General features: G+C 50.3%; 2 protein-coding genes across 5 annotated transcripts in view; one reads left to right on the forward strand and one right to left on the reverse strand.

Annotated features, from left to right (window-relative positions):
• RERE (arginine-glutamic acid dipeptide repeats) overlaps positions 1-22,644 on the forward strand; it is a 404,029-nt gene extending 381,385 nt beyond the window's left edge. For all 4 annotated transcript variants that reach the window (XM_046660504.1, XM_046660507.1, XM_046660505.1 and 1 more), the window contains 11 exons: positions 9,428-9,590; positions 10,569-10,661; positions 11,196-11,395; positions 12,647-12,808; positions 13,287-13,400; positions 13,625-14,952; positions 15,062-15,278; positions 16,059-16,779; positions 18,752-18,898; positions 19,400-19,580; positions 19,926-22,644. In XM_046660504.1, the coding sequence (XP_046516460.1) occupies positions 9,428-9,590; positions 10,569-10,661; positions 11,196-11,395; positions 12,647-12,808; positions 13,287-13,400; positions 13,625-14,952; positions 15,062-15,278; positions 16,059-16,779; positions 18,752-18,898; positions 19,400-19,580; positions 19,926-19,959 (3,360 nt within the window). In that variant the 3' untranslated portion in view covers positions 19,960-22,644. The remainder of the gene's footprint in view (positions 1-9,427; positions 9,591-10,568; positions 10,662-11,195; positions 11,396-12,646; positions 12,809-13,286; positions 13,401-13,624; positions 14,953-15,061; positions 15,279-16,058; positions 16,780-18,751; positions 18,899-19,399; positions 19,581-19,925) is intronic.
• Positions 22,645-29,134: 6,490 nt separating this feature from the next.
• On the reverse strand, positions 29,135-50,638 carry SLC45A1 (solute carrier family 45 member 1). The gene is made up of 9 exons (XM_046660496.1): positions 50,453-50,638; positions 45,441-45,861; positions 44,758-44,850; positions 44,108-44,332; positions 38,315-39,054; positions 35,762-35,915; positions 34,157-34,333; positions 32,414-32,619; positions 29,135-29,850 (listed from the first exon to the last, which is right to left on the reverse strand). Exons 1-9 carry the CDS (start codon positions 50,561-50,563, stop codon positions 29,584-29,586), a joined length of 2,394 nt encoding a protein of 797 aa, XP_046516452.1. The 5' UTR covers positions 50,564-50,638; the 3' UTR covers positions 29,135-29,583.
• Positions 50,639-70,295: the final 19,657 nt, after the last annotated feature.

Raw genomic sequence — 70,295 nt, forward strand, 5'->3', positions numbered from 1 at the left:
GAAGATGAAATATATTGAGTTATGGGAAGTGCTTATTTATAGTGCTTAGCTATCATAGCCCAGGAAAAGGTGGTTTGCTGGTTTATAAATAAAGCCACTGAGTGAGGAAGTGGTGGCATTGGATTCCTAAGCCTCCCTTCCCACCAGCCCATGATGCCCCCGTTTGGAGCAGCTGCTTCCAAACACCAGCTTGTGTGAGTGGATTAAGTTTTTACTCATCCATGGGGACTGAAACGAAAATAAGAACAATATAGGAGCTACACCCTTGTGGCGTAGTGTTTAAGTCCAGTGCACTATGCTTTGACGGCCTGGGTTCGTGGGTTCAGATCCTGGGTGCGGACCTGCACCACTTGTAAAGCCATGCTGTGGTGGCAACCCACATACAAAATAGAGGAAGATTGGCAAAGATGTTAGCTCAGAGCAAATCTTCTTCAGGGGGAAAAAAAAGAACAATGTCATGTTTCATAACACTAAATGTCAAATTAAGAAACTCTTCTTATTTGGAGATTGTCTACCTTTTCTACTTTTTTCTAAATAAAATGTCTTTTCTTTTATGAAGGTGAGATCGGGAGGCAGTTATTTTTAATGACCTTACTTGACAGGATAACAAGTTGGCAATCTTGTATCCATTTCTCAAAAGTTTTATCCTTTTAGAGCTAATTTCAGGTGATTTTTAATTCTCAGGAAATACTGATTCGCTCAGACTTTTAATGAGTACTCATTGTATTCAAGATGTTGTCCTAGACCTCTGAGATACTCACAGATGAAATGGACACAGACTTGGGGAGTTGGACAGGCTCATTCGTGGTTACAGTCCAAGGGGGAATGTGTATGTACAGGAGAGAGGCAAGAATGGAAAGATAGGAGTGGAAGTGACCTCAGATGACCTCTGGGGCTTGGGGAGAGGGATAGGGGTAAAGGAAGGTTTTAAGGAGGAGAAAATGACATCTGTGATGACCTGTGCCCTGAATGGTGAGGAGGCCTTGGACCCAGACGCTGAGGAGATGCAGCGGTGAGGGAGTCGTAGGGCTGCATTCTGCAGGGAGAGGAGAGCACTGAGGAACAACATAAGCCAGAAGCCATGAGAAGTGGGCAGTGCTGTAGAAAGGTCTTCTGGGGACAGAGAGAGAGGCCTGGAAGAAGTGATGAAGCCGCTGGGCCTTTGTTCTCTTGCCTTTGAGGGGCCTTTGATGATTTGGACAGGAAAGTGACAGGTCAGAGCTGGGCTTTGGGAAGACTGACCTAGTCTCTGTGTGGGAGGGGACAGGTCAGCCAAGGCCTGAAGTCTGGACATTCGACTGTGATTGTGGGACCAGAGGTAGGATCTGCAGGTGGCTGAGTTCAGCAACTAAAGCAACATAGAGCTTAGGAATCTCTTACAGTTGGGGTTAAAAAAAAAACCACAAAAAACAAAGAGGCCGGCCTGGTGGCGTAGCGGTTAAGTTCGCGCACTCTGCTTCAGCAGCCTGGGGTTCATTGGTTCAGATCCCAGGCGCAGACCTAGCACCGCTCATCAAGACATTCAGTGGCAGTGTCCCATATACAAAATAGAGTAAGACTGGCACACATGTTAGCTTAGCGACAATCTTCCTCACAAAAAACTTAGTCTGTTCCAGTTCCTTCACAGTGTACAAACATAGTTAAAAACAAACTGTTAAAAATTCTTTAACCTGCCCAACTGGGATCTTAAAAACAGAGGGGAGGGTGCTTTGTTCAGGAACATCTCTGTGAACATCTTAGTGTGGCCTCATCATTACACCCAGTTAAACCCAGGAGACCTTCATGTGCTCGCAGTCCGGTCTTCCCTTTCCTTCTTTTCCTTTGCCTTTCCCCAAGAGAGGAGCTGGAGGTCGGTAGGACTGATTGTCTTGCCTGGAAGCAGGCTGCCTCCTCATCCTCAGGCTTCCTCTTTCATGGCCTACTAGATCAGTGCCCTTCTACCTCTTGATGCAGAAGGCTGTGATGCTGCTGTGTGCCTTCAAGCACATCATCATTCTACCACTGCACTCTGAGACCACAGAGGTGGTATTTAATGATTAGCAGCAGAGCCAGCTGACAGTGTCGGGGCTCCTTCAGGGATTAGGGGATTCGCTTGGTTAACAAAAGAAGGAGCCCAGGAGAACACTGCTTTAATTACCAAAGTCGTTGCTGGAAGACAACCAGTTGCCCGCTGGAAAAAGATCTGTAAGGGTGGCTGCTCCTAAACATAGCTGATGGTTTTGCTCAGTGCCCAGCTTCTCACCTCAGATGTGCTGAACAGTTGTCAGATCCAGCCCTTGAATCCTCAGGGAGTGAAAGGAAAGAATGACTTGCATAGGAGTCTGTGCCAGGAAATTTTATGACTTGCTTCACCACCCTTGAATTAGTAGTTTTTGCTAAGAAGTAATGCAACTCTAATTCCCAGGCAGAGGTGGTCTTTGAGACCAGAGGGGCCAAGCTTAGCTGCAGGGTCAGAGCACTCCAGTAGAGTGCTTCCCCGGGGATGTGTCACATGCAGGCTTCCCGGACCGATTCCCATAGCCAGTCTCATTTCCTCTTGGCCTTGGCCATTTGGGGCCCTGTTGGGGAATGAAGTCTGAGAAGCAGCTCTATGCCATGTGTCATCCCCTCTCCTGCCCCTAGTGGGTTTGGGGCCTTGTTTCCTGACTATTCATTACTTGCTGGAACTTCTCCGTGGGAAAACACACCTTAAAAAAAAAAGCTTTAGATCTCTCCATTCTATCCAGTAACTAAGTGGTGAGTTTCTTCACCCTCTTTACCTGGACACCAAAGGAGCAGATGGAAACTGAAGGGCCTTCTTCAAACAAAAGTTTTAGCATGGGAACAACACCTTGATTCTAACTAATGGTACATTAGCATGTAGATTTAAGGCACTGTGTAGAGATCATTTAGCTATGTTTTCTCTACATATTCATGTTAAAATATTTATTTAGCATCAGAACAGTTAATAATATGTGTTAAAGAATTAGAGTGATTCTTTCTAAATGCTTACTTTGTAACTCTTGCAGTGGAGCGTGTCAGTTGCCTGCAAGGGTGTGCGTTTGTCATCTCTGCCACATAGGGGGTTCTGTCCCATCACATAATTGCAGTCTGCTCAGCTGACAGTGGGTGACGCACTTGGAGAGCCTGTAAAATAGCTTCAGAAAGAAGCCGTATTTATAATGCCATCATCCATGAGCAGCTTCCAGGCCTGCCTCCCCATCCCCAATCTCCTTTGCTGCCCCCTCTTTTTTAGTAGGTGGTGCTTGGCCCAGGGAGGATGCCTACTGCAAGTTCAGTGGTAAAGAAGAAATTAGCTGCAGCCTTCCCTCACCAGTGGAGGAAGCGTTTGTGCGCAGCCTATACCGGGGACCTTCTGAAGCTGGTGCCTGGGCACTCGCTATGGTGCAGGCACCTGAATTCGATCCCTTCCTTCCTCCCTCCCTCTCTCCCTCCCCCACCTCCATGTGTGTACAAGGAAGCAGGACAGTAGTTTTCTAGGGCCTTCTTGACCTAACTGCTTGTTGTCATTTTTTTCTGCTGGTCACAGAACCATGTTGTGAGAATGGAAGATAAAGGAACAATGTTCCGTGTACTGAATTGAAAGAGAGAGAGAGAGAGAGAGAGAGAGAGAGAGAGAGAGTGTGTGTGTGTGTGTGTGTGTGTGTGTCTGTTTGTGTGTACAAGGTTATTTCCAAAAGACTGAGGCCTTCCTTGGCTTATGAAGAGAAGACCGGATGGTAGATGGCAGGCTGCAGGCACCCTGGATTCTGTGCTCTAGGGCCCTTGGTCCTTGGACCTTGTTTTCCACCATGCCCCCCACCTACCTCAGGGTGTCCAGACTTCTTTGGGTGGTTGTGGCAATAATAATGTGTCATAATCACAAAAATTTGGACTCAATCTTGGGTGTATCCTTACGCTTCTGATAGGGGACAGAACAAATTGACTGCCTTTTTCTGCCTCCACATCAGCCTCCCAGAGGGCTCCCGACTGAGAGTTAAGTGCTGGGCCAAGGTGTCAGAGAACCTGGGCAGTGGGGAGCTTGCCCCTCTGCTCAGTATGGGGGACAGACATGCTTGCTGAGAGTGAACCTTTGATACTTGAAATGCTTACGATGCCTTCCCTCTTCAAGAGTCTGTTCTATGCTTTCATTTCTCCAAGGTCCCTGTAGAGAAGACATGTAGCTTATCTTACTTTAAAAAAAGAAATTATTTTTTAACTGGGCAGCACAGGTTACAGGTTCTTCTTCCTTAACATTGCAGTGCCCGAGGGAAATTAAATAGCAGTTATGTTTGTGTCTAGTGTTTTAGCTTACCAAATGCAGGTAAATTGACCTCTTATAAGACAGGAATGAGACCCAATCAGGTTGTCTTCTGCAACAGGGCTGTCAGCTGCCACCTCCAACCCCCTCCTCTGCGCGTCTGCTCGTGCGCTGGTGCGTTCAGTTGGGACACCCACTCAGGCCCTGGAACATGCCACTAGTCTGTTGTTTACCCAAGGTAAAGCAGAACCGGCCCCCAGCATACCAGCAGAACTTAACTGAAGTGGGTTTATACCTGAAAAGCTACCTGTTAGAGGTGAGCTGGCAGGACGGAGCAGCCCCAGCCTCTGTTGCTTCAGCCCTGATTGCCCAGGTAATGGGGCCGTAGAGGGAGTCTGCCCTGACGTTTTATATTGAGCGAACTTGGTAGACTCCCAACCTGACACTGGGAGGCATAGAAGTAAAATCGTGGCTGAGGAGGAACCATTCCTCCTAATGATTCCAAGTGGCCCAAGCCCAGGAAGCTTCTGGTTTACAGGAGCAGTCTGTGATTGAGCTGTCCACTGGTGCCCAGAGCCTTTGTCAACCTGACTCTTCTCTCTCTCGCTTTGTTTTCTCTCTGTGCTCCTGGTCCCCACCCCACCCAGATGGAGCATGGCACGAAGCAACAACTTCTTCTTCCTTCTCATTCTTCTGGGTATGGCACTCCCCATGCCTTGTTTTTCTCTTAATGGAAAGTCAGAGAAACCTAATGGTGCCTAATTTTCTAACCCCTGGGAGAAGACCTGCTGTGTGGAGAACCTGCCTCAGGGAGGGAAGCTAGTACCTAAATCTAGGAGCAGATCTCTTTATTGCCAATGGCATTTTGCTTATGACCTGTTGGTAAAATCCAGCAGCCCTCCGCCTACACACACCCCCCAAAAGAAAAGGCAAAGGAGTTGGAGCAAGAGAGAGAGAATCTGCTAAATAATAGACCAATGGATGTGAGCACTCCTCTTGGCAAGAACTGCAGCCCATGGTGCTGTTGATTGGCGATGACTTTGCCCCGTCATCTTCTTTGTTGCCCAGGCACTAAACCGGTTTAGTTCTTCTTGCTGTGTGCAGTTAAAGCACCAAGATGTGAGGTGTGTGGACTGTGAGGCCTTGTTGTGAGATGAGGTGAGAGCATCCGGAACAAAATGATCATTACAGGCCATTCATGTCGACAACATTTATACCTCTGTGTTTGCTTGCAAGCGAAAGCAGGAGCTAATTTGCAAGGCTGCCTTTGTAGAGCTGCCTTTTGATCAATGATTGCCTGTGTTAATGTTTCAGTAAGCTATTGATTTCTGCAACAGCTTTTGTTCCCTGAATTTATGTGCACCGGGTCTCTGCAGCACACACTATGCATGTTTGATTCAAGTTCAGTTGACTTCATTCCTGGTGAGGCCTCGAGCTGCTTCACTCCCTATTTGTAGAACCAAAGCTTTCCCCGACATGTTCTTTTGTTTGTGCTCAAGACCTAGCCACCCATGCAGTCCCTGGTATGCTGTTTCTAATCCTCCTAGATTTGCTCCATTCCAATGTTGAATCTCTTCATAGACATTACAGTGGTTGAGAGGCAGCTAATAAAACCTGGCCTGGAATTCTTTTTTAGTCAACTTCATTGATGTATAATTGGTATGCATACCATCTATACCATAAAAATGCACCCACTTTAAGTGCATAATTCAGTGAATTTTGACAATTGTATATATCTGTGTAAATAACACCACAGTCAGTTTATAGAATATTCTCATCACCCCAAAGGTTTCCTCATGTCCTCTTACAGTTTCTCTACTCACCGGACTACAGGCAACCGTTAATTTGCTTCTTGTGATGATAGATTGGCCTTTTCTAGAATGGAATCATACAGCCTGCACTCTGTTGTGTCTGGCTGCTTTCATTCAACATGATGTTTTTGAGATTCATCCAAATGATTGCGTGTAGCGGTAGTTTCTTCCTTTCTCCTACCAAGTAGTATTCTAGTGTATGGGTGTGCCGTGTTGTATGTATCCATCCTCCTGTTGAGGGGCCTTTGGATTGTTTCCAGTTTTGGGCTGCTAAGAATAAGGTTTCTATGAACATTTGTGTAAAAGTCTTTGTGTGAGCATATGTTTTTGTTTCTTTTGGAGTGGAATCACTTGCTGGGTCATATGGTAAATGTTTGTTTCGCTTTGTAAGAACTGCCAGTTTGACAAAGTGCTTTGACCATTTTACATTCCCACCAGTAGGGTATGAGAATTCTAGTCACTCACCCATCTTCCTGAATTTTGAAATTTATATTTTTCATTTTCTCATCAACTAATTTTAGACCTATAGAGAAGGGTCCTTCTGGCTCAGTCATTTTGATCCTTGATACTCAGATTATATAATCTGTTCTGGACTCCTTATTCTTCTTTAAAAGCTGTTACTTAAGTGTTGACAAAAAGTTGATGTTTGTTTCAATATCTGGTTTCTTTTTCATGTCCTGATTTTCATATATACTCGAGGAGGACACACTGTAAGAGTAAAGGTTTAAAGTTGTGAACCTGGGCTTTTCCTGAGCGTTTTTTCTGTATGGTATCTGGAATTGGACCAGTCTTGTAACCCTACTGAACTCTGGCTTCCCCTATTTTAATCTGCAAGTTATGCCATCTTTTGAAACCATTTTAAACTCTTTTACAACATTAATATTTGAGACATAGAAATAGTCTCTTGTAATGGTGTGAGGCACTGTCATGTTGTGGGCCAGTGCTATGTAGAAATGTCAGGGTGGCTGCTTTGTAAGAGCCTGCAAGTAAGACAGGTTTCGCAGAGAGCCTAGGAGCACTTCCCGCCCAGTTTTCTCTTCCATTTTTGTTTCCTTCCGTCTCCCATAGCTTTTACATTTCCTCTTACATTCCAGGCCTCTGTGATCCTAAAGCCCCTTTAGCCCCTAAAACACCTTCGGCTAAAGGAGGAGGTGGGTGGAACCACTTTGGGTTTTCTCATTCTTCTTTCCAGCTTTGTGATTGGGCTGTGATTTACTGTACCAGCTGCCCTTTTGAACTGATGAAGCACACCACTCTAACAAAAGTATTTGAAGGATGACAGTGACCTGCCTTGGCTTCTGTTCTGTATTTTCTCTTAGGAAAACCAGAGCTAGGTGAGTTTTATGTCAGCACAGATCTCTTAATCCCCTAGTGGATTTATGAGTTTATTCCCTCCAGCCAGCCAACACCAAAAGATCAGTATTAGAGAAAAGACTTTCCAGGTTAGGGAGGTAGAAAGTAAAAAGGTGGGAGCCAGGAGGTTCTCGGACCATGGCCTTAGGGGCTCAGGATGCTCCAGTCACCACAGGGACAATTCTAGCCTACATTTGTGGAATAACATGTGATAGACAAGTCAGAACTCCAATGGCAGTTCCTACATTTTCCCTTATTGTTCAGTTACCTTTTCATGGAACTGAAAAGGGAGTGCAGTGGATGGGCGCACGTGCGGGCATGTGTGTGCTTGTCTGCGGTGGCTGGCTCCTGGCCTCCTTGGCCTGGGGTCGTGCTTCATCTGTTAAGTATTGGCAATCACTAGTATTTTGTTAAGTCGTGCTTGGAAAGACTGAAATACATCCACAGCTCCAAGAGATACATGGTATAGCAGGCTTATGGAAGCCAGTCAGAAGTTCCTCTGAATCACAGCCCTCCTTTAGGGATTTGATGACAGCTGTGTTCGTACCTCTTAGAAATGCACAGACATAGAATCCAACTCTGAGTAGTCAAAACTCAGCTCACATGCATTACCTGCTTTACAGAAGCCATGTCCCCACCTAAAATCTACCCTCTTTACTGCTTACTTGTCATCGTGTTCCAAGGCTGTTGCTTCTGGGAGGTTTTTAATGAAACCTCATCTGATTGGGACTCTGTCAGTTGCACAAGTTTGTCATATGGTATCTGCACTTCTTTGTCTATTTTAGTCTCCCCAACACAGGTCTTTCCAGCTAGATATCAGGTCACTGGAGAACAAAATCTTTGCTTCTTTCTTTCTTGTCTTCTCATTCACAAGGCAGTGAGCCTTCTGTGAGACAAAGTGGCGCTCTGTCCAAGTACCTCCCACCTTGGGATGTGGGATCCCCCCAGGGTGACTTCCCAGGATACGATAGTCTGTCCCAAGTTGACTTTCTACAATGTTGATTTAATTAGAGAAGATCAATGTGATCTAGGCTCTCTCACGACTTCAAGAGGTAGAGATGCTTTATCTTGGGATATTTGTTTTAGGAAATTAGTCTCTTGTCAACCAGGGTTAGCTGAACATGCCATTCACCCATGTGTGTGTTCAGCATGCCTGCTGAGCCGCTGGTGGTGGTGGGGGGGGGGGGTGCCAAAATCCCCCCCTTTTTTTAAGTTGCATTTGGGCTCATGTCCTCTTGCTATATTTTTTTAAAAGATGTCTTGCCTCCCTTTCTCCTGGGCCATGAAAAGAGTAGTTCCTTTGCCTTAAAGACTGACCTTATGACATGTGGCATTTCATCTTTACATCAACACCACTCTTAGTCTTTCTTTGTCAAGCCCCAGTCATTGCCTTTAGGACTTGTGCCAGCTTGTCTCGGTGTAGACATCCAGATTCGGGGTGAGGCTGTAGAGCAGTGTTCTTGGGTTTGGGGTCTCTGTTCTTGACCTTCTGCCTGGCGCTAGTTCCCAGCCACCTTGGTTGTTTCTGGAGTAGTCTAACTGGCTAGGCATTTCCTTGTCACACTTGTGTGATTTCACTGGAATGCTGTGAAGAAAACATCCTCTGTGCACGCGTGTGCATGCATGCGCGCGTGCACACACACACACACACAGCTAAAGGGCAGGAATTTTCCCCTCTGTTGATTGTTTATTGATGCACCTCCAGTTGCTTAGACCAGTGGTTGCGCCTCACACATAGTAGGCACCCAAAAAGTGCTTGCTGAATCAATGACTGTTCTAGCGTCTAGAAGGTATGCTCAGCAGGGCGAAGAGACAGGCACATTCAGGTAGCTCAGTGGGTGTGTCTTGAGCAAGCCTGGTTCTCCTCATGACTCCAGGAGCGCAACCTATTCTTTGTACTTGTCTCCAGTGCAGCTATTATAAACCCAGCTTCTGCTGCCAGCTGCAGAGTGTGTGCTGGGGGACATGGAAAAGCCAAACCCCTCTGGACACTGTCCTCACAGCTAGCCCTTCTTTCTTGCAGGGGGAACTAATCACCTTCTATTACTACTGGAAAAAAACCCCTGAAGCAGCCAGCTCCCGGGCCCACCGCAGGCACCGCAGGCAGGCGGTATTCAGGAGGATTAAGACTCGCACTGCATCCACACCCGTCAACACGCCCTCCAGACCCCCCTCCAGTGAATTCTGTAAGTGGGGGACTTTCATATGCACCCACACACTGTGTGTCCCAGCTCTGGGCCTGCACTCACAGACGTTCTTGTCACAGTGTGGGTTGGAGCTGATGACCCAGGGAATTGTGTGTGTTGTGCCTGTGTGCCTGTGGGCATGTGTGTGAAGCCTGACCTAACTGTAGTGCTGACTTTAGGGATCTGGTAGGGAGAGTTTTACAAACTATTTGTACATTCAGATTTTTCTAATAAACTCAACATCATTGTCATTTTTTACAAAAATGTAAGTCTTGGCCTTAGCCTCAGGTGTTTTGGATAACTTCAGAGTTTTTCCATCTAGTGGATGGTGTGCTGTTTGAGTTCTCATTGCACTTGTATCGTGGCGGCAGTGAGATCAGATTCACATTTTCTTCCTTCCCCTGCTTTACCAAGGTCTTCCTCTTGGTCCTGGTGCAACGTACAATCTAATATGACAACGAAGCCTACACCTTGTTAACTCCTAAAAACTAGAATGCAACAATAGTGCCTTGCGGTTCTGTCCTGGCCCGGGGCATTTGACCAGAAGGTCACTTATATTGCACATGCAAATAAGAAATAATCTAGCAGGGCTGGCAGGGGTAGGATTCGATGGGGAGGGAATTCCTCAGGATGCCTGGACGAGTCAGGGGGAGCATCATGGATGCATTTTACCCTGTTCAAATTCACTGGTGTAGGCATCAGTGCTGGCCACCCCAGGATTCAGGTATGACATCAGCCCCCCAAAATCTGGCAAGGAAGGCCCTTGGGTACCACCCCTCACACACAAGTTTTTCATTCTGATGACTGGCCCTGAGGAATTCAGAGTGGTCGTTTGTGAATACTGTCCCACCTTAGCCTACTGGGCCACTCTGACTCGTGGTTCAGAACCTAGGGCATATCAGAAATCACAAGTGGTCCTGGTCTTAGCCAAGCATGATGATGTCTCTTCTACCCCTGTTGTGTGCCCTCCATGCCCAGTGGATCTGAGTTCAGCCAGCGAGGATGACTTCGACAGTGAGGACAGCGAGCAGGAGCTGAAGGGATACGCCTGCCGCCACTGCTTCACCACCAGTAAGTAGGGCTGGGTGGGGCAGTGGGGGCCTTCACTGGAGCAGGCCAGGCTCAGACACTTGCAGGTTCAGAACATTTCATGAATCAAATTGGAGACCTGCCAAGGTAGTAATTGATTTGACATTTGCATTGTGTTTCAGGGTTACTTGAAAAAGCTGAAAATCTTTATTTTACTACACTCCCCTGTTTAGTAGTCAGTTTGGAGTACCGACCAGTGCATAGGACACACTTGTTCAAGGTCAGGGTGGGTGGGTGGTGCCTGTCTTTTTCCTGGGAGCCTGCTGGGTACCCCGAGATGAGGTAGGGTAGTTGATATTCCTGAAATCCTCGCTCACCCTGGGAGAGAGCAGGGTAGCACCAGCACCTGAGCTGTCCAAGTGACAGGTGTGTCTGTCTGAGCCCAGTGCTGCATGGTTCTTATGGCACCAGGGTCAACTGAGCCCACAGAAGGGCCCCCCGCTCAGATGTCCCCAAGGACGTTGGTTTTCTAGGTTGACCCCCCACCCCCACCCCCACCCCACTTACCTCATGCAGCCTCCAAAGACTGGCACCACGGAGGCCGAGAGAACATCCTGCTCTGCACAGACTGCCGCATCCACTTCAAGAAATACGGCGAGCTTCCGCCCATCGAGAAGCCTGTGGACCCCCCACCATTTATGTTCAAACCTGTCAAAGAGGAAGACGATGGGCTCAGTGGGAAACATAGCATGAGGACGCGGCGGAGTCGTGGCTCGGTGAGTCCCCACAGCCAGCAACCTGAGCCTCTGGCAGCCCTGACTACTTCTCCAGGTTACTAGGATGCTGGGGTCTGTGCCCACCAGGAGGAAGACAGGAAGTGTTTCATTTTAGGTAAAGAAGCAGATCCCTTGAGGTGAAATGAGAGGCCCAAAGGCATTAGTTTTGCCTCTGGGGCTGGGAAGAGCCCTCTGTTCTCTCCTGCCCTCACATTTTCCTTGGGGAGTCAGTGAGGTGCATTGGTCTTGGTTTCTGGCTCAGTGCAGGCTCTCCAAGTCCTTTACACCTTCCTCTGGCACGTGGGCTTGTCACTTCTAGTGTGGCATATCTCTGCTATTTAAAACTTGCAGGCTTTTTTAAAAATATTTGATCCAGTTTTGGAAACTTCAGGTACATTTTTCTACTCACTTTAACAGCCCCTTCCATACAGAAACTGTTTCCCAGGTTGGAAATGTAGCAGGGACCTTTGAGAGTGAACGTTTTCCCAGGCTGGGGGCTGAGGATACCGCTAGGGTCTGTCCCTGTAGTGTTGGCCTCCCCAGTGGCCCTTTAGGCAGGTGGGTGGCACCGTTAACCTTCCTCTGACCCAACCATCGTGTCAAGGCTGCTGTTGTCCTGGCTGCCTGGCCGCTGCTCGCTCAGAGGGGAGCAGATGGGCCAGTGTGAATCATTGTACCCCTGTCTCTTCTGAGCCCCTGTGGCTTTGCACAAACATGTCGAAGTGCTTGGTGGTTGTAGGAGCTGAGCTTCATTATTTGACAGCTCATTTCTTTAGGTCATTTCCCATCCTGTCAGATGAAATCAGCAAGGGTTTGGTTTGGTTTGGTTGGATTGGGAGAGTGAGCAGTTAGATGGAATAAACAGAAAGGGTGAGGTGATTTAAAGCTGATCTTGTGTGTAATTGCTCTGGAGAACTTGGCAGAGTAGACTGCCCTTGCTGACTTCTTCCCCTCAGAGAGCCTCGCTCGTTTCCAGCACACGCCATTCAGGACAGTCCCTGGAGATGAGTGCTTTGGGTTAAGTTGCGAATCTCTCTCTTTTCCATGTGAACCCACCCAATCATCCCCTCCTCCCTTAGCTCCATATTGACCCCGTGCAGCGAGGGACAGCCAGGGGTGCCTGTTGTCTGTCAGGCTGGGATTTGCCACGAGGCTGGTAGTTGGTGTCTGGCTCCTGTGTGTGTGCTGGGCTCAGGTGGCCCAGGTGGGGACTGGGGTCCAGTCTCACCAGCGCCTGGTTTGGGTGGGCAGATGTCTACACTGCGCAGTGGTCGAAAGAAGCAGCCAGCCAGCCCTGATGGTCGCACCTCGCCCATCAGTGAAGACATTCGCTCCAGTGGCCGGAACTCCCCCAGCGCTGCCAGCACTTCCAGCAATGACAGTAAAGCAGAGACAGTGAAGAAGTCAGCCAAGGTGAGGTGCTGGGGGTGGGTAGTGGGGCTCCTCGGCCCCACCCTCCCATTAAAACCTGGGCTGCTGGAGTTGGTATTCAGCTTCCTCAGACATGGGTCCGCAGGTTGTTTGTGGAGCCTCTTGGGACCCCAGCATTGCCCTGGCCTAGGGACCAGACTGCGGCCTGGAGGAAGGGGGTCCAGCATAGCTCCCAGCACTGACCTTTTGGGGCTTCCTCTGCCTTGAGTTTCCCGAGGCCTCAGAGGCAGAAGGTGGAGGGTGATTGGAAAGGCTCCCTCCCCTCAAAGCCAAGTTAATCCCATCCCCAGACACTTGTTCCTTCCTGGCCCCAGCTGGCCCCTTCCAGAGCTGTCTTGCTGCTGGAGATGGAGCTCAGAATGTGGGAGTAAGATGTCGGCAAACAGTCCTCATTTCCTCCTTGAGGCTGATGGGACGTCTTCCCTTGGCCTGATGCTCCTTGTGGGCTTTCCCACTGCAGAAGGTGAAGGAGGAAGCCTCGTCCCCTCTTAAGAGTACCAAGCGCCAGCGAGAGAAGGTGGCCTCTGATACAGAGGAGGCTGACAGGACGAGCTCCAAGAAGACAAAAACCCAGGTAAGGTGTACAGTTGAGCCAGGTTGACTATAGCTGAGCTACGTTGACTACAGCTGGCAGCTAGTGTCCCTTGAGAAGCCCGCAGCCCACATTCTCCCTGGGAGGTGGCCTGAGGTTACTGGTCATCTGCACACATCTTTGTCATCTGCCAGGCACTAGCAACCAGAGGGCAGAGAGAACCCCAGCTCTCCTAGAGATTCCATCCCTCCCTTCTCTGACCCTAGGAGATCAGCCGGCCCAACTCGCCATCCGAAGGCGAGGGAGAGAGTTCGGACAGCCGCAGTGTCAACGATGAGGGCAGCAGTGACCCCAAAGACATCGACCAGGACAATCGCAGCACGTCCCCCAGCATCCCCAGCCCCCAGGACAACGAGAGTGACTCGGACTCTTCTGCCCAGCAGCAGATGCTGCAGGCTCAGCCCTCAACCTTGCAGGCTCCCAGTGGGGCTGCTCCAGCTCCCTCTGCCGCCCCGCCGGGAACCCCCCAGCTTCCCACACCAGGGCCCACACCCTCTGCCACCGCAGTCCCTCCACAGGGCTCCCCCTCGGTCTCCCAGCCCCCCAACCAGCCGCAGGCTCCCACGGCTCCTGTTCCCCATGCCCATATCCAGCAGGCACCTTCCCTGCACCCCCAGCGGCTGCCCTCACCACATCCCCCACTGCAGCCTCTGACCGGGCCGGCTGGCCAGGCCTCTGCCCCGCCTCATACCCAACCCCCACTGCATAGTCAGGCCCCCCCTGGCCCTCACAGCCTCCAGGCTGGGCCCATGCTGCAGCACCCAGGTCCCCCTCAGCCTTTTGGCCTCCCTCCCCAGGCCTCCCAGGCAGCAGGTCATCCTCACACCTCCCTGCAGCCTCCAGCCTCTCAGTCAGCACTGCAGCCCCAGCAGCCCCCACGGGAGCAGCCCCTGCCACCAGCACCCTTGGCCATGCCACACATCAAGCCCCCACCCACCACACCCATCCCCCAGCTGCCGGCACCACAGGCCCACAAGCACCCACCTCACCTCTCAGGGCCCTCACCCTTCTCCATGAATGCCAACCTCCCACCCCCTCCAGCACTGAAGCCCCTGAGCTCCCTGTCTACACACCATCCCCCGTCGGCCCACCCCCCACCCCTGCAGCTGATGCCTCAGAGCCAGCCACTGCCCTCCTCCCCCGCCCAGCCTCCTGTGCTGACCCAGACCCAGAGCTTGCCCCCTGCTGCTGCCTCCCATCCCCCGACAGGCCTCCACCAGGTGGCCCCCCAGCCCCCATTCGCCCAGCACCCCTTTGTCCCTGGGGGCCCTCCTCCTATCACCCCTCCAACCTGCCCCTCCACCTCCACCCCACCTGCGGGACCCGGCCCCTCGGCCCAGCCACCTTGCTCTGCTGCTGTTTCTTCGGGAGGCAGCGTACCTGGGGGGGCAGCCTGCCCGCTCCCTACTGTCCAGATCAAGGAAGAGGCTCTGGATGATACTGAGGAGCCTGAGAGCCCCCCTCCTCCACCTAGGAGCCCATCCCCGGAGCCCACTGTGGTGGACACCCCCAGCCATGCCAGCCAGTCAGCCAGGTATTGGTCCCCAGGAGTCTGGGCACAGCTGGGGCAGGATAGGCTGGGCTGCTGGGGGCTGGCGGAGGCCTCAGCAAGGGCCCCCAGCAAGTGATGCGGCCCTTCTTAGGTTCTACAAACACCTGGACCGGGGTTACAACTCGTGTGCACGGACAGACCTGTACTTCATGCCTCTGGCGGGATCCAAACTTGCCAAGAAGAGGGAGGAGGCCATTGAGAAGGCCAAACGGGAGGCCGAGCAGAAAGCGCGGGAGGAGCGCGAGCGCGAGAAGGAGAAAGAAAAGGAGCGCGAGCGCGAGCGGGAGCGGGAGGCAGAGCGAGCAACCGTGAGTGCTTGGCGGGCTGGCGGGCAGTGGGCGGCCTCTGTGTGCAGGGGGGCGCCGCTGGCCACGCCAGGCCTGGAGACACTCGCACCGCCCAGCTTTGTGCAACACTGCCTGGTTCATTTTCACGGCAGCCGGAGGGTCAGGTGCAGTTTCAGCCCCATTTGCAGGCTTTTCTGAGAGTGCTGCTCATCCTTGAGCCACTGGTACAACTCATACCCACTGGATCCAGCCTGGACCCTCCCGCTTTCCCATATGCTCACCATGCGCCCCCTCCCTTGGCCCTGGCAGGTTCAGGCTGATTCACAGCATCAATGTGGCCTCAAGGAGAGGGCCTGTCCTTGCACTACAGACCTCTAGACCTGAAGGGACCAAAGAGAAGCTAAAGGGGAGGAGAACCAGGTCATATCGCTCCCCCCGGCAACCCTGGTCTGTGGCAATCTCCTCGGCCGAGTCATCCCCCCTAACTCTCTCACAGACACACACACACCCCCACATGTATTACCTTGGTCTCACAGAGACACAGGCGCATCTAGGGCACAAGGGATGCCGCAGGCACAAAGGAGACAGTCACAGCAGGGTCTGGACCACATCCCTGTGCCAGGCCCTCACCTGTCCTGGACCATGGCTGGGGCCTGGTCTCAGTGTTGGGGTGGAGGGACCAAGTTGGCTGGTCAGGTGCAGTATGGCAGCAAGGCAGGGCTTACTTCACAAAGTGAGCACCGAGCTCAGCCCTCTGGGCAGCTGGGCATCCATCCCTCACACCTTCCTTTCCTTCAGCAGAAGGCGTCCAGCTCAGCACATGAAGGCCGCCTCAGCGATCCCCAGCTCACTGGCCCTGGCCACATGCGGCCATCCTTTGAGCCACCACCAACTACCATTGCTGCTGTGCCCCCATACATCGGGCCCGACACGCCTGCCCTTCGGACTCTGAGCGAGTACGCTCGGCCCCACGTCATGTCACCCACCAACCGCAACCACCCCTTCTACATGCCCCTCAACCCCACTGACCCCTTGCTGGCCTATCACATGCCTGGCCTCTACAACGTAGACCCCACCATCCGGGAGCGAGAGCTCCGGGAGCGCGAGATCCGGGAGCGGGAGATCCGGGAGCGTGAGTTGCGGGAGAGGATGAAGCCAGGCTTTGAGGTGAAGCCCCCAGAGCTGGACCCGCTGCACCCAGCCACCAACCCCATGGAGCATTTCGCCCGGCACAGCGCCCTCACCATCCCCCCAACTGCGGGCCCCCACCCTTTTGCTTCTTTCCACCCGGGCCTGAACCCCTTGGAGAGGGAGAGACTGGCCCTGGCGGGTCCCCAGCTACGGCCTGAAATGAGCTACCCTGATAGACTGGCAGCTGAGCGGATCCATGCTGAGCGCATGGCGTCGCTGACCAGCGATCCCCTGGCCCGACTGCAGATGTTCAATGTGACCCCACACCATCACCAGCACTCACATATTCACTCGCACCTCCACCTCCACCAGCAGGACCCCCTCCACCAAGGTGGGTGCCCCCAGATGGGCTCTGAGAGGGCACTTTGGGTTGGGCTCTGGTGTGAAGGTGGTTTGGGTCAGAGGTGAAGCTGCTGTCCAAGAGCAGAGATTGTTCTTTTCTGGACAAATCCCTAATTCCTGGCTGATCTTAGAATATTCAGCATCCACCTGGGAGTCGTCTTGTTGCTTTCCTCACAGACAGCTTTTGTCTCTGCTCAGCCCTCAGCTCTCCAGAGCTGCAGGTCCCCAGAGAGCTGAGTCATCCTGGGGCCTTCTGTTTGCGGCCTCCTAGCTACAGCTTAGGTTCTTGGCCCTGTGCCTGGGCTGGGCAGGGTGGAAGGAAGCGGCCTGTGCTTACTGGGGCAGATTGAGGGCAGGAAACAGGGCCTGTGGAGCCAGGTGAAGGCACCTGGGACACTGAGGGAGGCTATAGGTTGTCACTGAGTCAGAACTTAACAGTCCTCCATTCCCCCTTAAGGAACAGGGTTTGGGCCTCTGCTGGCTTTGAGCTGGCTCTCCTGACCAGGGCCACCCAGTTCCGTTCACTCGCTTGGGAACAAGAGCTCCTGAAGGCCTGCTGACTGGCCAGCTGGAGTGAAGCTGGTCTGAGGCGGAGGCAGGCTCAGGTGGAGGCCCCTCTGCCCTGCACAGGTCTGCAGACGGGATAGACGGGGTGGGAGGACGGTCTGGCCTTGCTCTTGCATAGGCAGTTGAGCCTGCACTCTGGGACCAGGACCTGCTGTGGAGGTCCCGTGGCGCAGCCCACGTGCAGGACTTCCCTGTGGGCAGACCTCCATGCTGGGGAGGACAGCTGATGGAGCAGTGCCCCGGGGGAGGGAGGGCAGTACCTACCCGTGTACGCAGCCCTGACGCGGGGAGCCTGGACTCTCTCCAGGCAGATGGTTCTGGGGAAGCCAAGGAGCCATCACATTCACCCTGCGATCCTGACACCTGGAACTCTGATGCCACCTGGCGTGGGCCTTTTAAAAAGCCCTGGTGTAACCAGCAGATGCGCCTTAGTGCCGTCTGAGGACAGGCAGTCATTTGCTCACTTGTTTATACACCATTCATTCGACAAATATTTGCTGAGCACGTCTGATGTGCCAGGCACAGTTGTAGATGCTGGCGACATCCTGTCCATGTTTACCTTCCAAATCTGGGAGGCAGTAAATAAAGGTGTCTCAGGTTGTGGAAAGTGGTCAGTGTTCTGGAGGAAAGTAAGCAGGGAGATGGAACAAGGGAGCTGGAGGCAATGTTGCAGTTATAAACAGGGCCATGGGAAAGCCTCGGCTTTCAAAAGAAGGTAACTTTTGAGCAAAGACTTGAAGTGGGTGAATGGACGAGTTTCTGGAAACCAGGGGAGTATCTCCAGGCCAGAGGCAGAGCAAGTGCAAAGGGCCTGAGGCAGGCAAGACAGTGCTAACTCAAAGGAACCAAGGGCAGCAGCCAAGTAGATGATACGCTGAAGGGAAAGCCAAGAGGTTTGCTGCCAGCATGGAGAGCAGGGATTAGTGAGCCCCTGTCCCTGCCGACAGAATGCAGCCCTGGCTGGCAGCACCTGCTCTGCTGACTTGCTTTGGGTTCTGCGGGTGAAGGGCCAGGGATGCAGCCCCGGGGAGGGAACCAGGCAGCCTGAGGCTGGGATGAGGCGCACTGACCGGGGCAGGCCTGGGGCAGTCAGCCAGGTGAGCTGTGCTGATCCACGGTCCTCAGCAAAATGGGGTGGAGGAGACTGCCTGCAGGGGGCGCTCAGGAGTGGGAGGAGGAAAAATGTAGCGAATGGTCAGCTCTTCCCTGCTTTATGGTTTTGTGGAGGTGTGTGTGGTGAGGGGACAGCCAGTTTGGGTCAGGATTATTGGCAGCCCTGGTGGCCAGGAGCCTGTGGTGAGGCAGTCAGTGGTAAACACAGCCAAGGGGGGCAGATGTCGAGAGGGCCCCAGAGCCCTGCACGTCCTGCATCTGGACTTCTACCCCTTTTTTAGGTTCAGCAGGCCCAGTTCACCCGCTGGTTGACCCCCTGACTGCTGGCCCTCACCTGGCTCGCTTTCCCTATCCCCCTGGCACCCTCCCCAACCCTCTGCTTGGACAGCCCCCCCATGAGCACGAGATGCTTCGTCATCCAGTTTTTGGTAAGAATGCACCTGGGGAAAGAAGGTCCAGTGTGAGAGTTGGGTTGGTGGTCTGTCCTGGTGTCCCCGTTCACTCATTCATTTATGTATTCAGCAAGCACTTCCTATGTGGGGGGAATCCACTGGGGAACAAGAGAGGCAGACTCCTGCCCTCAGAGAGCTGGCAGTGGGGGTGTTAATGGGTGACGAGAGCCAGGCTGATGATGGTGGGCAGTGAAGGAATAACAGAGGTGTGGAATTAAAATCCAGGGCTCAGGGGAGGCCTCTCCAAAGAACAAACACTAGGCTGAGGCCTGAAGCCTGAGGAGGAGGGTGTCCTCCAGGCAGGGGACCCGAGGGACAGTACTTGGGGCCACTCTCTCCCCTGGGGGCCTCTGCTCTCCTCATACCTGCAGAGTAAGTAGACCCTCCACTCAGGAGGCTCCCTCCTGACCTCTTCGCTGGCCTTTCCTGGCTACTCCCCTGGCCTTCTTGTGTCAGAGTCTGTTTTGTGTTTGGCAGGCACCCCCTATCCCCGAGACCTGCCTGGGGCCATCCCACCCCCCATGTCGGCGGCCCACCAGCTGCAGGCCATGCATGCCCAGTCGGCCGAGCTACAGAGACTGGCCATGGAGCAGCAGTGGCTGCATGGACACCCCCACATGCATGGTGGCCACCTACCAAGTCAGGAAGATTATTACAGGTGACACGGGGATGGGCCAGGAGGGCGGAGCTGGCTGGCTGAGCCCAGGCTTTCCCCCTATCCCATCTGTGGGCCACAGACCCAGCCCAATGGCCGCCCCTCCTGACTGTGCCCTTGGCCCTCCTCCCATATTGGCAACTGCCAGACTCCTCCCATATTGGCTCTGCTGGGCCCTGGCCTCTTGGTCATAGAGGGGACTCCCATGGAGCCGTCTTGATGGGAGGGAGGTAAGGGAGGGTCAGCTGCATGGGAGGCCACTCGGGGCATCGGACCCTTGGGCTACAGGCCTGGTCCCGTCTGCCGCGCCTGATGCTGAATACTCTTTCCTGTTTCTTTTCTTTCCAGTCGACTGAAGAAAGAAGGTGACAAGCAGTTATAAGTTATTTATTTGTTAACGCTGGCTGTGGAAACCCCAATTCTTGGGGGGAGAAACAGGACTTTTTACATACAATAGGAGCTGCAAAAGCAAAAAGAATATCTTCTAAAGATTTCTTTATATATTTAAAAACCCCACAACTGAAAATGTATCAGCTTAATAGTGTTTGTTTGTAGAGAGGATTCCTTGAGACTGGTTTGGGTCTCCCATTGCATGACAGTCCCCCAGAAACTTAGTGTGTCCTGGACTGGACTGAGCATTCAGAAAACTTTCCTGCAGTCTTGGGGTTTGGCTTTAGTTTTCTTTTCCTTCCTTGATTTCTCAGTAGGTGCTAGAATCCAGTTCACACCCTTCACTGTGCGTGCAGACACACTCAGTTACGTGTGTTCCAAAACCCACAAGGTTTGCAGATACGTGGCATATGATTTTGGAATCCGAGAGCTATAATTTTAAAAAAATCTTTTATTTTAATACATTGTAGGAAATCTTCATAATTTGAGAAAGTTCTGCAGCATGGCTTTTTATGTCTGTAAATAAATAATTTTAGGACAGCCTTTTTTTTCTTCCATAAACTACTATTCTGATCTATTTTTTCCAGCCATGTCACTAATTCCTACCAGCTATCGACAGAATACAGAGTTGATTTTTTAATAAAAAGTTATATATAATTATCCCTTTAATTAAAGGGAACAGATGGGCGTTACTAATTACAAATGGGCAAAAGCTTGGGACTAGGTTTGGTCGCAGCAGTGAGCAGCCAGAGCTTTGCAGGGACAATGTTACAAACTGTTCCCTTTGTTTGGCCACTTTGATTTTGCCTCTGTCTCTTCCTAGCTTGTGTTTGGCCAGTGGTGCAGACATCTGTTAGCTTGAACCGCTTTCCTTTTGCACCAGGAGCGCAGGAGTTAAATGTCTACCTGTTGTTCTGTCTCTGCGGGATAGAAAGCACATGTTTCTGTGAGTCTGTAGATTTCCTTATAGATTTCTATGCACACACGTTTGATTATTCTGGATGAACTGCCTTTTTAAATACTCTGACAATTTCATAAACATTCTAGAAAATTCAAGAAAATGATTCCCTACAAATAACTCAGCACATATGCTTGCCAAAGGAATCTTTAGAAATCTGCCCTTTCGTGTGTGTTGTCACTTGGATCTTCTTGTGGTGAGGCCAGGCTATCCTGGCCACAGCCTGAGGCTGCTTTTGAGTGAGGGAGACCCCAGAGTTGGCCCGGTTGTAAGTAGTGGCCTGTATGTCCGTCCCCCGCCCCAGGAGCAGGTCTGTGCATGGTGACCCACATCAGACGGGGAAACCACGTGAGTCCCACTCTTCATCCTAGAAGAAGGAACAAGAGTTGGAGCCACAAATGTGGAAGGGGCAGGCAGGCCTCCGCCTGGGAGGTGCGCGCTGTGGGGTCAGGCTGCCTGCAGGGAGCCCGTCTCTGCTTTCTGAGCTGCTGACGTGACACACTTCCTGCAAAGCAGAGAGTGGGGAGTTCTGGGGATGTGCGCACCCGCTGATCAGGCTCTCTGCCAGGCTGCGACCTTTCCCGCTCCTCTTCTCTCAGACACGTGAGGGCTGTCTCTGCTGTTGTATGTGGTGGTCATAGCCTAGAATGATCAGACAAGCTAAAAGGGCCGTGGGCCAGTGGATGTGGAATGTGTCCAGGACACGAGCCACGCAGCGGGTAGGAAAAGAGGCTGGCGCTTTGACCCAGAAACCAGCAGGTATTAGCTCAGATTTAGGTTCCAGATTCAAACCTGCGTCAGGGGCATTTCCAGTTTCTTTAAAACTGTTTGGTTTCAGTTGGGACAGATAAAGGATTATTTCATCTGTCAAAATGTTTATAGTTTTTTTCTTTTGTTTTCTTTCATTCCATTTCTGCCTTAACTTTAGCTCCTTAGAGGGGAGGCAAGCTCAGATGAACCCTTTGTCATCAAACTTTGGCTGCATTGGCCGGAGGCATTTGTTCCCTCTGGGGTGGTGACGTGCCGTCAGGGTGGGCTTGCTCTCCTCCAGGCACTCCACGCCGCAGCTCTGCTGGCTGCAGGCTCCTGCACTGATGCCCCCACCTCTTACCTGTTTTTTCCTTTTGGTAGAACACAATGCCTACCATTCAGTTAAACCTTGATCTCCTCTCTCTGTCATCCATTTTTCCAAAGAGGAGAGAGTGTGAAGTACTTTAAAGTCTGTACTTGAAAACTGTCTGAAGGCGTTTTCTTGTTAGGTTTTGGTTTTCTCCCCATATCCCAAGGCGAAGCACTGAGATTCTTCCATTTAAAAACCCACAACCTGAAACCCTCACCTGGGCAACTGCACTTGGTTCAGGAGGCCCCAGACCTTCACAGTGTCTTTGAAGCCCGACCCCTTGGTTTCCTTTTGAATTTTCCTTCCTTTTGTTTGAAGTTTGGTTTTGCTTTTCTGTGTTTTGTATGTATCTCGTTCAATGTTGTCAAGGTTGAGCTTCACGTTTCATGCAGCAGAAGCAGAGCAGAGTGTACATTCTGATTTGCTACGTTTATATATATCTTGAAGCTAAATGTATATATGAGTAGTTTGCCATGAGATAACACAGTGTAAACAGTAGACACCCAGAAATTGTGACTTCTGTGTTCTCTCCATTTGAGTATTTTGTAATTTTTTTGAAATATTTGTGGACATAAATAAAACCAAGCTACACTACAACAGCTGGGTGTTGACCAGTGGACGGTGTCTCATTCCTGGGAGTGGGTGGGATGTTGGTAGTTGCCCCTCCTAGATCCCCAGGGTGGGAAACAGGCAGAGGGAGAGTCTGATTCTCAGATGTTGCTGGCATACTGCTTACCCCCCAAAGCAGCTTCCAGAAAGATCCCTGTCTGCACTGCCTGGGAGGAAGAGTTTCTCTGGTGAGTACACTTGCCCTCTGGGGATGCTGCAACCTATTGACTGGAGGACCTCAGGACCTACAGTGGGCTTCCCAAGTAGCAGAATGGACCCTAGGAAGGTGATGGCACCAGGACCAAGAACACCCTCTCCTCCCACCCCCCCAGATCCCTCTCTCCCCCTGCCATTCATCCCACACCTCTAATTTGTGGGCCCCCTCCAGGTATATATGGGCATGTAGCTCCTCCTCTGTTTAGAAGTCTGAGCCACCCACCAATACAGTGGCCTTCTGCTCCGGGCTGCTCCTCCCATCTGTCCCCTCTGCACTTCTCCCTGAGGCCTGCCAGTGGCCCTGCCCCACCTCAGCTAGAGTTGCCCTCCACATTGAGGATGCATCCTAGCCTCCTATGGGGGTCTTGCCCATTGACCATGCAGCAGGTGGTCTGCAGGGTGTGGGGGCTGGCCACAAGGGAGCAGCAGTTATCAGAACGGATTCAGGCTGTGGTTTCAGAGACTGTCAAGGGTGTTTTCCTGAAGCTTCAAGACTGTCCCTGGAAATTTGTGTGCTCACTCTTTTATCTGGGATATGGCCGTGGATTTCTAGATGTTGTGGGAGATGGAGCAAGAGCAACCCAGAGCACTTAGTGGTAACTGCCCTCAAAGCAGGCAGGGACTGCCTCGTAGTAAAGGCTTGGGGAACACTGTGTGTCAGGCCCTACCTAATTTAGAGCATGAGAAAGCTTCACTTATCAGAGGGGCCTGAGTGGCACACACATCAATGGCCCTAGAGACACTGTGTCCTCCAACAGCAGGAGTCCTGCTTGGCAACTTGGGTGGTTGGGGGAATGAAGTAACCATTCCCCCTACAGACTAACCATGGGAGGCACACACTGCCTGGATGAGAAGGTGGGATGGGAGCAGCTGGGGGTACAGAGGGAAGGCTGAGTGGCTGGAGTCCAGGTGCCACCTTTGCTGATGTCTCTTACCTAAACCATGCTGTTTATGAAAATGCAGGTTTTAGGAGGCATGAATTTATGAATTACAAATTTCAAGAAAGTTAAAGGGTAGAATGTAAGATACATGGATTTATGCTGCAGAAAAGGCCCTCATCAGAGCTGTACAGGTTGCAGTAGTTTCTTAGGCATGAACAACTATGGCCGTTGTCACCACCCTGCCATGCACCCACTCTGAGGCAGAGGGCCTGCCATAGTGCACTTCTGCTAGATTTGGGAGGAGGAGATAAAGGGTCTCCTGTCTGGCAGCTGTGCACTTGGCCAGGCCCTTGCCTCTGAGCTACCCAGATGAGCGCACTGGGGTGCTCCTCCACCCCTTGGTCTGCGTGAGTGGGCCTTCAGCTTGAGCATGGTGGCTCACCAGCCCTCGGGTTCCGCTGCAGTGTGGGCTAAGAAAATGGCACTTTGCAGGGCTGGGTGCATGGGCACCGTCTTGGTAAATGTCCATGGTAAGCTCAGGTGAATAGGGACCTCACTTAGGCACCCCCTCAGTAAATCGAGGTCACTTATCTGCAGGGTAAAAATGCACAGGAGAGAGATCAGCAGTGAGTTCCAGTGTAGACATGGAGTTGCAAGACCCTCCAATACCAGGACCGTGGAGCTGTACAGTTGTGGATGCAGACAGCTGACGTGTGAGGGGCAGAGCTGGAGCGCTCCTGCATGGACACCCTCACCCGGGCCAAGAGCCCCTTCCCAGGCTCAGGCCTTACAGCATACCTTCTGAGCACACGCTGAGACCTGAAGTGAGCCCTCTCGGGATTCCTGGAACTCCTGGCAGAAGGCAGGGCCTGGCGGGCGCTGGGTCACGGGAGCTGCAGTTTCAGTTGTGGGTGAAGCACTTGGTCCAGGAGCAGTGCAGGCTTTACCCTGGGACTTGCCTGCCCTCACTGGGTTCTCTGTCCTGCATTTTTGGCCCTTGGAAGTCTCAGGAGGTGTCCTTTCCCTCAGAAAGCTGGGTTCCCAGCTGTCCAGGGGATCTCTGGCAGTTCAGGTTCCAGGTCCTGAATCTCTGCTCCCACTCAAGGTGGCTTCTCTAGTAGCTGTCTTTGCCATGAACACCTCCCAAGTGTTGTGTAATTGTTTCCTTTTGGCATATCAGGGACTCAGGCTGCAGAAGCTGCCCCTGCATCCACCCCAACCCAGCTCTCCCTGCTCTGGACAACTCATGACTGGGCCAGATTCTAGTGTGTGGAAGGTTCTTGCTCGGTAAACATTTGCTGAATGAATGGACAGGCCCCACAGCAGAAGGCTCACTGGTGGATACCGTCCACGTGTGCTGTCGAGTCACAGGCATGAATGATCAGATAGAAGGACCTGTAGCCCCATCCAGGGACCTGGACCCACTGCTGTGCCACCTGAAATGACCCCTGTCTCCCTCAAGTTTCTCTTAACCCTGCCTCCCCCTGACTAGCTGTGCCTGCTCCAGGAGCTCACAGCTCTCTGGCTCCAGTCCTAGTTTACACCATTCTTGCAAGTTTGTGCGGGGTGGGGGGATCTGCTTTAGAACGATGGCCTCTGCTGAACCCCTAGGGCATGGACACCCGGTGTGGTAAATTAGATTAAAGACAGTCATGCGTCACTTAACAGGGCGTACATTCTGAGAAATACGTTTTTCAGCGATTTTGTCGATGTGCAAATATCAAACCTAGATGGTTATAGCCCACTACACACCTAGGCCATAGGGTACCAGTCTTCTGGGACCACTGTCATGTGTGCGGTCCATCGTTGAGTGAAACATTGTTATGTGGTGCACGACTGTGGAACTTTAAGGCACTTCTTAGAAGACCCTTTCGGCCCAGGGAGGACTCCTGAGGCCAACAAGCTGTTTACGGGCCAATGTCTTCTGTGTGCATGACCACCAGTTGTCACTCCCGGGTCCCCTTCATTCTTCTTATTCATTGCCCAGGCTCTGAACAGATTTGAAACTCGATCCTTACTGCCACTCCTGGACCTGGCCACCAGATGGCAGTGTCTACAAAACGTAGGCCCTGTCCCTCTGGGGCCACCAGACCCGGGTGACATCTGTGGCTCAGGCTGCCAGGAAAAGACAAGGTCCCCTGGGGTCAGAGATGAAGGGATGGGGTGTTCTGGCAAAGGGCAGCTGGAACAGGTCACAGCAGGGGCTGCAGTGGGGTGGGTCCAGGCTGGATGCTATGACGAGGGAAAGACTGTCTTGAGGATGGGCTCTTCTCTTTTGTTCTTGGCTATATCCCCTGTGCTGGTACATACACCCTAGGCGCTCAGTAAACATTCACTGAGTGGAAGAGGACCCCATGAAGCATCCTTGACAGCAGATAATTCCAAGCTTGATGGCCCCGGTAATCCCCCAAAAAGTCCCCCTGAGCTGCTGCTGCCCTGAGGGCCCTGTGTGCCCTGAATGTGCCCCCAACTCAGGACATCTGCCCTCTCCTCCTCTGAGTCTGCCAGGAAGAGGGTTCTCAGGTGTCCTCCGACCTGCTCACAGCCAGGATGAAGGCACGGCATGTACTGTGTGGACCCTACCAACACGCTGACAGCAGGAAGGGGGGGGGGCACCTAGCCACCCGGCAGTTGTTGGTTCTAGCATATTCCAGGGAAGCCACGGCACCAGTCCCCGTATCCTAGCCCGTGGTTAGTCCAACAGCCTAGGGAGATGGAAACCAAACTGACAAACGCTGTGGTTTCGTGACTGGCTCCCTGGGCCTGACGTCAGCGTGTTTTCTGAACGCTGTGGACCACTCTCGGAGGCAGTGACTGTGTTCACTCCCACGAGCATCAAGGGACGGGAGTTGATTTTCAAGTCTGCTGAGGGGAATATCAGGAGTGGCTTCAAAATCTATGGCATGATCTTTTATTTTTAGTGGCCTGAGAGGGCGAGTCTCATCACGCGACCACAGCACAAAGGCTTTCTCTCCCTTTCCTTTCCTCGGAATGGGATGAGCCCAAGCAGCCCACGGCGAGGGGGGCACAGTCAGGCCAGAGGAGGGGGGCGCCACTGTCAGCCCACACGAGGGCTCATTTGCTCCAAAGATGTTAAGCAGCGTGGGGTCTGGAGGTAGTTTTCCCCAGGACAGGCATGTGACCCCGTGTGACCTGGGCCAGGCCCTGGTGTGCTTGTCACAGGGTCCAGGTTCTCCTTCTGAGTGGAGTGGGGAGGAGGAAGAGAAAAGATGTGCAGAAAGTCCCTAGTGCACGTCGCAGGACTTCAAGAACCACAAGCAGCAGCCACCGTCACCGTCATCACAGCTCGATTTTAAGTCAAGAGAGTAACTCTGAGATTAGGAAACCAAGTGGGCATGGCTCTCAGTGAGTCCTGGACCTCCAGGCTCATCCTGTGGGTGCCCCCACCACCATGGGCCGGGAAAAGGTCTGAAGGTCACAGGCAGCCTGTCGCTGCTGGCCCGAGGGCGGCCGATGCGCTGTCCACGCAGCCCACTGTCCCGAACAGCGCCTGGCTCAGAGCAGATTTTTAGGAAAGAGGCTTACGACAACCATGCCCATGTGTAAAAACGATCTTTGTTTACTTAGAAAGTTCTAGGAAGGGGGCCCAGTGTTTGACAAGCCAAACGTAAGAGGGGAGCCTCCCTATTCCTCATCTCTCTCTCAGATTTGACCATTCTGGGCAAAAACAGCCCAGACCAGGGACAGCCATCCAACACCACATTTTCTAGAAAAGCTAAAGCTCTTCTAAGCAATATAAATGTGGGGCGGACAAGTCTGGGATCCCAGAAAAAGCAGAGGACTAACAGGAGGCCCAAAGGAACTGTGTGACTTTGAAAAGTCACTGAACCTCTCTGTGCTTCATGAAGCAGAGATGATGAGACCTGCCTCGCTTAGCTCGTAACCGTGAAGGGTAAAAGACATGACGTGAGGGCTCAGAGAGAGGACTCACTGATTCTAATCAGTGCAGGCTGCACAGAGGAGGTGGCATTTTAGATGGCTCTAAGTGGATAAATTGGAAATTGACGGGCAGAGAAGAGGTGGAAAGACTTCAGCTACAGGAAGAGCCTGAGCACAGGCACAGAGAGAAGGTTCTGTGGCTGCAGTACAGGAGGCTGGAGCCGGGCGAAGGGTGGTGGGCTCAGGAAGACAGGCGGGGCCCAGAGTGGGCATGAGGAATTTGGACCTGGTTCCTTGGGCCATGGGGAGCCATGGAAGGTGTTAAGAGGAAAGGGATGGGCTCAGACCTGTTTACAGCAACCCCAGCTGTCGGGGAGGGGGTGGGTGGTGGACAGGGGAGACCTGCGGCCAGGAGATAGGGGCACAGAGAGGAAGGGCCTGACCCCCAGGGGCCCAGAGCAGCCTCCTCAGCTCCAGGAGGGCAGCAGGCAATGGACTGAGGGAGGCCTGGGGAGGCGGTGGGCCAGGTGGGCAGGTGGCCAAAGTGCCCTGCAGAGGCTCATGGTTTTTATGTTCAACTCTCCCTAACTGGTCAGAGCAGGATGATGGGACCCATTAGCTGCCCATAAACCCCAGACCCTCCTCAGATGCTGGCAACAGGCCCTGCACCCCTGTTGCTTTGTTTGGAGCTTGAGGTCGGTGTGTCCTATATGTCTCTAAAACACAGGGACCATGCAGTGAGGGTACTGGGGGCCAGGCCCAGTTCTGGTGCAGCAGGTACAACAGTGATGGGCCATGACCCTCCCCTGATGGTGCGCCCAGCCAGTACTCCCAGTGCGGGGAGAGGAGCCTGCCTGGGTGCATCGGGAAGGGGCCTCAGCCAGCTCGAGGTGCAAGTTCCCACCTCACATCTCACATACTTTCTTCTCTTCTCCAGGGCACTGCTCAAATGGCATCTCACCAGAGAGGCCAGCCCATTCTCCCTAGGATAGCCCACTCCCCGACCCCATCACCCCGTCCTACCCTGCTCATGTTCTTCACAGCACTTAACACCATCCTCAGGCACAGACCTCAGTGTGTTATCTGTCTCTCCTCCTCTCAGATCAGCTCCGTGAAGGTGGAGACCTGTTGCTCACAATGAGATCCCCAGCACCTACCACTGCCTGCCACACCCAGGGCACTCGATGAATATCTGTAGGGTGGATGGGTGGGTGGGTGGGTGGATGGATATATGCATGGATGGATGGATGGGTGATGGGTGGGTGGGTGGATGGATGGTGGATGGATGGGTGATGGGTGGATGGGTGGGTGATGGGTGGGTGGGTGGATGGATGGGTGATGGGTGGGTGGGTGGATGAGCGGATGGATGGATGGGAGAATGAATGAATGTGAGGACTTCTGGCCCAAAAGCACTGTGCTCTAACCCTACTCTGGGATGCAGTGTACAGATAGACCAGGCCCATTCCACCTCAGCACTGTGGACATTTGGGTTTGGACAGTTCTTTGTTGTGGGGGACTGTCCAGTGCACTGTATTATGTTTACAACACCCCTGGACAGTAGCACCCACCTGAGTTGTGACAACCAAAAACATCTCTAGACATTGCTAGACATCTTCTGGGGTGGAGGTGGGGGCAAAATTGCCACAGTTAAGAAGCATAGAGTTATGCCTTTACTTTCAATAAATGATTCTTACAGCCCCCTCCCCAAATCCCTATGGAGAGTGGCCCAATCCCCAGGTGACCTCTCACCCCTCGGGAGAGCCACAACTAGAAACCATAGGCTTTGTTGCTGCCATTTATTGTTTTACCACATATTTACATTGCAACAGGAAACCTGTCCTGCATCCACCTTTGGCCCTTTGGTTTTTCACTGGCCAGCCTGCTGCAGAGCCTCCAGCACAGGCTCGAGGCCAAAGTTGGGGCTCCGGGATGTCAGACGTTCAACAGGAGGGGCCGGTGCTCCTCGTCAGTGGTATCACTGGGAGGGATTTCGTACACGACAAACAGGGAGGAGTACAGGCAGCCGAGGAAGGACACCAGGCTGGAGAAGTACATCACCCCGTTGGCGCTGCCCACGGCCGAGGTCAGGGGCCCCAGCACCAGGGAGACCAGGATCTGGGCCAGGAAGTACTGGCAGCTCAGCAGGGAGATGTCCACACCCATGCCCCGCCGGGTGCCGTCCGCACTGGACCCTGCAAACTGATCCAGGAGAGGAAACACATGAGCCAGACGCCACAGCCACGGACGAGGTGACCGAGCCCCAGGTCTCCTGCAGTCGCAGGGGACCCGGGCGGCCATGCACAGCGGGCTCACATTTTCCAGGGCCAACATGCACAAGGAGTTCAGCCAAGAGTTGAATAATATTTGTGTTCAAAGAGATGACGATGATGAAAAGAATCCATGACCAACGGGCAGACGGGCCGAGCTCTTGCAGGCCCGGGTGCACAGGCACTTTCCCTGCTGGGGCGTCTGCTCTGTCCCTTCCACTCACCTTGGAAACCTGGCTGGCTGGCTGGCTCCCCGTGTTCTAGCTCATTCCCTTTCTTAACCTCTGTCACTATGATGCCCATCACACACTCTGAAATACCCTGTCACAGTCAACACACCTGCTCCTTTGGCCTGTTTTGGAAGGTCCTCATGGCCTCCAGCTCAGACACCTCCTTCTCCTCCCCTGCCCCCACCTCACCATGCAGGGGATGGTGGTGAACATGTGGTCTTTGAGCACAGCGGCAGCAGTGACGGTGGGAGGAGGTGGTGTCGGTCCCCTCACTGCTCCCCAATGCAGGCCACCCTCACCTAATGGCCACCAATGCTGCAGACTGACACCACCCCCACAAGCCACCTTGTGTGCACTGCCTGGAGGCCAGCATGGCCAGGCCCTGCATCCAGACACAGATGTGGTAGCCTCTAGGGTGCTGCTGAGCCACTCTCTAGAGAAGGCTGTGTCCTTCCGGGCATCTGCAAAGTGCCCTGTGAATGGGCGTCACGTATGTCCTGGGAAACCTGCGACCCCCCTGGGGCTACACACAACCAGAAAGGCCTGCAGGTGCCACTGTGGCGGGGAGGTCACAGGTTAGCCCTGAACCTACAACCCAAGGGAGACTGAGAGGAATGCAAGTGTCTAGAAGACTCTACAGGCAACAGAGGCCCAAGCCTTCCGGTCAGCCCTGGCAAACTCGATCAGAGGGGTCCAAGGCCCTGGGTGTCCCCTCCCATGGGGCAGGGCAACCCTTTGCCAAAAACCAGCACATCGTTTACCTCAGAGAAGGTGGTCTCTCGGGCTGTAAGTTGCTGGCAAGGGAGACGGTGGCAAGGTAGGCTGGGGCAGCACCAGTGAGCAGGGACAGTGTCACCCAGGCACCTGGTCACTTGGGTGCTGGTGGCGCAGCCGTGGCTGCCCTCACAGTGCTGGCTGGAGGCTCAGGGTGTGGACACAGCTCCCTCTCACAGGGTCTCAGCCTCTGCCCGCCCCCGGGGGAAGGTCCAGTCCTTGAGGGCACTGCCTGTCTGTGTGGCTGGGAGTCCAGTCGCCAGCAGAGAGAAGGCGGGGGCAGCTGCCACAGGACCCCCCTAAGACTGCGGTCCGGCCCGCTGTAGTGCCTGGGGCTCCAGGCCAATCTGACTTTTCTTAAAAAGTATTGTGCTCAGAGTTGGCCCAGCTGAATTCATCAGAGACTCCAGACTCATTAAAACAAATCAGGATGCCCCACCCTGGGCTGGGCCTGGGGGAGGCATGGAGGCCCCGATTTAAAGGGGGTGAGAAGCTCAGTTATCAAGGGCGACTTGTAATGCAGTATTTTAAAATCTCAGTCACTGCAGAAAGTCTATGATGGGGCTGTTATTCAGCCCCGAGAAGGAATGAGCACTGACACGTGGCAGTGTGGCTACAGCTTGAAAACGTGATGCTGGGTGAGAGGAGCCAGGCACCAGACACCACGTGGTGATTCCACTGATAGAAAGTGTCCAGAACAGGTGAATCCACAGAGACGGAGAGTAAATTAGTGGTTGCCAGGGGCTGGGAGAATGGGAGGACTGGAGAGGGTTGGCTAATGGGTGTGAAGCTTTTTGGGGAGACAAGAATGTTCTAAAATTGACTGTGGTGGTAGTCGTACACTGTGAATATACTATAAACCATTCAGCTGTACACTTGAAATGGGTGAGCTGTGTGGTGCTGCCTGGCGCATTATTATTATATCTCAATAAAGCTATTCAAGGGAATCCATGCTCAACAAAATACCAACATTTTCTATAAAGACAGGATTGGTAGTCTTGAGTTTTCCTCTGGCCTCAGACTCCACCATGGCTTGGCATGGCACTGTTACTTATCCTGTTTTTATTTAAAGTTCTGACATTTTGTCCAGCGTGGATTTTTGGCATTAATTCTCATTTTTAGAAATAATGTATTAACATATTATTGCTCTCGATTGCTGAGTTTTCTGTGCCCAAGGCGAGTGCCTCACTGACCTCGCTGAGGCTGGTGCCAGCAGGTGACCCCGAAGGCTGACGGAAGGGGACACGAAGGGGCGGGCCTCCCTCCCACGGCCCAAGTCCCCTCAGGTACGGGGCGGCCACCTGCTCAGGTCTGTGCTCTGCTGCGGCCGTCCTGATATTCTTACTGTTTGATGGGCCTGCGTTTTCCTTTGACATCGGTTGGCGGATCTGGGCCCAGGGCCTGGGGACATTGCCCAGGAGTTTCCTGGGAAGCTGGGCGGGTGGCAGTGGCCTCTTCAGGACGCGAAGCAAGAAAAACGGAAGCCCTTACCTTTTTGCTCTGGTAGTAGTCACACAGCAGGGAGTAGGGTAGGGTGCACAGGGTAGAAAATAAGATCCCGTAGGTTATGCAGAGTGACAGGACCACGTAGAGGTTCCTAGACAGGGTGGCGAGCCCAGTCCCCAGGCCGAAGGCCAGATAGGCGATGAAGTACAGCGTGCGGATGCTGAGGTATTCTTCCAGCTTCTCGAGAATAGCTGCAGACCGGAAAGGACAGGCTCTGTCCCTGGGCCACCTCCCCCGGGGCTGACCTAGGGCTGCCAGGGGTGGGAACCGGCTAGGCAGGCAGCTTGCCCCAGACCGAAGACCTGCGTGGTCGGCCCAGGGATCTGAGGGACCCCAACAGCTCCGGGGGGGCCAGGATGGGGTGGTCCAGTTGGACCAGGACCTGGGGTGGCCCTGTGCACACTGGCCCCAACCAGGCTTCCCAGTGCTGCTGCAGGTGAAGGAGTCTTTGGGGTGAAATACCAAGGAGGCTTGAGAATTTAGGGTTTTTATAAAGCCCTGGGTCCCTGTGCAGATCACAGCGCTCTCTGTCTCTTTCCTAAAACAAGGATACCAACATCCTGCCCGCTGGCCTAGAGGACCCTGAGAGGGCATAGCAGGGGGGACAACGCACAACACTGCTTCCCAGAATCAAATAACTGAGGGCCGCTTCCCTGTGGGGGAACCAGACACCCCAGGTGCCACCCATGCGCTTGCAAGCGAGAGCTAAGGAAGTCTCTCCTCCTAAGGTCTCCCCCCAACCCGCCGATCCCCAGAAGCCATAGTCGAGGACCCTGGGGCTGGAACTCACTACAACAGGGCAAAATGACATAAAGCAGGCCTTGGCAAGCTGCAGCCCCCAGGAGGAGCCCCACCAGCAGCGTTTGGGACCACCTGGGAGCTAAGAACAGTTTTCATATTTTTAAATGGTTAAAAAAAAATCAAAAGAAGATTAGTATTTTGTGACACATGAAAAGTAAACGAAATTTGTATCTTCATGAACACAAAGGGAGTTTTACTGGAACTGGGCCATGCACGTGGGTTTAGGACTCGTCTGTGGCGGCTCCCGAGCCTCAAGGGCAGCGCAGAGTCTCTCCAGAAGAGACTGTGCGGCTACTGCTTGGCCTTTGACAGAAACCGTGGGTGGGCCCCTGAGACGAAACCCGCTGTCCTGCCCCGCCCTGCCAGCCAGGTGCCCCACCACGACGGCGCCCCATCCCCGCATGGATTCAGCGAGGCTCCTGTGTCCCGCAGCTCACCCGGCGCTAACCTCATGCCCATCCCGCATTCTGGTCTCGGCCACTCACGTGCTCTGGATCTCACTCCTCCTGCCCCTCTAGCCTCAACCACACCTTCCCTCCCTCTGAACAAGTGGCCATGCGAATCCACTTGGGAAAGACGCACACCCGCCGGGGTGGGGGTGGGGAGGTGACTTCGTGGCGCATCCCTGGGCCCCCACTTTGCCCTCACTTACAGGCCTGACCCTCTCTGCCCGGAAGCTAACTCAGGAAACACACCCGGTCCCCAGTCGGGCCGCCACCCAGCACAGGGCAGTGCACGCAGCTGGCCCCGGACAGCTTGTTGAATGACTGAAAAAAGGGCAGCACTGTCTCCCCCAGATTGGCATTCTGTGGCTGCAACTGTACAGACACAGGCCTCCCCTCATTCAGCATGCCCCAGCCACCCACTGAAGGCCGCCGTATTTCCCACGCAGGCCCCCGACCCTGCGTCTCGCTTCGTGGCCAGTACCTGAGTAGAAGGCGGCGCTGAAGGCGTAAATACACATCCCCCAGCAGCCCATGGTGACACCGCTGTTGTATTTCTGATACTCCTCCGACGCGTGCGGTGCTCTGGGGTCTCCCTGGAACACCACCTCTCCCATGAAGTCCGTGTAGAAGAGCAGCATCCCCTCGAACGACAGCCACCCTGGAGGAGGAGGGCCCGTGACGCCCAGCAGTGCTGGCACCCGGCCTGCGCTGACAGGCCATGTGCACCAAAGTGACACGTGATGTTCGCAGATTCCAAACTTAAGAGGAAATCACCTACCTATAGCCTCACCACCCAGAGATAATGTTACCCCTTAAAATTTTGCAAGTTTCCTACCGGTGTCTTTCAAAGTAAATCTATATTTCTTGTAAACAGGCTCTGCTGCCTGGTTTGTGTGCTGTTCTCTGAACGCTACCTCCATGAGGAACGCGGATCCCCACGCCTCCTTCTAAATGCCTCGTCCTGCTTCCCACGCGCTCCTCTACAAAGAAAATGGGGGGGGGGGGGCTCTAGCCACAGGGGGGGGGGGGGGGGGGAGGAAGCTCAAATGTTGACACAGATCCAATTTGCTCGATTACAGATAAAACTGTAGGGTTCTGTGTTCACTTCTTCTTTGACAGAGGAAGGGGGTGGTATTTACTGGCCCTCTTGAACTCCAGTAGTTACCATGCACAACTTCCTATGCCGTTGAATATTCTTAAACAGCCCTACTTTGATGGCAGCCAGATATTTCACAACGTGGATGCACCATGATATATTTACCTCTTCTCCCACTGTTGGGCATTTTACCTCCCCCCATCCCAGTTTTTGGCTATTATAAATCATGCTGTGATAAATACCTGGCACACATCTTGATACAATCTCTATGTCCTTTCAAAGAATACCGAACAGGATCATTGAGATAAAGGTTATGGACACTTTTAAGATTCTTGCCTGTTGCCAAATTGCCTTCTAGGAGGTCATTGTGATTTACGTCCCACAGTGTTGAGAGCCCTAGATCATCTCAAATTCTTAATCATCCTCAGATGTTCAACAGCTCAGCCGTAAAGAGGTATCAAATAGAATGAAATGCAGGTTGGGGCTTTTCACTAGTAGTTTGAATCCAAGCCTGTGAACTTAAGACCAGCACCAGGCATATTAGGTGTGTGCAAATGTCTGCCGGTGTCTACGTCTCGGCTCCAAGAGTAAGAGGCAGCCAGGCCCAACCTGGTTTAAGACACAAGTCCCACCAACGGAAAGTGATGTCCGTCACGTAACTGAGTTGTCGGGAGAGCCTTTGGTCATGAGGATTCGGGCTGTGTGGAGACACAGCTGTCTCGGCCAGGGGAAGAAGTAGGCCTCTCATCCGGAACCCCAGGGTTAATTCGGGGCTGCCTAGAGCAGGCATCTCTCCGGCCCTCCCAGCAGAGTCCTGCCCTTGGTGGTATCGGGAAAGCGAAAGGAATGTGAGGGGCGTCCTGGGTGTGAGGCTCTGGGGTGTCCAGGGAGGGGGAAGGGGTGAGAGCCCTGGGTCAGGTAGCCCCATCCCCATCGTGCAGTGTGGGCCGAGCTGGGACACGGACACATGGAGGCTTTGCCAAGACTCACCCAGGAAGTGGTTGACACAGAGGTTTCGGAGCGCCTTGGGCATATTGCAGATGGTGAAACAGAGGTGCCTCATGGACAGAGGCTGCCCCGCCGGCTCGCTGGAGCCCGTCAGCTCACTCTCGTACTTCACGCCGTTCAGTAAAATATTTGCCACCTGTAAAGGAAGCCCCCCAAAAGCCCGTCATCAGAGCACCAAGCTCCAGCCATGCCATGGAAGCACAAACACAGACACAGGCTGTGAAGGCTCGTCTCCCTGGACGGCGTTTAACCGAGCACCAGACAGCACCCCGGGTGAGAGAGTCGACTTCAGGTCGTCTCGGCAGAGACTCGGGGCAGTGAGAACAGAATTTCGTTTCAGGGGCACCTGCATTTTGGCCAAAGGATGTAAGCTCTGGGCCACAGGGAGTAAGGTAATACTTTCCCAAGTGTGAAATAAATTTGAAATAAAAGAAAGATGGATCAGTTCAAATCCAGACATTATGAAGTCCCTTCTTTTCCATGACAGAAGCATGTAAAGGACTGATTTCAAGGTGACTGGAGACTCTGTTCAAAATTCTCTCCAGACAGGTGAGACTCCTGTCTGCACGGAGGTTAGGGCGGCCAGGTGAGCACGTGCAGGGGACAGACACACTCACCGTGGCCCTGGGCCAGGGCTCCCCGTGTGCCAAGCCCAAACACCCCATTGCCAACAGAACTGAAACTGGAATGAGTGGGCATTCGATTTCTCTCTGGGTCAGCTATGCTCACTGACTCGGTTTGCTAACTCTTCCTGGAAGGACGAGGCTTCATGCCACAGTCGCTCGGACGGGGTGGGGGGTGCGGGCAAGGAGGGGGGGGGGGAATATAAAAAGGAAGTAAATAGCACACTGTGCTAGTTCCAAGGGCAGCCACGTCCACAGAGCTTGTCACCACGGCTGCCAGAGGAAGACTGCTACAGCTACGCCCACGTCCCCACGTGAGCCCCGACGTGTTCATATTTAGCTCATGATTTTTACTTTCCTCAAAGAACCGATTCTCAAATTACACTATATCGAGAATGGAAATAGAAAAAAAGGATGAAAACAAGATTTTCAGCCATGGCTAAAGAACTGTATCTGGAAGCCAGTTTGAATTTTTCGAAATAGTTCACAATGACCCTGTATTGACGGAAGGCCTGACTAACTGCTCTGGTGTCATCGAGAATGAGGAGGACGCCCTCGACGCGAGCAATCAGAGAAATCTCTTTCCTGTGCTAGTAAGGGGATTTCCTAACCCTCCAGTGATTTGCGGTTCTTCAAACCCTTTCCAGATCTGAGCTCCTGAGATGTCCTCAATGCTGCCACAGGGAGCCTGACGTCCCCCTGCAAGGACGGGCACGCACCTTGGCAGCCTCCTTTCTCGAGCAGAGACAGCAACAGCAACACTTAAGAGATAATGAAAATGGCATCAAGACTGGCCCTAACGCACCAGAGAAAAGCAGAGGAGACACACGGTCGTGCTGAAGAATTTCACAATGAAGAGAAAAAGATCAGCCTCCTCCAAATGTCTCCAGTGAACCTGCCACTAAATCAGGGGTCTTGCCCGGCACGGAGAGGGGACACCTGACTGAAGGCCCAGCCATCTGGGGGCCTGTGCCACTCAGGATGGTCGGCCAAGCAGGGTTTACTTCGTGGGGAGACGGGTGGGCAGGGGTGTCCCTGGGGCTGCGCCTCTCGGTTACTGGCCTTCAGATTTGCCTCCCTGGGGGGCTTGGGTAGGTCGAACAGGGTTTTACAGTCTCCTGCTCGAGAAAGTTCAAGTTCCTACTGGAATTCTCATCTTGTAACGCCCCTGAGGGCAGGCGGGCCACAGAACTCTTAGGTCTACTTTAAATACAAGAAGAACCGTATTTAAAGTGGCCTCTCCAAGTTCACGAACTCGGAAAGCTGCTAAAATATCACATACCAGCTCGTGGCCTGTCAGCCAATCCAATGTACCCCACATTCGACACAAACCACCTCCCCGAAAGGTCTTTGCCTCACAGAATGCCCCCGTCGTCAGAATGCAGAGTTCCCACAGCCTCCGGGATGGTTAGCTGAGTTACACACTAGGAGCCAGAGGCAGGTCCCAGAAACGTCTGCCGGGGTTTAGGTTTTGTTTCCGTCTTTCAAGAAGACTTAGATTACTGGCTCCAGATTCACGGCCAAGAGGGGCCGTGGAGATTGCGGGGGTACACTGGCAAGAACAGAAACGTACACGATGCTTGTAACAAACTCACTACGGGAACGCTCAGGCTTGCATTGCCTTTGCGTAAATGTAACGGGGCTTTAGATCCACGCCTTGAACTGCGGCCACTGTGTTAAACCAGCGATCGGTAACCCATGCCCTGGACTTGCTCATCCATGGGCTCACGCTGGGCCCGAAGCTGTTCACGGGCACGTAGGTGAGGTCTATCTGGATCCAAGCACTTTCTGATGCCTCCAGGATGGGCTGGGAATTTCCTTCCAGCTCGACATCCCTCTTTGTCTTCTAACTGATGAGGGGGGACAACACAAGGTGACCTCTGACCCTTGGCCTCCCGATGTTCGCTTTTACCTGTTGACTGAAGGTCACGTTCCTTCTCCTGCTGGTTTCAGGACCACCTCCTCCAGCTGCATCCGGGATGGCCAAGGTCTGGGGTCTCTTCAGGATCCCAGATGAACGTGGCTTGGAGGTGTCCAGGGAGCCCACCCTTAGGACATCTCCATCAGGGCCGGCAGCCAGGGCCACCTCCCGCCTCTCCCCGAGGCCACGGTCCTGGCGGTAGAAGCTGTCGGGGGCCCGGGGGAAGCTGACACTGATGGCCTGCCGCGGGACGCTGCCCGGGATGGCCAAGTAGTTGTCGTGGCCGCCCGTGAAGCAGTCAATGAGGACACTGTCTATGTTGGAGGTGGCAAAGGACGAGGCGAACTCGTTGATCCCCGTCAGGGAGCTGTCCCTGCTGATGAAACTGCCATACTTGGGTGTGAGCGGGCTGAGTGGGGAGATGGGGCTGGAGAAGCTGGCGTACAGGCTGGTGGCCGAGTGACAGGGCAGGGTCTGGCCAGCACCCTCTTCGCACAGGATGGGCGGGGAAGGAGGCAGCGGGAGGCTGGGGCTCTTCATGGCCGTCCTCTTCTCGCCCGGGGGCCGCAGGGGTCTCTCAGGGATGCTGACCAGGGTCAGGATGGTGGTGATGCTCAGGGTGACCGCGGTGAAGATGTAGACGACCCGCAGCTGCCCGCCCAGGGCTCTCCCGAAGCTCGTTTGGTCCCAGTGGATTCCCCCGACCACATATCCGAACCCTCCTCCGAGGCCTGCGGAGAGAAGCAGGCGGAGAAGAAAGCCCTGAAGGAAAGTGGTTCCATTTCTCACGCAGGTCGCTAAGTCCACTCCAAGGACCCAGACGTACCATCTGTCCCATCTCAACCCCAACAAAAATGAGGGTGGGATTCCTGGGGGACCCCCCCCTCCTGCCCTGGAGGGCTGCCTGCCAGGCCCGGCTCCAGAGCAGTAGCATGATGACCACCTGCCCACGCTTTCTTCTTATACCCAGCCTGTCAGGAACACTGAAAGTGACTGTCTACACCACATCACAGCTCCCTTCAGGCCGCCCCCTCACAGCTTCAGCGCCGTGTAAACTGGAAAGTCTCATCTCCCACACGCGGACCATGGTATGTGTGCATGCGGGAGTCATGTGGCTTCCCAGTCTTGCCTGGCTGATGACATCGTCCTTGAACACAACCACCACTAGGAGCGTCACCTCGCATGGTGACTGATGAGGATTATTTTAGGCTGGTTAATTTTAAAACTGCCGATGAGAAGCAGGCTCCCCGGACTGGAATTTGCTTGCCCTTTGAGAGACATTTGCATTTGTGAAAGAAGGGAGATGACCTTGTCTCTAGAAACTCTTAATGGGGAAGGCAAGAACTTAAATTGGTTACTGTCTGGCAATCTCATGTAACTGATTTAGGGTGGTGGCTTCTGACCTTTGCTTAATCCGATTTGATTCTTATCTAAAAGTCACGGGATCACCCAATAACCAGAACCCACCTGCACTGATACCATTTTAACTTTTTTTCATATTCTTTCCTTTGTCTTGTAAAGAGATAACTCACGTACCTATGCCTTAAAATTAGCCCTACCCTCAGCTCATTTTTGCAGCAGCAGCTCTGACTGCCCATGGGTCCTGTCCTCATGCTATTCCACACTATTCTCTAAATAAAAGAGCACTACTGCCAGATCTTGGGAGTCCAAGAAATCGTTCTTTCGACTCCTCGGCTCACCGACCCCGCATCAGTGACCAAGGCTGGCTCCACCCTGGTGGCCAGATTTCTGGGTCAGCGGGACACTGGAATACAATAGGGCTGCAATGGTTGACTGGTTCACGTCATACAACGTAAAACGTGGGCGAAGGTGCATTGCCCCCGGCCAGCAGCAAGGACACACTTACCTCCCCAAAGCACGGTTTCCTCCAGCCCAGCTTTGTGCTTCCAACAGCAAGAGCCAGGCCAGGCCGGTGGTGTCTCCACCCACCCAGCACCCGTGTCCCCCACACACCAGGCCCCCTTCGCTGCTAGGCCATGGAGCTGGCGTGTCATTTTATTCTGAGTTCGGCTGTATTTTGACTCGTCTAGTGGTTGGGAGGTGGGTTCTCTGTTTGTGCCGGTCCTGAAGAGGAACCGGCATGCCAGCGGCAGGTGCCGGCGGCTGCCCTCCACTTTGGGGGGAACCAGGCATGCTGTGGGGTTGCCTTTCACATGGCAACTTCCATGGAAAGGCCTGGCCTTCCGCAATTCAGCTCAGTCTCCTCCCCGTCCCCAGGGCGGGGCACGACCCTGGGTCTATTTAATGGTTTTACCACAGAACTTCCTCATTTGTCCCAGACTGTCCTTACTGGCCTTTTAATTTCATGTCCCCTCCACCCCTTTTATTATTCCTAACTTCCCACATTCATGGTTCTAATTAGCTGCCCCCCATTTCGAGGACACAATTGCTGTTTTGTGACCCTTAAATAAGGTCAGATTTGAGATGAACCTCATTAATCATTTTTTTAAATGATCAAAGCGATATATTATCACAGGAAAGAAACCATACGTCATACTCAGCACAAAAAAACAAACAACCCAATTCAAAAATGGGCAAAGGACTTGCATAGACATCCCTCCGAAGAAGATTTTTGAATGGCCGATAAGCACGTGAAAAGATGCTCGGCATCACTCACCAGCCAGCGGGGAAACGCGAAACAAAACTACACTGAGACACCACCTCACAGACATCAGGGGCCTAGCATCAAAAAACCCAGAAACCAACAAATGTTGGCGAGGATGTGGAGAAATTGACAATTTTGTGCCCTGTTGGTGGGAATATAAAAATGATATAGCTACTGTGGAAAAATTATTCCTTGAAAAATTAAAAATAGAATTACCATATCATCCAGCAATCCTACTACTGGGCAAATACCCAAAAGAATTGAAAGCTGGGTCTCAAAGAGGTATTTGTACACCCACGTTCACACCAGCATCATTCACAAAAGCAGAAATGTGGGAGTAACCCAAGTGTCCATCCACGGATGAATGGATCAGCAAAATGTAGTCTAGACTAACGCAATATTATTATTCAGCCTTAAAAAGGAAGCAGATTCTGACACATATTACAACATGAATGAAGCTTGCTGACATTGTGCTAAACGAAATAAGCCAGCCGCAAAAAGACAAATACTGTATGATTCCCCTGATATAAGATACTTAGAATAGTCAAATCACAGAGACAGAAAGTAGAGGCGGGGTGCCCAGGGCTGGGGGAGCGTGGAGGGGGAGTTATCGTTTAACGGTCATAGGGTTTCAGTTTGACAAGACGAAGAGTTAAGGGGATGGATGGTGGTGATGGCTGAGCAACAATGTGAATGTACTTGCTACTACTGAACCGCACACTTAAAAATGGCTAAGACGGTAAATTTTATGTACGTGCACAATCCAAAAATAGAAACAATACAGAAGAGTATAAGGTAAAAAACTAAGTCCTTCCTCCTACCCTCCAAACCCCAGCACTGGCTCCCCGGGATCCATGCAGGAGCTCCCTGGGCCCCCACCCATGTGTGTGTGCAGACACAGGGAGAGGAACAATGGTACTTGCCAGCAGAAGCGACTGAGGCTTGGAGAGGCCAAGCAGCACGCCTAGAGCCCCATAACAGACAGGAGGACAAGCCCACAGCAGATTCAGGCTTTCAGATCCCAGGCCCACGCCTCTAACCATTTGGCAATCACAGCCCTCTTCAAACGGGTCCTGCACGTGTCTTGTTACATCTTTCCTTTGATTTTTAGAAATCTTTTTCCTTGCTATTTTAAATGAGATTATTTTCTTCCATTTTATTCTGTAACAAGGTAAGTATTTTATATAGGAACGCTAGAGGTGTTTTATATATACTTTGATAACCAAACATCACACTGAATTCTCCTCCTGTTTTGTAGCTGATTCTCTTGAAGTTTTCCTCCATGCAGTCACAGAGGCCAGGGGTGATAATTCTCACCCTGCACATCTCTTGTTTATTTCGACTGTCTAATTGCGTAGACTCTGTGGGGTTGGTGGTCGTTCCTGCCTTGTCCCTGACTTTGATGGGAACATTTCTTATGTTTGGCATTAAGCACAACACAGATTTGTGTGTGTGTGTTGTATACATACACATACGCATAGTCGAGTCTCATTATTCTCAGATTCCATATTTGCGAATTTACCTGCTCACTGAAATTGATTTGCAATCCCATCAATACACATTCACTACACGCTCATTCACACACATGTGCAGAGCAGCAAACATTTTGAGTTGTCCCCCACACACGGGCCCAGCTGACGTTTTACAAGGTGATTGTTTCAACTCTCACACTATAAACAACCATCTCTTTTGTAGTCTATATAGTGCCACATTTTTGCATTTTTGTGCTTTTTGGGGTGACATTGCTGTTTAAAATGGCCTCCAAGTGTAGCGCCAACATACTGCTGTCTAGTGTTCCTAAGTGCGAGGAGCCCGCAATGTACCTGCTGGAGAAAACACGTGCGTCAGGGAAGCTTGTCCAGGCCTGGGTTCCAGGGCTGTTGGCCGTGGGTTCAGTGTTAATGGATCAATGATATATATCGAATAAAGTGTCTTTAAACAGAAACACACAAAACAAAGTTACGTATTGATCAGTTGATGAAAATGTGACCAGAGGTTTGCAGGAACCTAACCCTGTCTTTCTCCTAGGGGCGATGACTCCGTATCAGCTAATTCAGGGCTCCTGGCGACTCTGTAGAATATAACTACATGAATAATGAGAATCAACTATATACAACACTATGTATATATAGTTACATACACTATAGAGAGTTATATAGAGAGTTATATATACAGCTATATACACGCATATACGCAGTCATGGGCCACACAAGGACATTTCAGTCAGTGGCGGACCGCATATATGATGGTGGTCCTGCAAGATTAGTACCATGTGGCCTAGGTGTGGACTAGGCTATACCTACCATCTAGGTTTGTGTAAGTGCTGTAGGGGAGGAAGACATTGTCCTCCACCCTCCTGGGTCCTTCTGGCTGGTCTGAGAATTAGATTGACATGAGATAGAGTAACAGGAGAAAAACAAACAAAAGTTTAATAACACGTATACATGGGAGAAACCCGGGAGAACCGAGTATCTCACCCAATCCTCAGCTAAAGACAAAAGAAGACGTTGGGAGCGAGCAGAGGCAGGGCCTTCAAAGGGAAAGAAGGCAACTCACAGGCGGGTGCAAAGGAGCAATGTTGGAAAACAAGTATCGGGCCACAGAAACAGAAGAACACAGGGAAACCCAAAGAACAGGCTTTTCCAGTTTCCTCCCTGTCCACCACCTAGTCCAAGTGACGCTACGGTGACAGCTCGCTTCCTGAGACAGGTTTTTTTTAATTTGAATTCTTTTAGGCAGTTAAGGGGGAGGTAACAAGAAAACCTTTCTGAGTCTTTTGCTTCTTAAAAATAATCAGCTTAAAATAATCCTCATCTTAAAGAGACACACTTTGGGGGATAAATTTTGTTCCCTTTCAGTTCACACTATGATGTTCAAACAAGACGAAATCGCCTGACGACGCGCTTCTTGGAAGGTATCCCCGTCATTAAGCAGTGCATGACTGTATATGCACATATATCTCAGAAAGAAGTATTATTATTATTGTCGATATGTATTGTTTGAGATGTGCCTTTTCATTGCCTTCAGTGTTCATCCATGTGTTCGAATGTTATCAACGTGTTTTTTAGATCAGGGCATGAGGAAGGCACTCGCGAGCGCCCACGGTGAAACCCACAGGCCTGCAGGCCCAGCTCGGCCCTCGCTGCACGGAGACTTACCTGCCAGGAGGGCGTGGATGTTCAGGCCCCGGTCCTGGTCGGCAGGGCTGCACACGTCCATCATGTAGGCGTGGCTGGGGTTATCTGCCGAGTCGGCGCTGAAGTCCATGAGCACCACCCCGCACACGGTGAGGAGGATGCCCCACTTGTGGTTGGTGGCCGTGTCGGCCAGCGCCGTGCCGATGTCCCGGCCGTTGAGCAAGAGTGAGAGGCCCAGCAACGCCCCTGGGGACAGAGAAACAGAGTCACCCAGAGGAAATGCGGACCAGCTCTACCCCCGGCAGCCCACAACTCAGGTCTAGGATCTTTAGGGCCCCAAGAATTCCTTTTAATCAAACCTCAAGCAGAGCCCATTGGAAAGGTCACCTGCAGACTCACCATGTTATTTTTTTTGTGCTTGGTCGGGGTTTTTATTTCATCAAGCAGAGCAGGAATTGCATAAGCTTTATTAACTTGTATTCAAAAAACAATCCCCCAATACAGCCTCCCAGTTAACTCAGGCCGGTTGTGGGGGGCGGCTACTCCTGCTGCCACACCAGCGACATTGTCTGGCCATTGCTTTGCTCATCACTCTTTTAGATTTTCCTAAAAGGAAGCACTTAGGGCCTTTTTTGTTTTTTCCACTTTATTTCAATTCCAGAACAACAGACCTATAGCCAGGACAAGAATGAAAGGGCGTCTCCTTCCAAACCTTGAGGTACATCGGTCACTCCAAGCTCCCAGCAGTGGCTGCAGGAGGAATCCTGAAACAGAGCAGGCCAGTGGTCACGCCCAGGGGCCCCCCGGCACATTGGGCTGAACCCTGAAATGGCCTCACCACATTCCTGAAACATTTGCCCTCAAATGTCCCCAGTGTGTCAAAGAATAAGGTGATCAAATTCAGAGTCACCAACAAAACCCTAAGCCAGAAAACAAAAGATAAACAGACTCTTGGAATCACTCAGCTTCTCCTTAAATTTTCTACTTAGGCCCCTATAAGGCACAAAGCAGCCATCACCTTCCTTGGGAATCCAAGAACTTCCAGGACCTCCCAGACCCAAACCACATCAAGCTTTATTGCTTGGATCCTCCAGTGAGAGCTCGGCACAAGATGGTGGTAATCCTTGGTGTCTGCTAAATTCCTGTTCTGCAGTCTGGTTTAGATAAAGTCACTTAAAACATGGGGTGTGACTGGCCATACCTGTGTTGTCCTACAGCCCCATACTAATGAGTGGAACTTAACTCTTGCTCCTCCCTTGTCCCCGGGGGAACCTTATGCTGCTTCAACTGAGGTTCCAGAAGCTTCCAGAGGTTTCCGGAGGCCATCCACCATCGGGGCTGAGCTGGGGCTCACCAAGGATGGGGCTGATGAACCACACCAGACTGTAGAGCTGGTCGGGCAGGCCCATCTGTAGCAGCACGGGGGTCACGTATGCCGTCTCCATGGCGTAGCTGAACTCGATGCCAAAGAGAATGCAGCCGTTGAAGAGCAGCTCCCGGAAGGACCTCTGGGGGTGCAGGTCCCCAAAGTCCACCAGCTCAATAGGGCATGGAGTGTTGGGAGGCGGGGGTGGGGAGGGGCGAATGCACTTCCTCCTCTTGGGGTGTCGTTTGAAGTTGTTGGCCCGGTGGCTGATGTGCCGGGTCACCGACCCCGAGTAGCTTGAGATCTGAGACCTCCAGAAGTCCTGAGGAGCCAAACTGGGGAAGAGGGCCTCTCCAGGAGGCGTGCTGCTCGCTGGGGCGATCATCGTAGGGGGAGCCGGTGGGTGCTCCTGTGGGGAGAGCCCATTCGGGCCACAGTTACTCACTGGGGCCTCCACCAGGAGAGGTCATTTTTCCAGCTGGCTCTCCCCTCCCCCGACTGGCACTCGCTCACCCTTTTCACATGGGGAAAGTTGAGTTCATGTTGGGGAACCCTTAGAGTCAAACACTGTGCCCCCAAAGTTGAGCCTACTCTTGGTAGATGATGTCACTAGGCCTCATTCACAAATCAGTGCAGCCATCTGCCCAGGAAACCAAAGCCGGATGCTGTCTCTCTGCGTGGAGAGAGGACCCCTGGCCCTTCAGATCCCCACACTAAAACTCAAAGGGCCTCTTCCCCAAACAGGTTCCATCAGGAGAGTCGGGCAAAGAACCTTCTGAGAAGTGGGAGCGGCCAAGAGCCCAACGGCCCAGAGGACACCAGGCTACTGTGGCCCCTTTCCAGGGCAAACTTTGCCCCTCCCCACAGGTGCCAGGGGAGCAGAGAGGAAGAGAGACCAGGCCTGGGACAGGACCACCGACAGGCACCCTGAGCACCGGCGCAGGGTGAGGGGACAGCCCTTCCTTCACGGAATGGACAGTCACGGCAGTCACCTCCCTGACACTTATGTTTACTCCTCATGGTGGGCCATCGGGGGGATCCTTGCCCAAAAGCAGCTGAATGAGTTTAACTCAAGTCCTTTCCTTTCACCATCAGTTGGACGAGTGAATTTTCAGTCAAGTCAGGAGAACTGAGACTTTTATAGTGTTTGAAAATGCTGTCTTTAAAAAAAAACCAAACTCCCTGAATCCTGCGTGTCACAGATATCACACTCAGAGGGAAACAGTTTACCAAAAACAAAAAAAAGTGAGGGACAAAAAGAACCAGGGAGGGGTGAGAAATAATAAATTTTCCCCCATGCTCAAATTATTTTTTGGAGCAATTGTCACCACCCTGGGTGGGGAATTAGCAAGTGTGCAGGCCTTCACAGACACTCCCCGCCTCGGTCCCCCACCCCTGGGATTTGCAATCCGTGCCCCTCAGTGACCTGCTCCTGGGTGTCCAACTGTTTCTCACTGCCTCGAAATTAATGTAGATCGTACATATTAAAGGAATGGATTCTGGTATGTTGACCAGAGTGTGTTAGTCAATGTCAATTTCACTGAGCATACGGAGAGGAAAGCTACTAAGGTCAGAGGGAAAAAGGCAGATGAAAAGGTAAGAGGGGAGCTTCTAGGGTTCAGTTCGGCCTCTCTGACAGCTCCCCATCTGCCTCACAAAATAGCAACTGCCCAAATTTCCTCTGAAGTCCTTCCAGAGAAGTAGGCCCCAAACCCGAGACAATATTCCCAACATTGATAGGCTTCCTGACAAGGACACTTGTTATTAACCAAGATAAACATGCTAGGCTTTCTTTCAAAACTAGTTTTAAGCTTTAGAAATGAGGCCCTTATTTCTGACATTACCTTACCATACCACCTTCCATCACGCTATTGCTAGTTGATAACTTCTTTGTGAATCACTCTGAAATTCCTCATCACCCCAGATTTGCATCCCAAACTCCTCTGCTACCCTACACACTGAGGAATTGACTTCCTTCTCATCAGAGGACGTCAATGGTGGAAATGATTTGATCTAGAGATGCCCCAGCAGGATTCAGAACACTGGGATAGCCCAGCAACCCATCCATCCCTCCATCCATCTACCCATTCACCCACCCATCCTCCCACCCACCCATCCATCCACATATGCACCCACCCATCCTTTAATATACCCATCTACCCTTCCAAACATCCATCCATCCATCTATCCATTCCTTACTCACTCATCTACCCATTCACCCTTCCACCTCTCCATCTGCCCACCTACTCGCCCATCCTCCCATTCAGCTGAGTACTGAGTACCAAGTACCACCAAGGTCACAGAGATAAAAGAAAGACATAATTTTCGCCCTCAAGTTGGGTGAAAAAGTAGAGGAAAGGCATTCTAAACAGTGGGAACCACCCATGTAAATGAGATATGTGCAACAGTTAGGCACAATGGCGGTGCCGTGAGAGATGAAGCCAGCAGGAAGGGATTAGCTGATCATGAAGGGCCTTGAAGCCTCGCTAAGAGATGGATTTCATACCGAGATGACAGGCACTAACATAACCAGAGCCTCAGTCAGCTCTCACTTCTATAAATGGCTTATCTTGTGACCTTAGAAAAATCCCATGCTCTCCTTTAAAACAAGAACAGATGGACTTAAGAACTATGTAGGCAAGTAATGCTTCATAAAAATGTAAATTATTTATTAAGATTAAATCAAGATTAAAATTTTTAAGGAGCTAAGCTCCTCATTTATGTTCCTCGCTGGTTTAGCTCAGGCCCTCGTACACAGTAAATACTCCAGGAAACTGTGCATTGGCTGGTCTTGCCTTCAGAAACCCAGGTGGCTGTTAGCATTCCCCGGAGCTTCACTCATTAAGATTATAGAAATAGAGTGCAGGTTAGAACACCGCATAATAAGACAGAAGGGGGGCCGGCCCCGTGGCCAAGTGGTTAAGTTTGTTTGCTCCGCTTCAGTGGCCCAGAGTTTCCCGGGTTGGGATTCTGTGCGCGGACATGGCGCCACTCATCAAGCCATGCTTGGGCGGCATCCCACATGCCACAACCAGAGGCATTCACAACTAGAATACACAACTATGTACTGGGGGGCTTTGGGGAGAATAAGAGGTGAAAAATAAAAGAAAGGAAGATTAGCAACAGATGTTAGCTCAGGTGCCAACGTTTGGAAAAAAAAGTCAGAAGGAAGACCTTCAGCACAGGTGTGCTGGAGAGCTTGGCCTGAATTTACCCGCCCACTCGCAGCCCCACATCCAGGCAGCCGCTAACTCCCTCTCCGCCTCCGGCCGCCCCTCACCCCTTCAGGCACACAGCGTCTCAGCCTCTTTCCCAGCAGCGTTCTACTCCCACGAAGTGAACTTAAAAAGTGCACGCGCATTAGAAACTGTCCCTTCAATTTTGGAATGAAGAACTGTGGGCCCGCTTAGGAAGAATTTCAGATCGAAATGGCATATGGTGGAAGCATATTTTTGAAAAGGGGAACCTCTCCGACCCTATTTAAAATGGACTATGTAGACACCCCATGTCTCTATCTGTGATGCGACAATTTCGACATCCACCTGCCCACCCCCAGCTTTAAAACACAGCCTGCAGCGTCTCCTAGCAAAACCGAGACCCTCACACCCCCACCTCACCCTCCAGCATCTAAACTGGAATCCAACCTGAGCTCGAAAAACGTCTTCACTGAGGGTTCACCTTTAAATTTGGGGACCAGTATTACCTCTTTTATTTTTAAAATACACTTATTAAAAGCTGTCCATGAAAACTTATTCTAAGAAGAATGTTTAAAATTCATTTTTAAGTGGTACAAAAAATGAAAGTAAAATTTAAAATAATGAAACAGAATTTTAATACACTCATACAAATATTCACCAGATCATCTTTATCACACTATGTGACCATTTACTCTGTCAAAAGAAAATGCACACATATCCTTGGACCCCCAAAGGTTATATGCCAGGCCCACTGTGCTTCTAGAATACAGAGGATGTCTCAAGCAAAGAGGCTCTCAAACTGTGTTATGGGAAGATTAAGCGGCAAATGATTAATAAAAATAAACAATGTCCATGTAATTTGAATGCTTAAAATCATCCTACTATGAGCCAAAATCATTTCTTCGTTTTTTCTGCCCTCTTCTCTCTATGAAACCAGGCTTCCCACCACGGGGTCACGCGCAGCCACACCCTCTCTACTCTTCCTTCTCCCAATTCTCCAAGTTAATACTTCAGGGAAACCTTCCCAGGGAAGGGCTCTGTGGACGCGAGGGGATGTATTTAATTAGCTAGTTACTGAATTGGGGCCCATTTCTCACTTTTGATCTCCAGCAATTTGGCCCCTACCTGAGGGCCAATGGATGGCGAAAGCCCTGGTCAGGCGCACGTCGAACTCGGGCTGCACCAGCACCCGGCTCTACCTCCCTACAGAAGCTGAAAAACGGAAACGTTATGGTAACGCCAGAAATAATGTGAAAAGTTATTTATTGACCAGGACCGAATGAACTGAATTGCGTAAAGCCTCTTATTTCAACCTCGGCATGTTACCCTTGGCTGGTGACTCAAGAAAGCAGAAATCCTAGGTGCTCCTCATAAACCAAATCCTGGGGTGCTGGAAGAGGTTATACTATGAGCCCGGGGCCACTGAGAGCGTTGAGCCTCAGGCAGGAGGTGAACCGGAAGCTGATGACACCTGCCCAGGTGAGGGGAGAACAGGCCTCCGGCACCAATGAGCACAGCGTAAGCCTGGGGCGAATTCCAGTGTTTAACCTCCTTCCTAGCAAGGGTGAAATGAACCTGTCACCCAGCTGCTACCCTCTTCTGGGCCGGAGGGTTCCTCGCTCAGGGGGTGAGAGGGGAGCTCCATTTACAGTTCAATTAATTAGACATCCAAGAAGAACAAAGGTCTCCGTGCCAACCTCCAGTACCGATCTTGGCACTCGGATTACCCTGGGGCCTAACCCGCGTCGCTCCCAGCGCAAAGCCGAGAGGCTGTGCGGAGGGCGCAGGAGGAAATGGTGGTACCTGTGGTTCGAGCCAGGAGGCATCCCTTTCCGAGGCTGGGTTCCTGCCTGCCCCGTGCGCAGCTCGGGTCCCGGCCCGGCCGCCCCCGGCCCGCCGCTGCTGCTGCAGCATCACCCTGCGGGGCGGGGCCGTGACGTCACGGCTGCATCCTCCCCGCCCGCGGCCGGTACCCGCAGAGCATCCTTAAAGCGGCACCACACGGCCAGGCGGAGGCGCTGGACCCGCGCTCGGCCCCCACCCTCGCCGGCGTCTTGTCCTGCCGACCTCTAATAGGCCCGCAGGGTCTGCAAGGAGAGCTCTAGAAACAAGTCCACCATGACGTCTGTGGGCTCGAGGCACTCTCGCCTTCGTCGGCTCCTTTCTCCATAAAGAATATCAAAATGTTGTTCTAGCACTCTGTTGGGGATGAATATATTTAGACTATATATTAAAACATTTTCCTTGGCCTGAGTTCTCATTTTTTTCTTCTGATTTTAAAAGAAATGAACCCTATTTTCGTGGATCGCAAAAGCACTGTGTGCTGCCGGCACTGTGCCCGGGGTAGGGAATGGATAAGTAGGCCCTGCTTAGAACTAGTTACGCTGCGGTCAGTACCCACTTAACAGAGGGATCTGGTGCCCACTCGGCGCCAGGCACTCTTCTAGGGCCTGGGGATAGGGCAGCGAACAAAACAGACACAAGTTCCTGCCCCTGTGGCATGATGCCAAACAAGACTAATAACATAAATGACTGGCATGCTGGAGACAGTAACCCCTCAGAGAAGGGGCTCAGGGAGGGATGAGGGGCCGGCATTGCAGTTTTAAATAGAGTTGTTGATTGGTCTTAACCCAGAAGGAGACATTTGAAGAAAGACTCAGAGGAGGTGAGGAGGCCAGCCATGCAGATATCTGGGCAAGGTCATACCGGGCAGAGGGAGGAGTAAGTACAAAGGTCCTGGGGTAGAAGTGAGGTGGACTGAATGAGATAAGGATCGAGCAAATAACTAGACAGCCTGTAGTGAGATTACAGTGCAGAAAGTGCCCCCGAGCAGAGGAATGTGGTTCTATGAAAGTTTATAACAGGGGGATTTGACCTCATTGGGAGGGTCAGGTGTTCCTTGAGGAAGTGACACTTGAGACGCTCACTAAAGCTGAGAAGGGAAGACAGCGTGTTCCAGGGAGAGGTCTCAGCTTCTGCAGAGCTCTTGTGACAGGAGAGGGCATGGCGAGCACGTTGCTGAAGGCAGGCCAGGGAGGCTGGAGTGCAGAGGCCTAGGGTGAGTGGGGGGTGGCCTGGAGAGGCAGGCTGGGCCTGGCCTGCTGGCCTCATGGGTTGCTCTCGTTTTGTAAGAACTTGGAGAAGCTTAGATGGGTCCTATGCAAGTGAGCGGGTGACATAGATCATACTCTTATCCTGCAAAGGTTGTATGGCTCACGGGGCGAAAATGGGTTGGAGGGGATCAGGAGGACCCAGCAGGTGCGCCAGGCAGGAGCTTCCAGAACTGCCCAGCGGGGAGAGGATGGTGGGGAGGGCCAGAGGTGGTGGACCGGCTGGGCATTTAGGAGGTAAAACCCACAGGACTTGGTGACAGATTGAAGGCAGGGAGTGTGGAAAGGAAGCTCCAAGAAGTTTCCCCCTTGAGCCCCTGGAGGAAGGAAGGCAGACTCGTGAGAGGAGAGCAGGCTGGCTGAAAGCTGAGAGGCATAGGTAGGCTTTGGGACAGGATGAGTCTGGGGCATCCAGGCCATTAGAGACATGGGTCTGGAGCTCAGAGATGTCCTGGACACACGGGAGCTAGCTGAACCCTAACTGTGGCCAATGACATCAGCAGGGGGAAATGTAGCAAGGGGCCCAGGCAGAGACTGAGGAATCGCAGCCCTTACTGGCCATCAGGGAACTCGTTCTATCTTATTTTTTCTCTAAACAGAAGTAAAAATAGTTTGGAAAAATACCAGTGTGTTCTCTATTTTGCATTTACACACAAATGACCTGCTATTTAGTTAGCGAAGCTCACAGCTGCAACTGATAAACCTCAGCATCTCAGGGGCTTAACACAACAACGCTTCTTTTTGGCTCTTGTGAAGCACAGAGGGTCTTCCTGACCGCGGGGGAGATGCACTCGGTCATCCAGGGACCCAGGCTCCTTCCCTCTGGGCTCTGCCCCAGCCAGGCTTGCAAGAGGCCCACATTCTGCTCCCGTTCCACTGTCTGGGACTCAGTGACACAGCCACACCCAACCGCAAGGGAGGCTGGGATGTGTGCCCCCTGCAGAACCAGGAGGAAGTGGGTGTGGGGAGCCGCTGCCTCTTCAGCTTTTATCTGCTTGGGGGAGGGGGAGGAAAAGGGGACGGCTGGGAATGCTAAGAAAGCACAAGTTAGTATTTCGTCGCTGGTATTCAAAATAGGATTTTGCAGCAAGAGAGAAGGCTTGAAATCTAGGCATTGCTGGGAAAGAAAGGACTTTAAAAAGCTTCCTTTGACCTTTTTTAATCTCCCAAGATTAGAACGCTCTTTCCTCACCCTCCAGGGCCAGACCAGACCACAGCGTTTCTCCCCTGGTGTGGATGAAGTTCCCTTGTCTTTTTTTTTTCTTTTTTTGAGGAAGATTAGCCCTGAGCTAACTGCTGCCAATCCTCCTCTTTTTGCTGAGGAAGACTGGCCCTGAGCTAACATCCATGCCCATCTTCCTCTATTTTATACGTGGGACGCCTACCACAGCACGACTTGCCAAGCGGTGCCATGTCCACACCTGGGATCGACCCCGGAGAACCCAGGCCGCAGAGAAGCAGAATGTGCGCACTTAATCGCTGCGCCACCAGGCCGGCCCCAGCCCCAGTCTTGTCAGTAGTCTGGACAGGAGAGCAGAGTGGAAGGAGAGCGACAGAACGTGGAGAGAGCATCCCCGCCCGGTCCCTGGGCGCTGCGGGAGGAAGACGGCGCCGGGAGGGAGGCAGCGGCCAAGCCGCTGGGCAGCTGTGTGGAGGGGGCCCTGAGGGTGGAGGCTCGGCCCCGCGCCCACCTGGGAGGAGTCTGTTTTGGGCAGAGCTGCCCCACACTCACGTGGGGGCCGCAGCCCTGTTGGGGGACTGAGTGGTGTGGTCGGTCTATTTGCCTGACTCAGAGCTGAAAGCTGCAATGACCCCACGCAGGGGACGACCTGAAGGGGTCGCCCCTTAACCTCGGTGTGGAAGGACAGTCAGGCCAGGAGGGGGCTGGAGACAGGCAGAGAGACCCAGAGCGGTCTACAGGGCCAGGCAGGACCCCCACCAGCTTCACACCAGAACCCGGGAAAGCAGGGGCCCCTGCAGTGCAGATGAGGAGCCAGCATGTGGCCAGGAGCCTTGCCCACAATACCAGGAGGTCGTGTGAGCCCAGCCCCCTCCCCCAGCTGCGTCCTAGAGAGGATCAGAAGGACAAAGACCCGACCAAGTCAGACCCAGAGGGACTGCTCAAACGGTGCGATTGGACTCAAGTTTATATCAGTTTGACGGAAGTCAGTGCCTGCCCACACCCGCGCAGCCACGCGGTAGGTGAAAAAGCTCGGATCAGGAGCAAATAAATGAGTGAGCGCCAGTTCCTTTGCGCTCCTGAGTGCGGTGTCAACCACTGAGCAAACCTGCCGGGGCTCGAACAGCCCAGAGGACCGCGGAGCCGACGCCCGCCGTCCCGCCGTGTCCACGAGGTGGCGGCCGCGCGCCGCCTGCGCGCCCGAGCACCGCCGCGCCCGCCAGCCGGGGGCCGACCGCGCAATCTGGTGCCCCCCGCCCCTACCCCGCGCCAAAGGAGGACGAGGCGGTTCTTTGCAAGCATCTGCTGACCTTGCAAGGAGTCGTGGTTCTAAGGCTGAATTTTTTTTACTTTGTGAACACACTTCTGCAAAACACAAAACTGCATGTTTTTTTATGAATAACATTACTTTAAATAACAGATCTTGTGCCAGGCCCCCTGTTAAGGTTTTAATGTACTTTAACCTCATGTAATCATGTAACCGTATGAAATGGGCATTCTCCCCACCATGTTTTTGGGTCCGGAAGCTGGAGGCTCCCTGAGAGGGTAAGGCCACGCCGCATCAGGGTCCGAGCAGGGACTCGAACCCAGGACTGCGTGACCCCGAGGCCCGCGCCGCCCGCAGCAGCGGCCTGAGGACCCAGGATGCGGTGTTTGCAGCGTCGTGTGGGGTCATTCGGGGGTTCATCCAGCGATTGTTTATGGGGCACCCGCTTTCCACGGGGCACTGGGCTGGGACGGGGGGGGGGGGGGGGGGGGGGCGGGGAATGCGGCGTCAACAAAACCGGCCGAGGTCTCGCCCCATTGGCTCCGCCCTCCTCCCTCAGTCTCCCCCAGGGCTTTGGACTCCGCCGGCCTCTCTTACTGCCCTCCATTAATGCCTTGTCAGGGGAGCCAGCTTTTGGCTCCCAGTTCACATCTGGGCAGATCCAGAGCCCTAGGGGTGGGTGTGTGTGTGTGCATGTGCATAAAAGTGTGTGCTTACACAAATGTTGTAGAGAAAGGTGCCTTCTCTTAATTCATGCGGAGGTAACGAGTCATTGGTGTCCTCTGGTCAGTATTGCCTTTCTCTCTTCAGGGAAGCCGCTGTGGATCTGGCGTGCCCTACACTCACACGCACACACCTGCACACACTCAGAAGTATGTGTTCTTTTGTGTCTGGGTTTTTTTTGTTCATCATTTTGATTTTGAGACTCATCCGTGTTGTTGCCTGTAGCTCTGGTTCATTTTCAGAACTGTCTTTGTTCCATTGTCTGGCTATATCCTGAGATATTTATCCCTCCTTCTGCTGATAGACAGAAGGGCTGTTCTAATGTAGGGTTATTAGAATAGTGCTACTATGGACATTGTAATACATGTTTTTGGTAAACATATGTAGGCATTTCTTTGGGGAATATACCCAGAAGTGGCATTTGGGGGTAAATACATGTTTACCTTTAGTAGATACTCTCAGTTTTCCAAAAGGTGGTACAAATTTACCCTCCTAACAGCAGTGCGTATTGCTCACACACTTAGCGCGGTTTGGCGCTGTTTGTCTTGTACTTAGCCCTCTGGCAGATGTATAATGGTAGCTATAATTTACATTTCTCTGTGACTAATGAGATTGAGCATCTCTTCAGATGTTCAATAGTCGTCTCAGAATATCCTCTGTAAAGTGCCCGATCTGGTCTTTTCCCCATATTTCTGTTGGGTTCTCTGTCCTTCTTACTGATGTATAAGCATTTGTTATGTATTTAGATAGTCTTTTGCAAGTTCTTAATTTTAACGTAGTTCAATGAATAAATTGTTTTCTTTATGGTATTTTTTGGTGTCCTACTTAGGAAATCTTTCCTTACCTCAAGGTTATGAATATATTCTTCTTTGTTATCTTCTAGAAACTTTATTGTTTGACCTTTCATGTTTAGGTCTATGATTTATCAGGAACTGACTTTTGTTTTTAGCATGAGGTAGGTATCAAGTTTAGTTTTTTTGCGTATGAATATCTGCTTGACTGAACACCATTGATGGACAGGAATGTTCTTTCCTCACTATCTACAGTCCGTCTCTGTCACGAATCGAGTACCTCTGTGTGGGGCCTGTTTCCGGACTCTCTTCCGTCCACGGGTCCGTTTGCCCATGTGTACATAGCTCTATGGTCAGTCTATGTCTGGTAGAGTAAGCTCTCCGGATTTGTGCTTCTTGAAAATTTTTCTGGTTGCTCTTGGCCCTTTACTGTGCATGTTTAAAAGTCAGTATTTTGATGTCCATGATACACATATAAAAAAACCCTCTGGGATTTTAAAATGCTAGATTAATCTGGAGAGAATTGAAATTTTTGTAGTATCCGGTCTATGGACATTGTATACAGTCATGCACCACGTAACGATGTTTGGGTCCATGACGGGCCACATATATGATGATGGTCCCATAAGATTATAATGGAGCTGAAAAATTCCTATTGCCTAGTGACGTGGTAGCCATCATAACAGTGTCGTGCAATGCGTACTCACTCACGTGTTTGTGGTGACGCTGGTGTAAGCAAACCTCCTGCCCTGCCAGTCACATACGAGCGTAGCGCATATAATTATGTACAGTACATAATACTTGATAATTATAAAAAAAGACTGTGTTACTGGTTTATGTATTTACCGTACTACACTTTTTATCATTATTTTAGAGTGTACTCTTTCTACTTATAAAAAAAGCTTACTGTTAGATAGCATGCCATGCTATGCCGGCAGCAGCCGCATACATCTTGTGTTTACTGCGTCTCTTCATTGCACCATTTTCTCTTGTAGTTGATTTAATCTCATGTTGTTTTGTTCATCATGGCCCCTAATAAATAATAAATAACTAATTATTAATTAATAACTAATAAATAATAATAAATAATAACTAACTAATAGCTTTTTCCAGGCTATTGCTGCAACTGAGGAAGACACTGATGCATTTCTGGAAGGATTACAGCATCTATGACTGCATCAAGAACCTTGCTTGGGCTTGAGGTCATGTCACCAAGGAGTGTATGAATGGCATCTGGAAGAAGACACTCAAGAGGTTTGTCCATGACTTGAAAGGATTTGCCAAGGATGAAGAGGTTGCAAAAATCAACAAGGCTGTGGTTAAGATGGCAAACAACTTTAACCTGGGTGTGGATGGGATGACATTGAGGAGCTCCAAGAGGTGGTTCCTGAGGAATGGATTAATGAGGAGTTGTTGGAACTGAAACAGGAACGCGTAGCTAAAGAAGAGGTCAGAGAAAAGGAAATGGCAGGAGAAGAAAAAGAAGGACCTCCAAGAAAATTCACAGTGAAGAGTTTAGCAGAAGCATTTGCAGACTTCAATAAGCTCTGTAAAAAGTTTGAAAACATGGACCCCCAACACCAAAAGTTTTTCATTTGTAGAGAGGAATGTTCATAGTGTAGTATCTGCTTACAAGCAAATCTATGATGAAAAAAGGAAAGAAACCAAGCAAGCCACCATGGACGTATTTCTGAAAAGAGTGACCCTTCCTCAAGAAGAGCCTCAGGCAGGTCCTTCAGGAGGTGTTCCAGAAGAAGCCATGGTTCTCATAGGAGATGACAGCTCCATGACTGTTACTGCCCCTGAAGCCCTTCCAGTGGGACAAGATATGGAGTTGGAAGGCAGTGACACTGATGACCCTGACCCTGTGTAGGCTAGGCTACCCTAGGCTAATGTGTGTGTTTGTGTCTTAGTTTTTAACAAAAAAGTTTAAAAAGTAAAAAAAAAAAAAATTTAATAAAAAAAAAGCTTATAAAATAAGGATATAAAGAAAGAAAATATTTTTGTACAGCTGTATAATGTGTTTGAGTTTTAAAGTAAGTCTTACTACAAAAGTCAAAAGTTAAAAAAATTAAAAATTTTATAAAGTAAAAATGTTACAGTAAGTTAAGGTTAATTTATTATTGAAGAAAGAAAAATACTGTTTTTGTGAACTTAGTGCAGCCTAAGTGCACAGTGTGGATAAAGTCTCCAGCTGTGTCCAGTAGTGTCCTGGGCCTCCACATTCACTCGTCACTCACTCACGACTCAGCCAGAGCACCTTCCAGTCCTGCAAGCTCCATTCATGGTAAGTGCCCTAAACAGGTGCACCATTTTTAATCTTTCATACTGTATTTTTCCTGTACCTTTTCTATGTTCAGATACACAAATACTTACCACTGTGTTGCAACTGCCCACAGTATTCGGTACAGTAACATGCTGTGCAGGTTTGTAGCCTGGGAGCAATAGGCTATAGGTGTGTGGTAGGCTGTACCATCTAGGTTTGTGTGAGTACACTCTGATGTTGGCACAACAACAAAATCACCTAATGATGCATTTCTCAGACTGTATCCCCATCATTAAGCAATGCATGACTGTATATATCTCCATTTACTTAGGTCTTTTAAAATTTCTTTCAATAAATTTTATGGTATATAGGACTTACATATCTTTTATTTATTCCTAAGTACTTGATATTTCTTCATGCTATTTTAAATGCTATCATTTTCAAAATCTACATTTTCATTTTGTTACTAATATCTAGAAATATAATTTTTGTATATTTACCTTATATCTAGCAACCTTGCTAAACTCATTTATTAATTTTAATAATTTGTTTAGATTCTTTTAGCTTTTCTATATAAACAAACATGTCTGTGAAGCATGACAATTTCTCCCTTTCTTTCCAATTTTTATGTCTTTTATTTCTGTTTCTTGCTTTATTGCACTCTCTAGGACCTCCGGAACAATGTTGAACAGATGTAGAGTTAGTAGACATCCTCATCCATTCCTAATCTTGGAGGAAAATCTTTTTTTTTTTTTTAAAGATTTTATTTTTTCCTTTTTCTCCCCAAAGCCCCCCAGTACATAGTTGTGTATTCTTCGTTGTGGGTTCTTCTAGTTGTGGCATGTGGGACACTGCCTCAGCGTGGTTTGATGAGCAGTGCCATGTCCGCGCCCAGGATTCGAACTAACGAAACACTGGGCCGCCTGCAGCGGAGCGCGCGAACCTAACCACTCGGCCACGGGGCCAGCCCCTTGGAGGAAAATCTTTTAACACTTCACATTAAGCATGATTCGTGCTGTAGATTTTTTATAGACATTCTTATCATATTAAGGAAATTCTCTTCTATTTCTTTTTTGGTAAGAATTTATTAATTTTTTTTGAGGTAACTAGTTTATAACATTGTATAAATTTCAGGTGTACATCATTATATTTCAATTTCTGTATAGATTACATCATGTTTACCACCCGAAGACTAATTACCATCCATCACCATACACATGTGCCCAGTCACCTATTTCAACCTCCTCCCTCCCTCCTTCCACTCTGGTAACCACCAATCTAATCTCTGTCTCTATGTGTTTGTTTGTTGTTGTTGTTTTTATCTTCTACTTATGAGTGAGATCATACGGTATTTGACTTTCTCTCTGACTTATCTCACTTAGCATAATACCCTCAAGGTCCATCCATGTTGTCACAAATGGCAAGATTTCATCTTTTTTTTATGCCTAAGTAGTATTCCATTATTTATATACACTACATCTTCTTTATCCATTTGTCCCTTGATGGGCACTTAGGTTGCTTCCAAATCTTGGCTATTGTGAATAATGCCACAATGAACACAGGAGTGCTTATAGCTTTATGTATTTGTATTTTAGTGTTGTTTGCATAACTACCCAGCAGTGGAATAGCTGGATCATATGGTAGTTCTATTCTTAATTTTTTGAGGAATCTCCATCCTGTTTTCCATAGTGGCTGCACCAGTTTGCATTCCCACCAGCAGTTTATGAGAGTTCCCTTTTCTCCACACCCTCTCCAATGCTTCTTATTTTTTGTCTTATTAACTATAGACATTCTGATGGGTGGGAGGTGATATCTCATTGTAGTTTTGACTTGCATTTCCCTAATTCCCTAATTAGTGATGTTGAACATTTTTTCATGTGCCTGTTGGCCATGTGTACATCTTTTTTGGAGAAATGTCTGTTCAGATCTTTTACCCATTTTTTAATTGGGTTGTTTGGTTTTTGTTGTTGAGATGTATGAGTTCTTTATATATTCTGGATATTAACCTCTTATCAGATATATGGTTTGCAAATATCTTCTCCCCATTGTTAGGTTGTCTTTTTGTTTTGTTGATGTCTTCTTTTGCTCTGCAGAAGCTTTCTAGTTTGATGTAGTCCCTTTTGTTTACTTTTTTCCTATTGTTTCTCTTGCCCAGTCAGACATGGTATTTGAAAATATGCTGCTAAGACTGATGTTGAAGAGCATACTGCCTATGTTTTCTTCTAGTTTTATGGTTTCAGGTCTTACATTCAAGTCTTTAATCCATTTCGGGTTAATTTTTGTGTATGGTGTAAGATAATGGTCTACTTTCATTCTTTTGCATGTAGCTGTCCAGTTTTCCCAACACCATTTATTGAATAGACTGTCTCTATTGTATATTCTTGGCTCCCTTGTTGAAAATTAGCTGTCCATAGATGTGTGGGCTTATTTCTGGGTTCTCAACTCTGCTGCATTGATTTGTTTGTCTGTTTTCACACGAGTACCATGCTGTTTTGATTACTATAGCTTTGTAGTATACTTTGAAGTCAGGGATTGTGATGCCTCCAGCTTTGTTCTTGTTTCTCAGGATTCCTTTGCCTATTTTGGGGTCTTTTGTTGTTCCATGTATGTTTTAGGATTCTTTGTTCTATTTCTGTGACAAATGTCGTTGGAACTTTGATAGAGATTGCATTGAATCTGTCGATTGCTTTAGGAAGTATGGATATTTTATGTATCTTAATTCTTCCAATCCAAGAGCACAGAATATCTTTCTATTTCTTTGTGTCTTCTTCAATTTCTTTCAACAATGTTTTGTAGTTTTCAATGTACAGGTCTTTTACCTCTTTGGTTAAATTTATTCCTATGTATTTTATTCTTTTTGTTGTAATTGTAAATGAGATTTTTTTAAATTTAATTTAAAAAAAATTTGCCCTTCTTCTCCCCAAAGCCCCCAGTACATAGCTGTATACTTGAGTTGTGGGTCCTTCTAGCTGTGGCATGTAGGACGCTGCCTCAGCATGGCCAGATGAGTGGTGCTAGGTCCATGCCCAGGATGTGAACTGGCGAAACCCCGGACCACTGAAGCAGAGCATGCAAACCTAACCACTCGGCCATGGGGCTGGCCTGCGATCGCATTCTTAATTTCTCTTCCTGTTACTTCATTGTTAGTGTAATTTTATATCCTGGAACTTTACTGTATTCATTTATTATTTCTAAAAGTTTTTTTGGTGATTCTTTAGGGCTTTCTGTATATAAAAATCATGTCATCTGCAAATAGTGAGTTTCACTTCTTCTTTTCCAATTTGGATACCTCTTATTTCGTTTTCTTGACTGATTGCTCTGGCTAGGACTTCCAATACTATGTTAAATGAGTGGTGAAAATGGGCATTCTTGTCTGGTTCCTGTTCTTAGAGGGATAGCTTTCATTTTTTCTCCATTGAGTATGATATTAGCTGTGGATTTGTCATATATAGCCTTTATTATGTTGAGGTATTTTCCTTCTATACCCATTTTATTCAGAGGTTTTATCATAAATGGATGCTGTATCTTGTCAAATGCTTTCTCTGCATCTATTGAAATGATCATGTGATTTTTATTCTTCAGTTTGCTAATGTGGTGTATCATTGATTAATTTGCAGATGTTGAACAGCCTTGCACCCCTGGAATAAATCCCACTTGATCATGGTGTGTTGTCTTTTTAATGTCTTGTTGTAGTCAACTTGCTAGTATTTTGCTGAGGATTTTTGCATCAATGTTCATCAGTGATATTGACCTGTAATTTTCTTTTTTTGTGTTGTCCTTGTCTCGTTTTGGCATCAGGGTAATGTTGGCCTTGTAGAATGAGCTAGGAACCTTCCTCTCCTCTTCAGTTTTTTGGAAGAGTTTGAGAAGGATAGGTATTAAATCTTCTTTGAATGTTTGGTAGAATTCACAAGAGAAGACATCTGGTCCTGGACTTTTATTTTTTGGGAGGTTTTTGATCATTGTTTCCGTCTCCTTACTGGTTATTGGCCTCCACACTCCGCTCCCATAAACCCAGACCCACACTTGTCTGTGAATATGATCTGCTCTTTCCTGGTTCTGTACCTTTCCCAGTGATGTTGTTGAGTCCTACCAGTTCTTGAAGTTTTGCCTTTCTTCTCTGACCTTCATCTGTCTCCTCTGAACTTGTTGTCTATGCCACATAATTTAGTGCCTAATTGTACGATGGCTTACACTGCTCAGTATTGTTTCATTTATGTTTGTCCGTTGTCCCTAGACAAGTCTGTTGGCTCCCGTGATGCTTAGCACATTCATTAGCGAGTTAGTTCTCAGTCAATACTTCCTACTTGCTAACTGATAGGGACTGATTTACAGCATCAAAAACTACTTATTCTAGGGGCTGGCCCATGGCCGAGTGGCTAAGTTTGTGTGCTCCGTTTCGATGGCCCAGATTTTCCCTGGTTTGGATCCTTGGCGTGGACATGGCATGGCTCACCAGGCCATGCTGGGGCAGCATCTCACATAGCACAACCAGAAGGACCTACAACTGGAATCTACAGCTATGTACTGGGGGGCTTTGGGGAGAAGAAGAAGAAGAAGAAAAAGGAGATTGACAACAGATGTTAGCTCAGGTGCCAATTTGAAAAAAACAAACAACTTATTCTAGCTTCAGAAATGCCCCTCTCTGCACGGGAGGACTCACCCTTGTGCTTGATTTCATTTCTGCATGTATACTGCGGCTGGCCGCGGCTAAAAGACAGCTTGGATCCCCCTTCTCCTCTTTTGTCCTAAATGTCTTCTTTGCCACAAGGTGGCTGAAATAAGCCCCAGGGAACGGAGACAGGGCTTCTGTCTTCTTTTCCTCTGTTCTCTTGAACAATGGTTCTCACGCTTTGGAGTGACTAAGGTTGAATTGGGGTGCTTTTTTTGTGAGGAAGATTAGCCCTGAGCTAACATGTGCTGCCAATCCTCCTCTTTTCGCTGAGGAAGACTGGCCCTGAGCTAACATCTGTGCCCATCTTCCTCTACTTTATCTTTGGGATGCCTACCGCAGCATGGCTTGATGAGCAGTGCATAGGTCCACTCTCGGGATCTGACCCAGCGAACCCTGCGCCGCTGAAGCAGAGCACACAAACTTAACCGCTGCACCACCAGGCCGGCTCCCAACTAGGGTGCTTTTAAAAATGCTTGTTACTGTTCCTGCAGAGACGCTGATTCAGTCCCTCTGGGATGGCAAGTTTAACAAACATCCTGGTGCTTCTGGGCAGCTAGGATAGTTTTTGGGAAACCAGCTCCTGCTAGTTTTGATGGGTTTAACTCCTCAGGTCTTGGAACTTGTTTTCACGCACAGTCTTTTTTGTCCTTCTAGTTTTAAATGAAATTGCCGTCCTCTGTTTCCTTTTAGGCTTCCCTCAAAGATCATCAGACGCTTGAACTGGTTTGAAACAACCACCTTCGGGCTCGCGGGCGCTCCCCACGGAGGCGAGTGAAACCTACATCGCAGGCCTATGTGGGCTCCTGAATAGCGTTCCGTTTCCTTTCAGTGACTGAGGGAGCAATAAGATTCCAGGCGGGTTGGCGACTTGGTTCTCTGTCCATGATCACCTCAGGAGCTGTGGGGTTGAAAAGAGGCTAAAATGTGTCTCTGCCTCCAGCACTTGGCGTTTAGCATGGTGATTTTCCCCGAGAGAAAGCGTTCTGGTTTAGATCATCATTCAGACTAGCACTTGGTTATCAAACATAGCTCAAGAGAAAGGAATGCTTAAATGTTGGTCTTAATCTCATATTTAGAGGCTTAGAAGAAAAAGCGGTACGTGTTTACGTAGCTTGTGTATGCAGAGAACGGGTCTGGAATGAAACGCTGAATTACAATAGTGTACACCCCTGGGCGACGGTCCTGGAGTGGAACAGGTGACGCTAACCTTTGATTCAGCCACTTCAGTACCCTTTGTGTGTCGGGGGCTGCTTTGCAATGAGCATGTGCTTCTTTTATAATAAAAATAAGTTAAAGAGCAAAAAACCGAGCACAGAAATATTCAACACAAGTACTCAGTGTTCCGTGTAACGTAAGTTGTGAGGCACAGCGTCAAACTCTCTCTTGGATTACTGCTTTCACGAATTACTGGGATGTTTTCAAATATAGAGCTGTGATTTAGAACCGAGTCTCAAGTCTTCTCATGACTAACGAAGGATCTTTGAAGTACTTATGAGCTTGGGAGAATCCTGTGAATAATTCCTGTTGTCCAGGAAGGGACTCGCTCAATAATTTATAGGGCAGTAGAATTGAAAGATTTCTGGGTGACTCTGGGCTCTTACTTCTATTTTTGCACAATTTGGAGCATTGTTTCCTGACTTCTAATTTTCCCAACAACATCAGTGAGGCACTTTTTGAACTTCAACAGAACAGAAGTTACAACTCTCTCTGCGTCACTCACACAATCAGTTTGAAAGCAAAGGGCTTTGTCTTCGTTGAAACTTGACCAACAAGGGCGCAGGGGGACCCTCCCACCGCCACAAATCTCCACGGCGCCCTCCCACCGTGATGGTCCTTCCGTTTGTGAGTCGTTTGGTGTTAATTAAACTGCTTTGTTTCCTCGTTCAGCGAACCCTCCTCTCACAGCGCATTCATCCCTCCCTCACTTTCAGCTTCACTTGACGCCAACACACAGACACCTCATTATTTACCGAACTTGAATTGGGGCTATTTTTCTGTTTCTTGGAAACCTCCCTCAAGAGCTCCCTAATCCTTTCTCTGATGAAAACTGTTGCTCCTGCTGAGCGAAATTCCACTTATGGCCCCAACACAGCTTACGTTGTTCTCTTTCTTAAAGAGATTTTTTTTACTCCATTTAACTTGTTTTTCAACCAAGCTCAGTGGATCAGACTTGTCCATTCAGCAGGCACCTGGTCAGCAGCAGTTGTCTCTTTCAAACAAAATTAGATTGTTTACTTGACGGCCCACGTTTTGGAAGCAGCCAACTGACTAACCTTGAGGTCTGCCTTTGGCCAGCTATAGGATGTCCATGAATCCTCTTTAACTTGGGGACAGCTCGGTACCCCGAACTGGCCCAGCCTGGGCTGCCTCCTGTTGATTCCTCTAAGAACTGTCGCTGGAGACATTTGTAAGACAATTTCCTGGCTCCTTTCCAGGCAGAGAAAATTCCCAGAGCGGCTGAGAGAGGCCTCTGAAGGTGGTAAGGACCTGTGTGACCCACTCTGAGGAACTGGGGTGGAGTTATCTTCGAGGGCAGGAGAGCCGAGAGGATTCTTTGTTATGGAAACAGCTGCAATTGTGGTCTCCGGGTAATTCTAGTGTGTAATTAGTCTTCAAACACTCTGCTTATTTATTACAAGAATTCTCTCTTGAAAAACAAATTGCATTCGAGGTGTTTGGTGAAAAATTGAGAACATAATGTTGTCAGTCATAGTTTTCAAGAGGGCTAATAAATCATATTTGACATTTTAATTGCTTTTAAAAATTACTTCCAGATCTATTTTTAACCATACTTCAATCACGATCGAGAGCTTTGGGACTTGCAGACAACTTCGCTCACATGGTACCAAGTCCCAATGGGAAGGTTCTAGAGATGACAAGTGCAACCTCAACACCGCAGAAACAGGGAAACCGAGGCCTGGAGAGATGCAGTAACTTGCCCAAGGTCAGTTGGCTTTAAATAGCAAGGCTGGCAAAAGATCCCTGAGTTGTCTTCTCCTCCAGAGTCCTTTGTTTGTTCCATGACACCAGTGATTCTCAAATTCTCAATCCAAACAGATCCATTCTCCTGATGCTAGTCAAAGATAATGCAACTGATTTCAACCAGTCAACAGAAATCCCTAATTGTGGTAGAGAGGAGGAATAAAACAGGCCATTTCCTCCACCAGAAAGGTCCTTCGCTACAGAATCACCTAGACAGTTCCCTTCCCCCACTCCCTGTGAATATCTGGGCATCGCCAAGACTGGGTGCTGCTCTCGGAGCTCTTCCCGTGAGGCTCCCAGGCCCACCATCCCCGCCCTCCAGGTCAAGCTCACCCTCCAGCACATAACCAGAGCCCAGGGCATTGCCTGTGCTTCGCTGCTTAAGAGCTGTCTCCCAATTAACTGTCACATTTATACCACTTGGTGCGGGCAATGTCTGCCTTCCTCGTGTGCCACTGTCCTGAAGACTTCCCCAAGGGACGGTGGCACCCTCTAAAAGCACTGCAGGACACCTTGCCTGCTGCTGTGTTCCTCTCCTAAATCCGGATGAGTCTCTCTATGCATAATTACTAGAACCAGATTTACCAGCCCAACAAATTGGCTTCTGCATTCAGAGCTCAGAAATAACATCTGCCTGTTCTGGTGTGACCATGTCATACCTCCAACCTTCATCTTCACCTGTGTAAGTACCTGCAGTTCCCGGTTCTTTATGTTATAAAAAATTACTTCGCTGAAAAATCATCTTCGTGTTGGTTAATGCAAATCTCTCACTATAATTGCCACCAGCCATTCCTTCCGTTAAGTGTGCTTGGAGATAAAACAATGAGCTCCTTATCTCATAATGTGACAACCCTTTAATGTGATCCACATGATTCTGTAGACCAACAGATGCTAAACGCACCACTGCTCATACTGGATGATTTTGAAAGAACATAGCTGTCTTCCACTCAGGCCTCTCTTAAAGGCCTGCATGGGCTCTGTTTACCACCTCAGTTTTCATCATCTGTCTTCTTCAGCTCCCCCTCCGGGCAGCATCAGGGCACAGGGAAGCCTACCACCCTCTGGGGCGAGGCTTCTGATTGTTTAATCAGCATAATCCCGCCGAGGAACAGGTGCTTCTCCTGCAGGGGTGTGTTTTTATTAAGCACAGGTTTTTATTGCTGGGTACTTGTTTAGACCTTTAAAATAAGGATTAAAATGTAAAGAATTTTAATTTTTTTGCTTTATACCACTTCCAACATTTATAGGGCAGTTGGTTTACCTGCAAACATTCTGCTTTGTTCAGGTGCTGGGGAACTCCTCAGCCAAATGTGTTCCCCGTCCCTTAGCCACCAAGACCTTTACACACGCAAATGTGCAGGTCATGGTGCTCCCGTTTGTTGCTCGTGTTCCTCTAAAAACAGTCTTGAGTCATTGGTTTCTGCCTGTGCAGGACCAACACTCTTGCTTTAGGTCAGACTTAGAAATAAGCAATTGTGTAAGCAAAGAACGGGCTAGGGGAGCATTTTCACCCACCAGAGATCCAGGTCTCATCTTGAGCAAAGGCACTTGTCTTATAGTCGAAAGTGAGTTAATTTTATGAAGCTTTGTGTGTCTCCTGAAAGGTCTTAGGACAATTAAATACAATGAAGACACCTGTTTCCCGCTTACCTGGGGCCTAGAGAAGGTTTCTATTCATCACACCCTTTCTTCTTACTGGGTACCTGGGAAGACTACATTCCCCAACATCCTTTGGGTTAGGGTGGGATCACGTGACTGAGTTCTTGCCAATGGGAATGTGAGGGAAGGGATTGGTCACTATCAGTTCAAAGCAATTAAAAGCAGGTGTGAGCTCCCTACACTCTTGCTCTCTCCTTCAGGGGCTGTCAACAAAGAACTTCTAGTTGGCAGAGATGCAAGATGGAAGCAGACTAGATCCCTGAGTCACTGTTGGAGGAGAGCCACTTGACCTTCACTGGACTATTTTTTCATTGCTGTGTTTGACCTCTGAGCTTTGAGGGTTATTTGTGACCTTAGCCTAGACTATCCTAGCATCACACATTTTTAAGATAATACATTTTCAGAGGGGTTAAAGGGGCCTTAGATGTCTGAGACCTGCATCATGTCACTAGGGACCTCATTCTGGACTGTCATCAATCTAGTAATCAATAATCAATGAGTACAATCATTCTTGGAACCATCTCATTAATGTGCATGATTAGGATGCATTTTTGGGGAGGTTAAGAGCTCTCCTCATGACTCAGTCAGTACGTAGGTACTGAGAACGCATTGCTAGCCAGCTCACAGTGTTCATTTCAGATCTGAAAACGAGTTAGAAGGAAGATAGAGCTCTACGCCTTCCAGACATGAAGACAATGAGGAGACCTTGCTTTCTATGATGGTGGATAGTTTTTGATCACTATGTGGATTATTGGTCACTTTTCATTAAAAGCTCCTCCAAAGCAAGAGGGGCTCAGCTGAGCATGCCCATTCTTTCTCCAAATACACTAATCAGAGAACTCACTCTTTGGCCTACGGGGCCATCCTAGGGTCCCTCTCGAAATGCCCACTGCTGCTCTCCTTGGGTGGGCCTCAGGACTGCTATGGAGTCCTGAGATCTACCCCAGGAGATGTGTCCTCCACAGGCTCCTAAGACTCTCCCATTCAGAAAGTGGCATTCTAGACATTCTTGCTGGTTTGTAAAGTGTGGACATTTGAAATGGTGGCACCACAATACACAGCGTGAGAGTCCCCTCTCCCCCAAGGTCCACAATAATGCTTTGGGCCCTTGTGGGAGCCTCCTCTCTCCTGCATGGAGTAGTGCCTGGGGGAGCTCATCTCCCGGGTTCAGCCCAGTTCCCCCCCTTGGAGCCTGTCTTTGGCCCCCACCCTGGCACAGCCATGCAGGCCTGGGGCTGGTCTCCATTTCCCTGTCCATCTTCCCCGGCAGATGGTGAGCTCCTTGAACTTAAGGAGTGGATCTTGCGCACCTCCATGTCCCCGGCCTCAGAACAGTGCTTGACATATTGTGAATGAATGAGCTGACCTTGAACTGATTTGGCTCCCTTAGTTTTTGTGCAGATGTCCTTGCTCCAAGAAACCAGTTCTAAGTAAGGAAAGGGTTTTTTTTCTATCAGCATTGCCACACTCAGGCCAACTTTCATGGCATCCTCTCTCCATCTTCACTATTTTATAACCTAAATTGGTCAAATCCATCATACTTACTTTGTCAGCTGTCTCCATACTTCCCTATAAATATTGTGACATCTTAATACTGGATCTTTCTGGAAAAGGACAATGCTGGGAAACATTTGCTTTGGAAGTAAAGTGTTAGGAGGAAAGTAAGGTAACCAAATCATGATGGCATTCAAGTTGACCTGCCCCCAGAATGCTGATTTCTCTCATTGAACTGCATGCCTTCCCACCTGAGTGTTATTCCTTGCAGACAGGACCAGTTAGAACTCCCTGTGAGGAGATTTTATCTGTTGGTGTGGTCAGAATTCCAACGCGGAGTCAGGTAAACACGCCTCCGGCTCCTGTCGTTTTTATAAACAAACTTGTAACGTCCCTCGTTTTCAAAAGGATCATGTTGCCAGCCCGACACAGACTTTCCGACTCACTTCTAAGCCACGTCGCTGCCAATTTTCCGGTTTAAAAAGAGAGAAACTTTATAAAAGGTTTTATTTCCATTTGCCCCGTGGAGGAGGATGGAATACATGGTGAGTCGGAAGCTATGAACAAAATAAGTTTATAAAAATTCCAAATAAAGCGGCACCTTAGATGAAATTAGCCAGACAACGTGGCAAGGTTGCCAGCTCTGTGTAGGTTGATGTGACAGAGCCACATGGAGAAATGGCTTGGCTGGGACAGGGGAGAAACCTGGGGAGACACGTGGACACAGGAGAGGACAGCTCTCGGGCATCAGGAAATAACAGATCCTCCAAACGGATGGTTCAATGAGAGAGCTGGAAAGTCCCTCAGCACATCCTCTGTCCCCCTCCTCTGCCTTCCAGGAGCTCAGAACAATAACAAGATAATTTATATCGTGAAATAGCAATTTCTATTTGGATCCCATCTTGTATACTTTTAGTGCAGGAGTTCAGGACGCACCACCCCAAATTTGCCTCTTTGGCGTGTTGATTATTTTGATCTGAAGGTACTTGAAAACCAGCACATGGAGGGAGGCACTTCCCCTGAACTCCGTTATCTGCCTCAAGACACATGTCCAAAAGGAGCTCAATTGTCATAGATCCCCTCCCGGCGTTTCATCAGCCAGGAAGGCGGGCTCTTGTCACAGGAGAAGAGACAGGAAATTGACACCACACCCAGACACACTTTGTCACAGACTGTCATAACGCCCATCTAGTCTTCTAAGGGCCCATTCGTCTTTTCTAAAAATCATTTCCACTCCCCCGAGAGGCCTACTCACCCCCTCTCCTTCCCCTCCCAAGACGGCATATAAGCTTTCAAATCTTACCTCCTTTTCAGGTATTCACTTTTTTTTCTGTGATGCCCCATGCATGTAATATTAAAAATTAATAAATTTCGATATCTTTTCTCCTGTTAATCTGCCTGTTGTCTGTTTATTTCATAGACTTAGCTATTGAACCTGGGAGGGTAGAGGGCAAGTCTTTCCACCTCTGCATTAGGATTGGAGGGTTTTTTGTTATCTT

This window comes from Equus quagga, chromosome 5, assembly GCF_021613505.1.
Source record: "Equus quagga isolate Etosha38 chromosome 5, UCLA_HA_Equagga_1.0, whole genome shotgun sequence".
Lineage (NCBI taxonomy): Eukaryota > Metazoa > Chordata > Mammalia > Perissodactyla > Equidae > Equus > Equus quagga.

Excerpts from the sequence above, each read along its gene's own strand:
- SLC45A1 (XM_046660496.1), bottom strand. The coding sequence starts at position 50,563 with ATGCTGCAGCAGCAGCGGCGGGCCGGGGGCGGCCGGGCCGGGACCCGA. Across the intron at positions 35,916-38,314 it reads ACGTGACCTTCAGTCAACAG|GTGGCAAATATTTTACTGAA; the intron begins GTAAAAGCGAAC and ends CTTCCTTTACAG. Across the intron at positions 29,851-32,413 it reads ACTACTACCAGAGCAAAAAG|TTTGCAGGGTCCAGTGCGGA; the intron begins GTAAGGGCTTCC and ends CTCCTGGATCAG.